The sequence below is a fragment of the Crocuta crocuta genome, unplaced genomic scaffold (assembly GCF_008692635.1).
Source record: "Crocuta crocuta isolate KB4526 unplaced genomic scaffold, BGI_CrCroc_1.0 scaffold109, whole genome shotgun sequence".
NCBI lineage: Eukaryota > Metazoa > Chordata > Mammalia > Carnivora > Hyaenidae > Crocuta > Crocuta crocuta.
In genome coordinates, this window is record NW_027533088.1 from 44296 (window position 1) to 116384 (window position 72089).

A 72089-nucleotide genomic window follows, 5' to 3' on the forward strand; every position below is an offset into this window, starting at 1 on the left:
TAAATAAGATAAATAGAAACTAAATCACAAGTGGATACATTGTAGTCATTCTTTTGAACAAGATCCAAAGGAAATCTTGAAAGCAATGAGAGACTAACAACACTTGATATGTCTTGAAATTCATTAGAAATTATGAAATTTAGAAGATAGTAGAATATTCATCTCAAGAAAAGTAACCTGCCAACCCAGAATTCTATGTCATTAATAGCCTTCCAGAATAAAGGTAAATTAAGATATTTTCAAACAACTACTCGGAACCTCCGTCATTGGCAGGCCTGCATTGAGAGAAGTGCTAAGGGAAAGGAATTTTTCAGGCTTCTGGGTAATAGTACCAGATGGAAAACTGGGTATTTGAGAAGGTCAGAAAGGAATGATAAGTTATAAGTATCTAGGTAAATGAAAGACCAACTTCTGTGAAGCTCTTTGCAGACTATGTGAGTATTCAAAGCAAAGGTTGCAACATTGTCTTCCAGTGTTTACAAATGACAACTATAATAACGGTAAGCGACTTGATCAATGTTTTTTAAGTGTCATTATTCACTATTAATGCCATTTTAGCTTCTGAGTAGATTTCTTTGTAGGACAATTTCTGTAATGAACTCAATTTCTTTAATACATGCTACGTTTGCTCAAGTTTCTTTTTGTTATACGCCAGTTTGGTAATTTTCATTTTCTGGGAATTTTCTGCTCCATATAAATGTTCACATCTATTTACAATATGGCTTTACTGCCCTTTAATATCTACAAAAACAATGATATGTTCCCAAGCTTAATGTAAATATAAGATCTGTGTGGATTTTGTTTGTTTGACAGTCTTATCCACTTCATTGTCTTTTCAACGAGAATACCTTTGTCCTTTATGACCCTCTTTACTACAGTTTTGTTCTTTGTCATGATTCTGTACCATTTAGTGTTTTCTTTTACTGACTTCATTCAGATTTAATTTCACCTGATGTTTGCTTTCATATTTTAGTTTCTTGTCATATATGCTCAGACTGCTGTTCTCTTTCTCTTTTGTAATAAATGCACTAAAGGCAATTAATATTGCACAAGACACAATTTTGCTGTTATGTTTTTTCTTGTTAATCCTATAGAAAAATTGTAGACATTCATTGTGATTATAAATTTGGCTCATATGCTAATTAGAAATATGTTAGTGAGTTAAAACCATTAAAGGACTTTCAAATTATTGGTTACTGACTTTATTTTAGGTGAACCGCAGTTAGAGAATTTTCTTTGCAGGTGGACACGGTTAACATTTCTATTAAACATGGCTAGCGTGACTGCAGTACCAATAGCAAGCTTTTATTTATTTTTAATTATGAAAACTTAAATGTAAATATTCATCTACATGTACCTAATTGTGAAGGCTGGCTAATGCAGTGACATCACAGTTCCATATATTTTATATTAATATACTTGGAAATGTGAGTTCACAGTGTTTTTTAAAAGATTGTTGGGAACATTTTCATGTGAATTTTAAAAATATGAATATTCTAGGGGCGCCCTGGTGTCTCTGTGAGTTGAGCAGCCAATTTCGGCTCAGGCCATGATCTCACCGTTAGTGGGTTCGAGCCCCCCTTCAGGCTCTGTGCTGACAGCTCAGAGCCTGGAACCTGAAGGCTGTTTCAGATTTGGTGTCTCCCTCTCTCTTTGCCCCTCCCTCACTCTCTCTCTCAAAAATAAACATTAAACATTTAAAAAAATATATGAATATTCTATACTACTATATCGTGTATTTAAGTGCGTGCATATTAAGTCTTTTGATAGCCGTACAGATACATCTACTTGTCTGATAAGCAGGAAGATCCAGTTGTTTAATCTCTTTTTAGTGATTGTTTACTTCTTCCGTTTTGTCAAATCTTTGTTGAACTTCTATTATTAAGTGCATACAGGTTTTATGAACATCACTAATGGTCTGGACACTCAATCTACCCTTATGAAATGTGCTCCATCATTTCCAGCAATTGTTCCCACCTTGTACTGTGACAGTACATTAGCTAGAGCAGGCTTCTCCCACTTTTCTCCCACCATATGCAGTTTCATATTGTTAAATCTTGATAGGCTCATTATTCCCTTTGCTCTGTTGAGGAAGTATCTCCTTAAAAGAGCCAACAGTTAGTTAAACATTCTTGGTATTGGAATTAAAATTATTCTGCTTAAATTAGTGTAATTTTTAAGTTATCATGTACGTTTTGCTAATATATGTTATCTCTGTGTGAGCAAAATGACATGATTGTTCAATATAATATACTCATAATTTAATTTGGGGTAAAACTACCATTTCTTTGAACTCTACTTTTTCTTTATTCTCTTATCTTCCACAATAAATATTTTAACTTTCCTCTGTTAGAATTTGTTGATTTAATATGCTCTAAATATCTCTTTACTGTGTTCTCTTTTACAGCATACATTCTTCACACATTAACGTGTGTAACGTGTGTGTAATTAACACACAAATTACTACCTTAATGCCTTCTCAAACAGTGAAAAGACCTAACCAATCTCACATGTGTTTACTGAAAGTGCTCTAACGGTTCACTTGAATACTAATACAAATATATATTTATAGTTTGAAACATTATCATCAATATTTTAAAATGCACTCAAACCTGAAGAGTACAATAGCTAAAAGTGAAAATAAACTAGAAGTGGGGGAGCAATAAGATGGTGGAGCAGAAGAAGGCCTTTATCCTTCCCTTGCCCCTCAGCAGCTACACAACGATGAAATCATTTTGAACACCCATGAAATTGAACTGGGGACTGACGGAACCATCTCCACAACTTGAGGGAGAAAAGAGGCCATGGCGGAGGGAGGAGATGGGGTGATGTGACTTGGGAGAGGAAAGTATTGCAGGCATTGTGGAGGGAGGGAGTCCTTTTCATGGAGACGGAGAGAGAAGAAACTAGAGGGAGAGAGATAATCCAGCAAGATTGCACAAGAAAATTATTTCCCCAACACCACTGAGTGGGAAAACAAGAGGGGTTGGTTATCACAGGGTTTTACAAGCAGTGGAACTCGAAAACCGGAAGTTTTAAAGTCTGCACCATTGATAGGCTTGAGCCTAGTAGGTAGCCGTGCTCCTGTGGAGAAAGAAAGCGGAGGCCCAGGGGCAGACAGCATGTTCTGAGAGTCCCCTGAGTCACACTGAAGACAGACACTTCCCCTTCTTGGAGTGCATTTAGGAGAGGCAGCACTGCCTCTTGGGACAGAGAACCTGCCCCGTTCATTAGCATATGAGCAGGGACACCTGCTTAAGGTAGCTGATCAGGTGGCTGGCTTCTTGCTATTTTTGCCATAAAATCCAAGCCCCTGGCAGTCACGAGACTGCTTTTTTGGGACAAATCAGCACCAACCAAGGCGCAGTGAGATTCTCTATAAAAGGATCAGCACAGGTCTACATGGCAACCAGGCCACTGAAATTTCTTTGAAATCCAGTCACATACCTGAGATAAAACACAGGAGCACTGGGCTGCCAGGCACACAGGCAATTCAGACACAGATAAGCTGAAGGCAGATACGACTGAATCCTGAGACACAAGAGGGGAGATTGCTCCTCTGTCAGGGCTTCCTGAGCAGCGGTGGGTGAGAACTTCCTTCTGTGGGGAAGAGAGTAGGCCAGTGCCATTTTTCACCCCTCCCCTCAGCATCAAATGACTTCAGAAAGCTGCAAAGCACGCACAGGGGAGGCTTGAGCCACTTATACCAAGCCCCGCTCCCCTGTGCTCTGCAGGTGCCTTTTTAAATAAGGCATGTTAGCCCAGGAACCAGCACAGCAGACCTCTCCCCCAGAAAAGCAGCACAAACCCTTCACTCACACCAGGTCTACTGATCACAGCGTGGGAAAGCTTCTGTGGAAATAGAACCAGGAACGGGTTTTCCTAACACAGAAAAGACATAAATCTAGACAAACTGCCAAGACACAATAATTCACCCTAAAAGAAAGAACAAAAAGAGACATGGCCAGGGAGCCAATCAAAATAGACATAAGTAATATGTCTGAGCCAGCACTTAAAACAATATTCATAAGGATACCAGCCTGAATTGAGGAAAGCATAGAAGAAACCATAGAGACCTTTATAACAGAGATGAAAGATCTAAAAGTTAGTCATGCCAAAATGAAAGCTGGTATAAACAAGATGCAAAACCAAGTGGACGTAATGAGCACAAGGATGGAAGAAGCAGAAAAACAAGTAAGGAGTATAGAAGATAAAATTATGGAAAACAATGAAACTGAAAGTAATAGGGAAAGAAGAACATTGGATCACAAGTGTGAATTCAGCAACTCCACAGAGTAATAGCATCTGTATTATAGGAGTTCCGAAAGAGGAATAGAGGGGAAAATGGGTCAAGTTTATTTGAGCCAATTATAGCTGAAAACTTCCCTAATCTAGATACAGAAACAGACATCCAAATCCAGGAGGTACAGAGATCTTGCATCAAAATCAATAAAAGATGGCTAACACCAAGACATATTGTAGGAAAATTTGCAAAATACAGAGATAAGGAAAGAATTGTGAATGCAGCAAGGGAAAAGAAATCCCTAACCTACAAGGGAAGACATCAAGTTAGGAGCACTTGTTGGGATGAGCACTGGGTGTTATATGTAAACCAACTTGACAAAAAAAAGTTAGGAGCAGATCTCTCCACAAATACTTGGCAGGCCAGAGGGAGTGGCATGATACATTCAAAGTGCTGAAAGTGAAAAGCATGCAGCCAAGAATACTTTATATAGCAATGTTGTGATTCAGAATAGAAGGAGAGATTAAAAAGTTTCCTCTCCCCAAATTAAAAGAGTTCATGACCACTAAACCAGCCCTGCAAGAAATATTAAAAGGGACTTATTGAATAGGGAAAAAGACCAAAAGCAGCAAAGACTAGAAGGAATGGAGAAAATCTCCAGAAACACCAATTGTACAGGTAATATAATGGCATTGAATTCATATTTGTCAATAATTATGCTGAATGTAAATGGAGTAAGTGTTCCAGCTAAAAGACATTGGGTATCAGAATGGACTAAAGAAATGACAACAAAATACAAGACTGAACTACATGTTACTTACAAGAGATTTATTTTAGACTTAAAGACATCTCCAGATTGAAAGTTAGGGGATGGAGAACCAGTTATCTTGCTAACAAACATCAAAAAAAAAAAAAAAAAAAAAAGCTGGAGTAGGGGCACCTGGGTGAGTCAGTTAAGCATCAGATTTTGGCTCAGGTCATGATCTGACCGCTTGTGGGTTCGAGCCCCGTGTTGGGTTCTGTGCTGACAACTCAGAGCCTGGAGCCTGCTTTGGATTCTGTGTCTCCCTCTCTCTCTGTCCCTAGCCCACTTGCATTCTATCTCTCACTCAAAAATGAATAAATGTTAAAAAAGTTATTTTAAAAGGTGGAGTAGCCATACTTATAGCAGACAAGCTGAAGTTTAAACCAAAGACTGTAACAAGAGATAAAAGACACTATAATATAATAAAGTGGTCAATCCAACAAGATCTAACAATTGTGAATACTTATGCCTTCAACCTGGAGAGCCGTAATATATAAATAAATTAAAAACAAACATGAAAGAACTCATTGATAATAGTACAACAACAGTAGGAGACTTTAAAACCCCACTTAAGGCAATGGACACATCATCTAAGCAGAAGATCAACAAGGAAACAATGGCTTTGAATGACACACTGGCCTTAACCAGAACATTTCATCCTAAAGCAGTAAAATACACATTAATTTTCAGGTACGCATGGAACCTTCAATAGAATTGATCACATACTGTGTTACAGTTCATGCCTTAACCAGTATAAAGAGTTTGAGATCATAACATGCGTGTTTTCCAACCACAACATATGAAACCTTAAGTCAACCACAAGAAAAAAGTTTGGACGACCACAAACAGAGGGAGATTAAAGAACACTCTACTAATGAGTTAATCAGGAAAATAAAGAAGAAATAAAATAAATAGGGGTGGCTGGTGGCTCAGTCCATTAAGCACCCACCTCTTGGTTTCGACTCAGGTCATGATCTCATGGTTTGTGAGTTTGAGCCCTGCATTGGCTCTGCGCTGTTAGCATGGAGCCTGTTTGGGATTCTCTCTCACCCTCTCCCTCTTTGCCCCTTCCCCACTCATACTCACTCTAAACAAACAAACAAACAAGCAAACAAATAGTAAATAAAAAATACATGAGAACCAATGAAAATGAAAACATGACAGTCCAGAACCTTTGGGATACAGCAAAAGCAGTTATAAGAAGGAAGTACACAGGCCACCTCAAGAAGACAGAAAAGTCTCAAATTCACAACTTAACATTATACCTAAAGTACTGAGAAGACGAACAGTAAATAAGCTTAAAGCCAGCACAAGAATGGAAATAATGGGCAGAAATAAATGACATAGAAAAAAAAATAGAACAGAATAAAAAAGATGAAACAAGGAGCTGGATCTGTGAAAGTATTAATGAAATAGATAGTCCTCTAGACTGACTTATCAAAAGAAAGAGAAAGAACCCAAATAAATAAAATTACAAGTCAAAGAGTAGATAGCACAGCAAGCAGTTCAGAAATACAAACAATTACATGGGACTATTATGAAAAATTATGTACCAACAAGTTGGGCAATCTGGAAGAAATGGATAAATTCCTAAAAACATATAAATTTCTAAAACTGAAATGGGAAGAAATAGAAATTTGGAACATGCCCATTTTTAGGAAAAGAAATGGAATCAGTAATCAAAAATCTCCTAATAAACAAAGTCCAGGGCCAGATATCTTTTCAGGAGAACTCTATCAGACACTTAAAGAGGAGTTAATACTTATCTCGAAGTGTTCCAATACAATTGAAATGAAAAGAAAACTTTCAAACTCATGCAACAGGTCCTGTGTCGTCTTGATTCCAAAATGAGACAAAGACCGTACTAAAAGGGAGAATTACAAGCCAATATCTCAGATGAACACAGATGCAAAAGTTCTCAACAAAATAGTAAGAAATCAAATCCAACAGTACATTAAAATAATCATTCACCACAATCAAGTGGAATTTATTCCTGGGCTTCAGGGGTGATTCCTATTTGCAAATCAATCAATGTGATATACCACATTAATAAAAGAAAGGATAAGAACCATATGATCTTCTCAATAGATGCCAAAGGAGCATTGAAAACCCTATGATCCTCTCGATAGATGTAGAAAAAACATAGCATCCATTCTTGATAAAAAACAAAACAAAACAAACAAACAAAAACCCTCATCAAAGTAGCGGTAGAGGAAACATAACTCAACATCATAAAAGTCATCTATTAAAGACCCACAGCTAAATCATTCTCAATGGGGAAAAACTAAGAGCTTTTCCTTTGTCGTCAGGAACGAGACAGGGATGTCCACCCTTACCACTGTTATTTAAGGTAGTACTGGAAGTCATAGACTCAGCAATCAGACAACAGAAAGAAATAAAATGTATCCAAACTAGTAAGGAGGAGGTCAAACTTTCACTATTGCAGATGACATGATATTCTATGTAGAAAACCCTGAAGACTTCACCAAAAAACTGCTAGAACTGATGTACAGGTTCAGTAAAGTCGCAGTAAAGGAAACACACATAATCAACTTACAGAAATCTGTTGAATTTCTATATACCAAAAATGAAGTAGCAGAAAGAGAATTCATGGAATCAATCCCATTTACAATTGCACCAAAACCCATAAGATACTTAGGAATGCACCTAACAAAATAGGTAAAAGATCTGTACTCTGAAAACTAGAGAACATTTATGAAAGAAGTGGGGCACAACACAAAGAAATGGAAAAATATCCCATGCTCACAGATTAGAAGAATAAATACTGTCTACACTGCTTAAAGCAATCCACTCATTTAATGCAATCCCTATCAAAATACCACCAGCATTTTTCACAGAAGCAGAATAAACAATTTTAATTTTATATGGAACCACAAAAGACCCCAAATGGCCAAAGCAATCTTGAAAAAGAAAAGCAAAGTTGGAGGCATTATAATTCTGGACTTCAAGCTATATTACAAAGCTGTAGTCATGAAAACACTATGGTCAATGCATAAAAACAAACAAAAACAAAAATACACAGACCAATAGAACAAAATAGAAAACCCAGAAATGGACAAACTCTTATATGCCCAACTAATCTTCAGCAAAGCAGGAAAGATTATCCAATGGAAAAGAGACAGTCTCTTCAACAAATTGTGTTGAGAAAACAGGACAATGACATGCAGGAGAATGAAACTGGATCACTTTCTTATGCCATACACAAAAATAAATTTAAAATGGATGAAATACCTAAATGTCAGACAGGGAACCATCAAAATCCTAGCAAAGAAAACAGGCAGCAAACTCTTCGATCTTGGCCAGAGCAACTTCTTACTAGAGATGTCTCCAGAGGCAAGGGATACAAAAGAAAAATTGAACTATTGGGACTTATCAAGATAAAAACTCCTTCACAGTAAAGGAAACAAAAAAACTAAAAGGTTACCTACAGAATGGGAGAAGATATTTGCAAATGAAATTTCTGATAAAGGGTTAGTATCCAAATTCTGTAAAGAACTTATCAACTCAACACCAAAAAAACAAATAATCACTTAATAAATGGGCAGAAGATATGAATACTCAGTTTTCCAAAGAAGATATATAGATGACCCACAGATACATGAAAAGATGCTCAACATTACTCATCATCAGGGAATCAAAACCATGATGGCATACTACCTCACAGCTGTCAGAATGGCTAAAATTAACAACTCAGGAAACAACAGATTCTGGAAAGAATGTAGAGAAAGGGAAGTCCTCTTACATTGTTAGCGGGAATGCAAACTGGTACAGCCACTGTGGAAAACAGCCTGGAGTTTCTTCAAAATGTAAACATAGTATTGCCCTACATATGACTCAGCAATTGTACTACTAGTTATTTACTGAAAAGATACAAAAATACTGATTCCAAGGGGAATGTGCACCCAATGTTTATAACAGAATTATCAACAATAGTCAAATTATGGAGAGAGCCCAAATGTCCATCAACTGATGAATGGATAAAGAAGATATGGCACGTTTATACAATGGAATATTACTGAGCCATCAAAAAGAATGTAACCTTGCCAATTGCAATGATGAGAATGGAGTGAGAGTGTATTATACTAAGTGAAATACGTCAGTGAGAGAAAGAGAGATACCAAACTTCAAAGCACAATCTCAATTTTTCTTTAAGTTTTTGCTTAAATTACGGTTAGTTAACATCCAGTGTAATATTAGTTACAGGTGTACAATCAAGTGATTCAAAACATCCATACAACACCCAGTGCTCATCATAACAAGTGCATTTCTTAATCCCTACTACCTAGTTCACTCATTCTTCCATCCACTTTCCCTCTGTAACCATCAGTTTGTTCTATATAGTTAAGTATCTGTTTCTTGCTTTGTTTCCCTGTCTCTTTTCTCCTTTTGTTTGTTTGCTTTTTTCTTAAATTCCACATATAAGTGAAAACATACAGTATTTAACTATTTTTGTGGCTAAATAATATACCATTATACTATATAACACTTCTTCTATATCCATACATCAGTAGGTAGATGTTTATCTGAGATTTTTCTTGCTTCTTGAGGTACACCTGTATTGGTCTATACTTTCCTCTTAGGCCTACATTTGACGCGTCCCAAAGTTTTAGACCACTGTGTTTTCATTTTCGTTTCTTTCCATGTATTTTTTTAAATTTCTGCCCTGATTTCCCAGTTGACCCATTCATTGTTCATTAGCATGTTGTTTAACCTTCATGTATTTGTGTTTTAACAAAAACATTAACTTGAGGAGAGGTATGTACTCTGTTTATTGCAGCATTACTTACAATAACCAGGAGATGGAAGGAACTCATGTATTTATCTATAGATGAGTGACTACATAGAAGTGATATATATACACGATGAAATATTACTCAGATATAGAAAAGAATGAAATTTTTGTCATTTTGGACAATATTGATGAACCTAGATGGTTGTATGTTAAATGAAATTAGTCAGACAGAGAAAGCAAATTCTGTTGGTTTAATAATGAAATCATAAACAAATAAACAAGTGAAACAGAAACAGACTCATATATAAAGACACCAAAGTTGTGACTGCCTTGGCAGGGGAGGGGGAAGCCTGAAATAGGTGAAAGGTAGTATGCTGTATAAACTTTCAGTTATAAAATCAACAAGCTACAGGGATATAAATTATAATATAAGCAATATAGTCAGTAACATTGTATTAATTTTGTATGGTGATAGATAGTAATGAGCTTTATCATGGTGATCATTAAAGTTATAAATGTTGAATCACTATGTGGAAACCTGAAACTAATATAATATTATATGTCAACTATACATCATTAAAAATAAATACACAGCAATAGAAATGTACATGCAAATATCCTCAAAAATCATTTGCAAACCAAATCCCACAGTGGAGAAAAAAGGCAAATAATTCCATTGACATTAACTAGGTAATTTCGTTTTAAGATTTTATTTCCCTTTAATGTTCGTGTATCATCTAATTGTGTTTTAAAAGTAGTTTCTCTGCCCTCCCCAATTTTTGAGTTAAGTGAAATTTTTAAACATTATATTAATTTCCCCCCTACATAGTTAGACTTAAGTTTTTCTCATTTACAACAAATATTCCTACTAAAATACAGATAATGACTCACTATTGGAGAATAACTCAACAAGTAATATGAGTAATTGTTTAATATTCAAATCTCTGGCATGGTGCTATTGCTCAAAATTGTTCAATGTTTTATTCTTTCCACAGGCATTTACCTTTTTAAGCAGAAACCTAAATAACTCATTTACAAATGATAACACTAAATGCAAATATCTTAAAAACATAAGGCAGAAAAAACTGAGATGATAAATTTGGAAATTAAGGTCTTTGTGACAGTGACAATAAAGGTGAAACATAGTAAGTATTCAGATTTAGTGTCAAATATCATTAAATAGCTATTGACGAGATGATGATTTTAGAATATTTTCAGTATAATAGAAACAACATAGCAAGGGCATTAGAAAAAGAAGTAAGTAACATCAAGCTGTAGCACCTTGTCTAAAATCAAAACTTAGGGGAACCTGGGTCGCTCAGTTGACTAAGCATCCAACTTGCTTTCAGCTCAAGGTCATGATCTCATGGTTCCAGCCCTGAGTCAGTCTCTGCACTGTCAGTGCAGGCCTGCTTGGGATTCTCTCTCTCTCTCTCTCTCTCTCTCTCTCTCTCTCTGTCTCTCTCCTCTCTTTCTCTGCCCCTCACGCACCTGCATGCTTTCTCTTTCTCAAAATAAAATTTAAAAAATAAACTTAAAAAATAAAATTAAAGTAAAACTTAATAATCTAAGATATTTTACACAAGGCCTAAGTTCTCAGTGTTTGTGATTCAGATGGGAGCAGCCTGAGTGGTCATGTCTCTGACCACAGTATCTTGTGAAACATAAACATTTCTCAGAGGCACTTGCTGAGGGGTAACCTAAATGACACCCTATAAGCTCAAAGTCTCTACATTCTGGAGGTGTGTGATGAAATAAAGTGTCTTCAAAAGAACCCAAGGGTAAGAATTTCCTGTTCAGATTTTTTGCATTGATGAGAAATCTATTTTTTCCACTATTGCCTCACTGTGAGCTCTCACAGGGCCGGCAGGCCGTGAAGACCAGAGATCTTACCTGTTTACAAGAGTAACCTGCTTCCCACCGAAGATGCATGACTGCCTGGCCAACAGAAGACGTGTGTCACTACTGCCCTGTCTCTCTACCAGCCACACTGGTTAGTGGGAGATTATAAACGCTAGCTGGGAAGCACTTGAGGTACAACTAATAAACAATCACATCACAGACAACATTGGTATCTGTACTCCAACAATTCATGGTGAAAAACAAGGATGAGTAGGAAATATATTGGAGAATTTCTTAAAATATTTAAATTCTTGCCTATGGAGAAGTAATTAAGTGCATATACACACATGCAGTTGTATTTGCAAATCAACCTAATTTCAAGAGAAACCCATAAGCATCATGACAAAAACACTTGATTTGAATTTGCCATTAATTGTAGATATAGTTACAGATATTATTTGATATTTAGCTCAACCTTAAGAAATAGGTCTTAAGATGAATCCATGAAATCATAAGTCAAATGTCATTCCTCATACATTTGCTTAGATAAATGAAAAGAGTTTGATTTTTCTTTTTTTAATTTTTTTAATATTTATTTAGTTTGAGAGAGAGAGAAAGAGCGTGAGCAGGAAAGGAGCAGAGAGAGAGAGAGAGAGGGAGACACAGAATCTGAAGCAGGCTCTAGGCTCTCAGCTGTCAGCACAGAGCCCAACGTGGGGCACGAACTCACAAGCAAGATCATGACCTGAGCTGAAGTTGGATACTCAACCGACTGAGCCACCAGGACGCCCCTGGTTTTTCATAAAAAGCAAGATGAAATACCTTCTGTAAAATGCTAATTTAAACTGAACTGCAAACAATCAAAAGACTTCCTAAAAAATTGAACAAAACTTGGCAAAAAAGATATTCTGTATTGAAAGACACTCCTCTCTAATGAATTATGTTATATGGTCTAAAGGATTGGAATCAGTAAAGTTAATGTGGCTATTGTGTTAAAAACAATCAAAATAACTGATATATTATTGAGAACTTAGAAAAGCCAGATTGATTACTAAGGACTTTATATGCATTATATTTTACTTATTTTAATTCCCAGTTTAGATTAGCAAAAACTAGGTATTTAGACACAGGAAGTAACTTTTTAAAGATCATTCTTTGTATGTTTGAGAGCCAAAAGTAATTCCAGATTTCGCTGCCTGCAGAGCTCATTGACTGAATTACTAAATTACAGTTATTTGATTTATCAGAATTCCTTATACAACTAAAGCTACCCTCACTGCCTTTGAGATTGATAGATCTTTCTAAAAGTTTGTACCAACAGTATTCTTCCATAAAAGTTCTACACTTTTATTAATCAGCTTATGGTTTCATATCTTTGCCATTGTATCTATTCCTGGGGTTGCATAAATCCTTAAAAAATAATCTTTTGTTTCCAATGTTGTTCAGGTTGCGGATAAGTTTAGTGGGTCACGTAATATTTTGCAACATATAATATCTTTCTTTTAAAATTTAACGATGTCTCAGAACTCCAAACTTCTTTAAAGTAAAAGATCATTTGATAGCACACGACCTTTTAGAAAAATCTAAAAGCAATTTACTCCAGGAAATTCCTATGTGTCCTAAAACTAGTATTCTCCAGTCAGAACCCTCAATTTTGAACCAATAATGGTTTTAAAAATTGTCCAACAAATTGGTGCAGGATTCAGCATTTCAAATTTGACCCAGTTAATAGTGTTCAAATGTTTCTGTGGAATCTGACCTTACACTAACAGGGAAGTATTATTCATGAATTCCTTTATTCCAGTCTCATTAATTGCTTTACATTTTTCCAACCAATACTATTGTGTCATAGAGTATCACAGTAGAAACCACGGACTCTAGAATGAAACATTAATTTAAAGCTCTACAGAAGTTAGTGCCAGATTTTACATTGTTCAACTGCAAACGAGTGTGTCCCTCACCCCGCACTCCGCCCAGTGTCGCTGCACGAGCAATCTTGTCAGCACATGACAAACACTATTTATCAAGCCCTTCAGTGTGGGTTCAGACAGCATGTTGCCTGACACTACTCAGCTGCAGACATGAGTAAGCAAGCAGTTACTTATGCAGAACTCCATCACGCTAAGGGCTCCAAAAGACAGCAAGGGAAACCTAAGGGCACTAAAAGCTCCATGTCCGCACCTGAGGAGGACATAGCCTATGCAGAATTGAGTCTTCAAAGGGCTTCTCAGGATCCTCAAGGGAACGGCAAGGACTATCATTGCAAAGGTAAAACATGTACTACAGACAGGTATGTCTGCTCTAGGATGGGCAGTTGGGGTGCAGCGGTGCAGGGAATGAGTAGGGAATGAGCTCATCTACTTTTCACTTGTGAGGATCAGACCTTGAAGTTCCCTTCAAGGTATTGTAGGTATTGTAATTGAAATCTGAGGAGTAAATTTGTTCAGGCATTGTAATTTGTAGTCTTCACCACCATGTCGTGGAGCGGTATATTCACTGTAAATGCAAGGGTATATTCTGAGAGATGATTACAATGGTAGATACAGGTTTGGAGTCCAAGTTTTTATGTGGGGTCCCATGTGTATTGTTGTTTCTCCTGTTTGTAAATTTCCTAAACGATTTTTTCTGTGCATCCCTTCTCAGTGTTTTCATTTCTCTTTCTACTCTTTACCATCGTGTCCAGAGAAGCTCATAGCTGGGATCCTGGGAATCAGCTGCCTCTTCTTGATGTCCACCATGGCCACAATAGCTGTTATTCCCAGTAAGTAAGTGTTTGAATGACTAAAGGGAATATTTCACTTTAATGATGCTCAGTGGCTCGAAATATTTCATAACATTATGGAATTTTGTCATCTCATTTTAATGCCTGTGTGCTCTAACTTGGAATGATTATTCTGAAACAGTCAAAGGTAGAAATAACAATAATTATAGAGAGTATTACATATTTCTTCTCATACCTCAGATTTCATAACTCAAAGACAAGGTATAAGAGAGACACCTTATGGAGAAATACAAATTAATTCTTGACATTGGTTATCAAATACTGTAAAAGGTGGTGCTGTTTGGTTTTTTTTTAAGGCTTTTGAAATCTTTTCTCCCACATCTTCATTACTTTATTCATTTTTTACTGGTAAAGTTAATTTTATTACAGTTTTCTAAATCTAAGCAGTACACCAAATTTCAAACTGAGAAACTCCGTCATTTAAATTTATTTAGTTTAATATTCAGTTTGTATGAGGATTGCCTTAATTTTCCTAGGAACTGACACACCGAAGCAGAACAATTCTTCCCTGGAAACAAGGGTCCAGAAAGGTACAATATATTTTTCAAAATTCTGATATTAGTATAGTTTCTATTTTGTCTCCATCTGAAGCGAGGCAAAGAAGTTAATCAAGTGTGTTTGGGTGAAAATCAATTAGAAATTCACGTATAAACTTTCTAAAATAATGGTTGTAGGAGAATATTTCTTCTTTTGAAACAATTTGAAGAAATACTCATTTAAAATCACCATACTCATTGTTACCAATCACCTCAAATTTTCTCCTATTATAACATGATAAGAGAAAAACCATTTTAGGGGCGCCTGGGTGGCTCAGTCAGTTAAGTGTCCGACTGAGCTCAGGTCATGATCTCATAGTTCACGGGTTTGAGCCCTGTGTCAGGATCTGTGCTGATAGCTTGGCGCCTGGAGCCTGCTTCAGATTCTGTGTCTCCCTCTCTCTCTCTGCCCCTCCCCTGCTCACACTCTATCTCTCTCTCAAAAATAAATAAATATTTTTAAAAGTGAGATAAATCATTTTACCATCCATAAAGGCGATTTTATTTGGTGGCTCTCCGGACATGTAGAGATGGAATTTTTTGTGTGTTGGGTTTATATGGGCACATAAAGCGGGGAGTGAGAGTCTGACCATTCTCTGCGAGTGTGTGTGAGCCTATTTTATTTATATCATCCTGTGAGGATGCGTAGATATGTTATGTTCACATCTGTGTGTACCCATGCAGGTACGTAAATTTGAATTTTTTAACATTCAAGATCTCATAATCTTTTTCCAGCACATTACTGTGGTTGTCCAAAAAAGTGGCTTATATATGGCAACAATTGCTATTACATTAGCACTGAGAGAAAGTCATGGAATGAGAGTGTGACATCCTGCACTTCTAAGAACTCTAACTTGCTCAACATAGATGATGAAGAGGATGTGGTAAGATTTCAAATGTGTCCAAATTTTATTAAAACATTATCAGTTAACGTTCTATTTGTAGAGTTCATCCATATTTGTGTATATATTTGCTTTAAAGCCTGTTTTGTTGTTTGAGCATGATATTTTATTTACATTTTTATATAATTACTGCACCTTTAATAACTTCCAATTCTTGCTTTTCATAGAAAACTGCTTCTATAAATACCCTTTAGCCCGAAATAAACTACTATTTAATTTTAACACATCAAGAGAACTCAGTATATGGTTGTGCGAATTGAATACACACTAGTTAGAACCACGCGATTACAAGTCAGATCATGATGTAGAAGCTTAGAGACTTTATTAGCCCTGCCCGTTTATATTATGAAATATCTTTGCTTAATTTTGGACTTCTTGTCAATGGAATTATGCAGTATGCATTTTTATGTGTGTCTCTCTTCTCCCTCATATGATATTTGTAAGCCGTTTATATTATCGCATTTGCCTAAAGTTTGTGAATTTTCACTACAGTCTTCAATGAATATGACATTTTAAAAGGTGAAAGATTTATGCGATCTGAAGAGAAACCAGAGTACGAATATGACATTTTAAAATTTATTTTCACAAATTTCATTCCTTTTTAGTATGTGGATATTTTGAATAATGTTTTGTGGGAAACTTTTTCCGTGTCTTTTTTTCACACATTGCATTTATAATAATTTATATATGATGCATAACTATATAGTATATGATATATTACATTTGCTTATGATTATTACACTTATCATCAGAAAATAAAACTGGAGAAATATGAAATAATTGTCCTTCTGTATAATTATAATAGATTTTCTTCTAAGCATTAGAATGAATTTACACAGTTATGTGTATATTTCAATTGATTGCCATATTCCAACATTTTCCTAATATATTGCATAAGTCCACATTGTACAAAATAGATCCTTGGTCCAAAACTCAGTAGTGAAAAATTAATATAATAAGTTCGGATGACTATATAACAGTACCATTTTCTGGACTGTGAATCTTGAGGGTATTTTCTTCTGTGAGAATGGGAAATGCTTGAGTGCACCTCTTGCCCGTTCCTCCTGGACTGTGTCTTCTTTTCACTTCTTAGAAGTCCTCGTTAAATGTTAAATATGAGCTCTTTCTTGAGTTTATAAGATGCAAATAGGTTTTTGGATGCTGTGACTAGCATTTTTACTCTCACGTTGGAGTTTTTAATACCCCAAATTTATTCATGGTACTATAATCCAATTTATCATTTTGAAAGATGGTGATTATTTTGGACCTATTTCAGAAGTTAGTCAACATTCATGACTTGACTACATTACTTTCTAGGATTTACCTTTTCTCTTTATGTCTTTATTTTTTAACTTTTAATTAAGGTTTATGATCTATTGGAAATTTATTTTTGGTGATGCCATATTTGTGATGCTGTAAGATAAAAAGTTATGCTTTTCTACATCATGACCTAATTGATGGAGCATAATTTATAAGAAAGTGGATCTTTTCTTCATAAATAACTTTATGTAAAGTTATATATATGTACATATATGCTTTATTCTGCTTTATATAAATACAGTAGGTTCATATATCTTTATATAGATAATTATATATTCATAGATCACAATCTGCTCAGTCTATCACAACCTACAGCAGTCTGAGCAAAATGTAGAGCCTTATTTTCCTTTATAGCCCCTTACCTGTCCCTTTTATAATTTAATCATCTTAAATATTTCTCTCCTAAAATTGAGGATCAAACCGATGTTTTAATTTCGCTTCAACTGATAATTTTGTTTCAAATATCAAACAATTTAGAAAGCACAAGAAGTGAAAGAATTCCATTAGAACCAACGATGTTTTTATTCTTTATTTTGTTGTCTAGAGTGTTCCTGAGCAGTTCTTAGTTTGAAGTTGTCCAATTTTTGTTCCTATTGCTTTTTGTGGGGTCGAAGAACATTGCGATCTGTTCATCTTCCATCTTGCGGATGGCACTCTTCACACATATACCGTTAGCGGATTGCCATCTCCTTCCAATTAAGTCTGACTAATTTCCATTAAAGTATATTAAATTAGCACTGACATAGCTCTTCTTCCTCCTCCTAAGTATTACAGGCATTCCTCAGCTTTTCAAAAATTTGCATTATGCCTGGGACACCTCGGGGGTCAACTGGTTAAGTGTCCAACTCTTGATTTTGGCTCAGGTTGTGATCACGCGGTTCGCGAGATACAGCGCAGTGAGTCGAGCTCTGCACTGACAGTGGGGAGCCTGCTTGGGATTCCCTCTCTCCCTCTCTCTGTGACCCTCCCTGTGTTCTTAATAAACACCTCTTTAAGAAAATTTGCATTATGTCACTTTGCTTTTGTGAAAGAGCTATGTTAGTACCAGTTTTTACTGAACAACAGAAACTGAAGGGGATTAATGTTTTTAGGAGAAAAGTGAAAATTGTGTTCAGTGCTAGTTTTACTGTGATAGAGGCATCTCACAGTCCAAGCAGCAAGATTTGCCCTGTCAAGTTCATTCCTCAGAAACTGTACTCAGCGTCTCCGTTCAGTATCAAGCATAGCTTTCAACTGTGTCTTTGAGCGTCTGTATTCAATTTCTTTTTCACATCCATTAGCAGCGTGTGTCTTGAGGTATCAGAAAAGTGTAAGAGAGGTTATTTTGGTGTTATTTATTTTGGTGGAGGTTATTTTGGGGATCAAAATATAGGAATATTCAACAATTTTTCCATATAAATTAATGTTATTTGTTTCTTTAATTTACACCATTTCAACTTAGGAAAACTTTCATAGGGACACTCAACTTTCAGAGAGAGAGAGGGAAACCTCTTCTTACAAGGCTGTACTGAAGTCAGCTACCTTTGGATTCTGATCACCAATTATACATATCTTTTCCTACACTGCATTCATGATTTCCCATCAGAGACTTGAAATGACGCATTCATGGTGACTTTGCACCACAAACATTAACAAATGCTAAAAGGTATAAAGTACGTGGTATATATCTCACCATACAGTGTTATAATGACCGCTTTAAGTCATCTTATCTTTTGAAGCGATTCAGAGAGGAAAACACACACAGATTTCAAAATATACCAACATATTTACCATTTCTGCTGATCATTATTCTCTTTGTGGATGTGAATTACCAATTAGCATCATTCACCTGTAGCTTAAACAGCGTTTTTGGAGGGCAGGTGTACTGAGAGGAAATTCTCTTAGACTCTGTGTTTGTTGTGGGGTCTTTACCCAACTTCTTTTTTCAAATTTTGTTTTGCTGAATCTACAATTCTTGTCTGACAAGTCTTTTTATTTTATTTTGTGTTGGGTTTTTGTGTGTGTGCAGGAAGTTGGTTTGTTTCTTGCCTTTTTGTTTTCAGTACTTTCAGCTCTGAATTTGACCTCCCTATCTTTTATTCTTTGTTGTTTCAGGCAAGAACTCATCTGGTAATCATATTGTTATTTACTAAATATAATGAGTAGTTGTTTTCTTGCTTTTGTCAAGATCACCACTTTTCTTTGTCTTTTATTTTATTTTTTTAAGTTGTGGCCATATAAAAAAATGGCACATAACATAAAGCATACCACGTTATCCATGTTAATAAAAATAGACTATTGCCTCAGAGAGATTTTAGGTTCATGGCAAAACTCAGACAAAGTACAGAGATTTTCTGTGTTCCCCTGGTGTCTATGTGTCTGTGCATCAGTAACGCATAGACTCTCTCATGTTCAGTATCCTTCAGGGGGGTGGGCCACTTGCTACAATTGGTAAACCTATAGTGACACATCTTTGTCACCCAAAGACCAGAGTCTACTTTAAGGTGTACTCCTGGTGTTGTGAATTTTATGAGTTTGGAGGAATATATAATGACATGTATCAACCATTATGGAGTTACACCCTTAAAAGTCCTCTGTGCTCCATCTATCCACCCTTCCTTCCCCCTAAACTCAGTCAACCACTGATCTATTTCCTGTCCCTGTAGTTTTGTTTCTTTCAGACTTTCACATAGTGGGAATCATACACTAGCTCACATTTTACATTGTATTTAACTATCACATACATCTTAAGCAGCTCTAAGCAGCCAGGTTAGGAGCGCTAACTAAAGAAACATTGTTGCCCAACAGATATCTAGAACTTTCACCTTATAAAACTGGGACTCTATACTCATTAAACAATAATTACCTTTTCCCCTTTCCCTTCAACAATTACCAATCAACATTCTACTCCCTCTTTCTTCTAATTTGACTACTTTAGAGCCTTCATAAAAGTGGAATTGTACGCTTACTGTTTTCTTTTTTGCATTTGTGTGACTGGCTTGTTTCACCTAGCATAATGCCTTGGAGTTTCATCCATTTTATTATTTTTTTTATTTTTTTTATGTTTTTTTTTAATTTATTTCTAGGAGAGAGAGAGAGACAGCGTGAGCAGGGGAGGGTCAGAGAGAGAGAGGGAGTCACAGACTGAAACAGGCTCCAGGCTCTGAGCTGGCAGTCAGCACAGAGCCCGATGCGGGGCTCGAACCCACGAACCGCGAGATCATGACCTAAGTGAAAGTCGGACGCTTAACCGACTAAGCCACCCAGGCGCCCCGTTTCATCCATTTTATAGCATTGATAAGATTTCCTTCCTTGCTAAGGCTGAATAATAGTATGTTGTTATGTGTATATCATGTTTTCTTGATCCATTCATCCATCAGTAGACACTTGGGCTGCTTCTACGTCTTGGTTTTTGTGAATAATACTGCAGTGAGATGTGTGTACACATATCTTTGAGATCTTGCTTTCTATTCCTTTAGATGTTTTCCTATATAGGGGATTGCTGATTCAGATGGTAGTTGTATTTTTAATTTCTTGAAGAAGCTGCATACTCCCCTGCATCATGACTGACCAATTTGTGTTCCCAACAACAGTGTGCAAGGCTCCTCTTTTCCACCTTCTCACCAAAACTTTTTTAATTCTATCCATCCTAATGAGTATGAGGAGATAGCTCATCATGTTTTGATTTGCATTTCTCTGATTATTAGTGATATTGAGCATCTTTTCATATGCTTTTTGACCATTTGTATATTTTCTTTGGAAATATATCATTCAATTCCGTTGTCCATTTTTTAATTGTGTTATTTGGTTTTTGTTGTTGTTATTGACTTGTAAGATTCCTTATATATTTCGGAAATGAACCCTTATTTGATGTATGATTTGCAAGTGTTTTTTCTCCCTGTTTATTCTGTTGATCATGCCCTTTGATGCATACAAATGTTTTAGTTTGATATAGCCCATTGGTCTACAATGGACTTTTCCTTTGTGGTCTGTGGTTTTGGTGGCATATCCAAGAAATCATTGCCAAACACGATGTTGTTTACTTTTCCCCCAGGTTTTCTTCATGCAATTATATAGTTTTACATTTCTGTTTTGGTCCTTAGTCCTTTTTGAGTTAACGTTAGTATACGGTGAAAATGTAAGCATCCAACTTCATTCTTTCACATATGGATAGTCAGTTTCTCACACCATTTGTGAAAGACATTGTTCTTTCCCTACTGAATGGTCTTGGCACCCTTATCAAAAATGATTAGCTGAATATACATGGATTTGTGTCTGGATATATTTTTAAATTATTTTTTCCCTAGGAGATTTAGGGCCTGAAGCTTCCTATTGCCTCATCTTGCTGATGGTATCCCACTCCAGCCTGAAATTGGGTGCAGGGCAGATACGGAGTCTGTGGTACATTATGTGGTATAAGGCTGATTGAGGTGGAAAATACATCACTCATTCCCTGATTTTCACACTGATCTTAAGACACGCCTTAATCTACCTTGTTCCCTCAAGATTATTTCTTCGTCTACATTTGCAAGTGTTCTTTGCTCATTTCATGATGATGTCCTGAGATGTGGATTTGTATGTGCTCATTCTGATAGCACAGTTTGCTAAGGCTCTGGTATCTATAAATATTTTTAAATGATATTAGTAAGTTGTCCATTCATTGTGACTTAAGGTTGTTGTACTTTTTATTAATTTTTAAATTTAACTTAATTTTTTTTCCTGCCTCTGCTGTTCTTCTCAGATTATACTTAGACCTATGCAGGTTTTCCTGATACTCTTTTGAAGGTCCCTGAACTCTGTCAAATTGTCTCTTTTTTTTCTTTTTCATTCTATGGGATGAACAAATGCTGTTACTTTAACCACAATTTCATCAATTTTGTCTATTACATCTCAGATTTTCTGTAGAGAAAATTTAGTGAAGTTTTCACTTCAGGTATGAATTTATAAACTCAAAATTTCTTTGTGGTTTATTCATATAGTTTTATTTCTCTATTGCTATCACCTACTTGTTCGGTTGCTACCATCACATGTTCATTTAATTATTTGAACTAAGTTTTCATTGTAATTTACATATATTTAGGAATGTTATTTTAAAATACTTTTTTTTTTTGATAAATGTCACATCTCATCCCCTGAGAGGTTTCTAATGGTCTATGATTTCTTTTATTATGGAAGACATTTTCCACCTTCTTTTTATGTGTTTTGATTTTTCTTTCTTTTTTTAATAATGATTTTTTAAATTTTTTAAATGTTTTATTTATTTATTTCTGAGAGAGAGAGTGAGAGAGGCAGCGTGAGCAGGGGAGGGTCAGAGAGAGAGGGAGACACAGAATCCGAAGCAGGCTCCAGGCTCTGAGCTAGCTGTCAGCACAGAGACCTGTGCAAGACTTGAACCCACGAACCATGAGATCATGACCTGAGCTGAAGTCGGACACTTAACCGACTGAGCCACCCAGGTGCCCCCATGTTTTGACTTTTCAAGTAGACCTTTTTTGAAATACACTTAGCAAACATGCATTCTATTTTTTTTTAGATTTATTATTTTTGTAAGTTGCATAAACTTTTGGAATCTTCTCTCTAAAGTCTGCCTGCTGATATTTTCGTTCAATTTTTCCAAATTCTTACTGTTGATCTTTATTTTTTAGCCTACCTTCTAAGGGATTGCCCTTGTAATTTCGTAGCTTAGATGTCAAATACCAAGTTTTTAAAAGACCACATTCCCCAATATTTATAGCAGCTCTACAACAATAACCAAACTATGGAAAGAGTCCAAATGTGTCCATCGACTGATGAAAGCATAAAGATGTGGTTTATATATACTATGGAATACTACTCAGCAATGAAAAAGAATGAAATCTTGCCATTTGCAACAATGTGGATAGAACTGGAGGGTATTAGGCTAAGTGAAATAAGTCAGTCATAGAAAGACAAATATCATATGATTTCACTCATATGTGGAATTTGAGAAACGCAACAGATGAACATAAGGAAAGGGAAGAGAAAATAAGATAAAAACAGAGAGGGAGACAAACCATGAGGGACTCTTAAATACAAAGAACAAATTGAAGGCTAATGGATGGGGGCAGGGGAGCAGGCAAAATGAGTGATGGGCATCGAGCAGGGAACTTGGTGGGATGAGCACCAGGTGTCATATGTAAGTGAAGAATTGCTGGAATCTATTCCCAAAGCTAAGAGTACACTGTATACACTGTACGTTAGCCAACTTGACAATAAATTATATAAAATAAATGAATAAAAAAGAATAATAATAAACAAACAAAAGACTGCATTCAAATACCGCAGGTCAGTAAGACTTCCCCCAATGCCATGTGATGTGTGTGCAAGTGTGTGTGCTTGTACACATGTGTGAGTGTGAGAGGGGACTGCTCACAACTTTATTATGAGTTCTCAAGTCCCACGTGCTCTTACTTTCTTCTGGGTGCATCTTGGTCTCCTCTCCATGTGCGCATATTCTTTTCTACCAGCCAAGAGTATGTGGAGAGCTCATGTCAGCTCTTCCGTTGTATTTTCACAGAAGTATCTTCCCATTATATTTAAGGGGATCACAGTGCTTGGCATAAAGACCAAAACCTCTGACTAGTAAGAGTATGGGTTTTCTTCATCATTATCGAATGAAATCAGCACTTGGAGCTGAAAATCAACAGTCTAGTTCACCCCCATCCCCACTGTTCAAGTCTGTCCCTGTGGCACTAGCACCATTGTTTTGTGCAGCTTCTCCAAACAGTAAAAACTGTGATTCTTCTTGATCATTGAGCTAGGGTTGACAAGTGGGGAGGCATGGGATCATCCTAGGCAAGAAAATGATAAATGTGCTGCTTCTTACTTGAATATCCAGGATTTTTGCGAATGTAAATATTGCGCAAGTTATCATTAACCTTTGGTCAATGATCAGAACCCAAAAATTATTATCTTTGTCAATTTGTCCCCTTTACATAGTCCTGCTAAGATGCTTTTATAATGTGTCCAGTGTGGGGGTGCCTGGCTGGCTCAGTCAGTTAAGCCTCCGACTTCAGCTCAGGTCATGATCTCGTGGTTCACGAGTTCAAGCCCCATGATGGGCACTGTGCTGACAGCTCAGAGCCTGGAACCTGCTTCAGATTCTGTGTCTCCCTCTCTCTGTGACCCTCCCCTGCTCACACTCTGTTCCCTCTCTCAAAAATAAACAAACATAAAAAAATTTTTTATAATGGGTCCAGTGTGTAACATTATATTATAATTTGAAAGATTTTATAAAGTAGGAAATAATTAAAATTGTTACTACAAAATCCAAATGAATATAAGAGCTTTTATTTGACTTCTAATAAAATTTATATTCTCATAGTATTTGCTGAAATTATTCATTACTACTTCATGGACTGGAGACTTCCAGAGAAGCAATAAAAAATCATCGATGTGGTTGACAGGCTCAACGTTCACTTCCACAGTGTAAGTTTCCTAAGAACTTATGGTTTTTATACCTTCAAGGAATTAGTCTTAGAAAGAAAAACAGCAATATGTGGACTATTATACAAACACGATATAATTGTTGAAGTGTTTCTATAGAAAAATGATATGGGAAATATTCACATTTAGCTGTATAACTATGAGTCGAAATGAATTGTTTATTCATCAAAATATTATTGTATATATTGCTAAGATTAATTCAAAATAATTCTCTGTATTTCAGGTTGCCAGTATCTTCAGACAGTGACCAGAATTGTCCATATTTCAATTTTAGATTAAAGGGCAGTTATTTTACATCTTGCTTAATCACAAGACCATATGTTTGTAAGCACCAGGCAATTAAGTTTCCTATTTTCGTGTAACGCTATCTCACCATCTATAAAAAATATATCTCACATTTCTTCATAAGCCAGACAATTATTTTCTAAGAATATTCTTAAGATATTATTTGTTTGACTAATATTAGGTTCACAACAAAATTAAGAGGAAGGCACCGAGATTTCCTATACTGCCCCTGTCTGCACACGTGCATGGCCTCTCTCATTATCAATGTCACTGACCAAAATGGTCCATTTGTTACCAAGGATGAATCCACAGTGATGCCTCATAATCACCCAAAGTCCAAAGTGTACCTGAGGCTTCACCCTTGGTGTTGTAGAACTGTTTTTTTCAATCTTTGGTTATATTAAGGTAAAAAATACATTCTCAGGTACATAATATATACTTCTTAAGCTTTTGCTATTTATTAAAATAAATTATAAATTACAAATCATAATATCAAGCACTGTTACCATAAAGCTCTCAATAAGGGGAACAATTCCACTCTTATTTCCAAATTAATTGATTTGTCCTAGCCCTTAAAGTGGCTGCAAATGAGGGATGAACAACGCGCAGAGGAGCAAGGTTGTGTCAGAATTGAATCAAGAGACAGAAACCAAGGGAAGATTGATGTTAACATTTATTATCTATTGTAAGGGAAAGCCTACTAAGAGGAAAGACTACTAAGATGTAAAAAAGATTACAAAAGTATCTTAGAGTTGGGGCCTGCATGGTTCAGTTGGTTGAGCCTCCAACTTAAGTTCAGGTCATGATCTCACGGTTTGTGGGTTCGAGCCCTGAGTGGGGCTCTGTGCTGATGGCTCAGAGCCTGGAGCCTGCTTCGGATTCTGTGTCTCCTGCTCCTCCTCTGCTCTCTCTCTCTCTCTCTCTCTTTCATAAACAAATAAACATTAAAAAGCTTTTTAAATAAAAGAACATCTTAGAGTTAAAGGAGAGAACCCAAAAGAGCGATGACTGGGGAGCCAGGTCTACTCTCTGAAGACAGGGTTTAGATGTCACTGAAGACATTATTGCTACACACAGCTTCAGGGCACATATGCTCACTGGATTGGCCTGTAACCCAGCAGCTCCACGGTCCACTGGTGAGGATAGATCTCGGCCTGTGACAGGCAGGCAAGAAGAACTCCCACCAGCGTGTTAGGAGGCCAGAGCTGAGGGCAGAAAACTGACGGACAGGCCACAAAAACTTCCTGGAGGTTGGATACACAGGATTCCCTGCAAGCATGCAACTGGCAGCCAAGCCATAGCGGCCAAAGGAGCGAAAACACCATGAAACCAGGGAAAAGAGTCCTTTCTGCTGCACTGCCTCTCTGTTGTCTTTTACAGACAAGTCAACTTCATTGTGAGATGACAAGAGAAAATTGATACAGTCTTGCACCGTTATCTGAGAACAGAGCCCCATGGGTGGATTTGGAGCTGAGGGTACTAAATGGTTAACGGGTACTCAGGGAGGCTATGGAAGAGCCATTCCGATCTGCCTACTTCCTCAGAGAATGGAACCAAACTGTATCTTTTGAATCTCTTTTAGTGCAGCATTTTTAATGATTATGTTCGTTTTTTGGTAAAGATTTGGTAAAGATTATCTTCATCAGATAATAACCAGTGTCCTTTGGTACTTTTTCTTGTTTGATGTTCTCTTCACCTGGATTGTACATAGTTCGGAACATATCCTATTTTATTAAATTCTCCATATCCTAACTTTTGCCACTCTTTACTACTATGTCTTAAGAGATATTTTAATGGGAAAAACAGTGTTAAATAATAAAGAAAACAAGAATTAAAAGTATAAAGATTTTTCGGTGGGTCAAACAGCTGGTTATTGACAGAACTTGGAAGAAAATTCAATAATTTAGTAATCATTCAGAGATATTTCTACCCTAGTTCATTTACAAGAGGGGAAAAGTTTACCTTTGACAATTGTTTGCCAAATAACTTAGTATTTCATATACATTTATCTATGAATTTAGCTGTCTTTATATTCTCTGTATTTCGTCCCTATACTCTTGTAGAAAAATTATATGAATATTCAAAATTAATTTCATACAATATGTGACAGCTGTAACTAATTGCTGAAGTTGTGTTACAAAAAAACCCAAGATTGTGTTGATGTTTAAAAATAATTTAAATTTATTTCTCATTTAACCATTTATACTTTAAGGGTGTTTTAGCTGATGTAGGCTGGGTAAGTAGGAACTTGGCTCCAGACAGATTCAGCTCATATCTTTTCATATATTTTATTCTTAGAGGAGTGGATACCTTGGTATATGACCTTTTATAACAGAGATTAGTAGCTGTCAGAGGAGTCAGCAGATATGTGCTTCTGTTTTCTAATCTTTAGTTATTTTTGAGGGAGAGAGATAGAGCACAAGTGGGGGAGCAGCAGAGAAAGAGATACACACACAGAATCTGAAGCAGGTTCCAGGCTCTGAGCTGTCAGCACATAGCCAGACATGGGCTTGAACTCACAAATCGCAAGATCATGATCTAAGCTGAAGTCAGGTACTTAACTGACTGAGCCACCCCGGCACCCCAGCAGATTTGTGCTTTTTAATTCCTGGGCCCTGAACTTGTAAAGTGTCACTTTCTTACATTGTATTGTGAAAAGAAGTCACATGATCAAAGCTGTCACTAATTGTCTGCCAAGTATACTTCTTTTCAAAACAGTCAGGATCTACCTCCTCCTAATGATCTTATATCTTCAAGATGGAAGAAATGTAGCTCACTGAAGTATAACCTAATCTATTCTAAGCATAGGAATATTTTTACCATTATATTTTATGAAATAGGTAAGTTTGTTTGTAAAAACATATTGGAAAACAATTAAAACACTTAGTATTTGAAACAATTTCCTTGCTAGATTTTTGTTTCCTCTGTGCCAAATATTCTCATAAGGTAGTTTTGTCTGGAGGTAAACATCATTCTATAGATGCTTTCACCAGGGTCCTTGATCAATGTGAAATGGGGAGTAAGCAGTATAGTATAAAGTTTAAGGACTTTAGCAATGAAACTAAGTCATTTCAATGTAATTTCAGAATGCACACTCTCAGTCCTGTGACTCAGTTATATAACTGTTCTGGCTGTTTCCTGTCCAGTAAAATATGATAGAAATAGTATTTTATTCAGAGAGCTACTTGAAGATTATTTGAAAAGCACCTCTTGGCACTCAAGTATTCACTAAACTTCAGTCATTTTTACTTAACAACTTTATGCTTCAGTTTCACCATCTGATAGGAGGACCATAATTGTAGCCACCTAATAGGGCTAACCTGAGGAATAAATAATGTAATGCCTAAAGAGTCTTTAAATAAAGGGTAACCACACTGAGTTCTTGCTGTATGTCTTCTTTTCTTGTTTTGTTTCCTAATTATTCAATAAACTCTGATTCCAAGAGGACTCAACGTCTAAAACTTTGCCTTCCTCTTTTTACCCATCCAAGTGTCTATCGTCAACATATTAGTTTAATGAGGCATCAAAAATATTATCTGATTTAACCAATTCAATCATATACATCAAGGATATTTGCATTTTAAACAAAGTTTTTGAGAAATTCAACATGCCACATATGGACTCTAAACAAGAGTCATTTTTTACTGGACATGCATTTCCATTTCGAAACCAAGTCACATTTTCTGTTCCTTTTCTCTGTGATGTAGATTCCCTGTTTCCTTCCACAGTTGTTGTTTTGGATGTATTTAAAGGCTATTCTTCTTTTGGAATTGAAGAAATTTGAAAGGAACTGTCAAGGTTGGACAAGATAGCCTGTTCAATTCATAGATTTAAGAACCCTACAGGATCTTAGAGGAAGAGACTGACGTACCCTCTTCTTTCCTTTGTTGGAGTATCCCACCCACACACATGCATCTCTTACCATTAGGGATGGAGAAAAGTTAGAGAGAAGCTGCTTCATACATTCTGAGGTGGAATACCTCCCAATTTTCTCCCAGAATGTTATTTACATGTCTAAATATGTTCATTAAAAGGTGCCTAAGTCTTACAAGTACCCATAAGAAATTACAGGAACTATTTGGTAGAGTGAACTCAGGTTAGGGGATCCACCAAAACCACTGGAAATATATAAATATGGAATAATATTAATTAGGAGGGTGTTAATCTAGAGTGAATTCAGAATAGAGTCATGGAGAAGCCAGGGATATAAAGATCAAAATGGTAGAGTTCTCTGTGACTTTCTGAGAATGTACTTTAGGTGTTGAACATAACAGATTTGTTATTCTGGATCCCAAAGTTAAACAGACTCATTTCAGACCTAAATTCAGAGCAAGAGGGGGCCCCTTTTAAACGTTACTGTTGTCGGAGCAGAGCAGAAAACATGTTCTTTGCAGGCAGCCAGTTCCAGGGAAAATGCAAAAAGAACAGACTTGCGTCTGTGTGCCAAACTCACTAATCTGAACGTTTTGTTTTCTGGTAACTAATGAATGCAAAGTTATGGGTAAAATAAGACATTTAATAAGTGTCACCCTGCCCTACATTTTCTGAGGTTCTTCCCTTAATTGCAACCATTGTTTCTTTGTTGCTCTTCCTAAGGTAACATGTAAATACCTAGTTTTGCCCATCTCTCACCGAATCGTTCCATATTGGATAATAGTAATAATGGAATCTCTAGGGGAGCAAAAATAATTTTTACAAGAGAGATCAATGTGATAATACCAAAAGTTATGACACGTGTAATTAGGATCTTACAAGGAGAAGAAACATCTGGCAGAAAAAATATTTGGAGAAATAACAGCTGAAACTCTTCCAAATTTGTTGAAAAACACAATGTTAAATTCAGGAAGCCCAGTAAAACCCAAATGAGATCATTAAAAACTAAATCACAAGTGGGTACCTTGTAGTCATTCTTCTGAAAGGGAGAAAAACAAACTCTTGAAAGCAACCAGAGAATAATGATACATGTATGCCCAGAAATTCATTATGAGTAATGAAAACGAGAAATAATAGAATATTCACCTAAAGAAAAAATAATATGCCAATCCAGAATTCTGTATCATTGATAGCCTTCCTGAATGAAGGTAAATTAAGACATTTTCAAACAACTACTGGGAACGTTCATCCCCAACAGGCCTGCATTGCAAGTGGGAAAGGAAGGAAATTCTGTAGTACCAGACAGAAAATTGGGTATTTAGGAAGATAAGAAGAGCATGAGAAATTATAAATATCTGGGTAAATATGAAACACAATCATCTGTTAATTCTTGCAAAATGCATGATTATTCAAAGCAAATTTTATAACATTGCCTTTCAGTGTTTACAATATATATGGGACATAATACATATGACAACGATATCGTAATGGGTTGGGGAGGTGATCAATAAAACTGTTACAGGATTTCTTAAGTTGTAGAAAAATAATTCTAAAAAAGACTGTGAAAAGTTAAGAGTGTGTACCATAATCTTTAGAACAACCACTAAGAATATAATGTAAACAGGTATAGCCTGGAAGTCAATATAGAGATATGTATATATATATACACACTTATATTTACGTATATACACACTTATATATGTGTGTGTGTGTGTGTGTGTGTGTTTATTTATTTATTTATTTTGAGAGACAGAGTTGTGAATGGGGGAAGAACAGAGAGAGAGAAGACAGAGGATTTGTAGGCTCTGAGTTGTCAGCACAGAGCCCGATGCAGGGCTCAAAACAACAAACCGTGAGATCTTGACCTGAGCCAAAGTCAGAGGCTTAACCAACTGAGTCACCCAGGTGTCCCAGAAGCCAATATATTAATTGAAATGGAATTCTAAAAAATATTTAAGTAATTCCAAAGAATACCGGCGTAGAAGGCACAAAGACCAAACAAATTATGAATCTAGAATAATTTGACTTTGAAATTAACCCTATGTAATATAAAAGACTAAAGATAATTAAGCAAATAATTCATCTACCCCAAATTCTTACACTCTTTATTCTCACCATAAAGTATGTTACCTGGATTAAGTTAGTATTCTTAGGGAGATTCGACTTAGGTTGCCTTCCTGTGAAATAGATGTAATATTTTCCCACCATAAAAAATTGGATCTGAAAACAAGACAGATGGTAACTACAGTTGTGGTGAGCATAACGTGATGTATAAACTTGTCAAGTCACTGTTGTACACCTGAAACTAATGTAGCATTGTGTATCAGCTCTACTCAAAAAACCAAAACAAACAAAAATATGTCTGTTATTTTTAAATCTTTAAATGTGTATTAGTGCATAAAATTATCAAAACACTAACCTTTCCCACATAACCACCATCATCATCACAGACGTCATCATCATCTTCATAATAAACCAAAATTCACCCTGAGAGTTTATCATATGCAAAATGATTTTCCTAGAGGCCAGGGATCCTTGTTTCCAAAAATAATGGCAGACCTAAGGATACTGGAAAGCAAAGGAAAATATCCTGACCTAACCTTTTTTTGGGTGTCTGCTATTTTTAAAGGCCAATTTTTCATTTTGCTAGATATAAAATCTGAACTTTTTAAAAGTATAAACTTTTTTATACAGTTAATGTGCACATATCAGGAATAATAATAACATTATCATCTCTTAGATATGTTGCTTCTTTTCCAAGGTTTAGAAATGTTGTAAAAGGTTTTCAACTTCACTTACCAGGTCTCACTTGAAGTACTTTTACTTCCACATTCAAACTCCATGAATTATCCATTTCATTTTGAGCTCTATGAGTCTGGTCCTCTGATAGTACATTGAGTGTGGATCTTATCTAATGACATAACTTCTACATTCTCTCTGGATTTGCAATTTTAGTCCTGACATTGGCTGTTTTGATTGTTTGGGTTTTGGAAATATTCAGATCTAATAAATATGTGTCCCAAGGAAGATTTTAATAACACTTTCACAATTTTTGTAAGTAGAATAGTCATCTTCATCACATTTCTCAATTGAAACCAGTACTGATGTGTGTAGTGTTGGCCAGAGACATAAGTCTTCCGTGTCTTCCTGAGGCTCTCTTTTCACAGTTTTGCTAACATTTATTTCTAAGATCGATCTATCTATCTATCTATCTATCTGTCCATCTATCTATCATTTATCTGTCTGTCTGTCTGTCTATCTATCATCTAGTTGGCTTTGCTAGCATTTATTTCTGAGATCTATCTATCATCTATCTATCTATCTATCTATCTATCTATCTATCTATCTATCTATCATCTAGTTGGCCCTTCAACCACATGGACATTAAGGATGTTAACCCCCACTGCAGTCAAAAATCTAATAGAATTTTGATTCCTCCCTAAATTAACTACTCATAGCCTACTGTTGACTGGAAGCCTTACCAGTAACATAAACAGTCAATTAACACATATTTTGTATGTTATATGTCTTATATATTGTATTCTTATAATAAATTAAGCAAGGAAAAAGAAAATATTATTAAGAAAATCATAAAGAGAACATTCATTTACAGTATTGTACTGTAAAATATCCACATATAAATGGACCCCTGCAGTTCCAACTCTGTTGTTCAAGGATCAACTGTGTATATAAACTGTATGTATATTTATGACATGTCTTTACATATATACAGTATTTAAAATATTTATATAAGTAAAACTTTTTGTTCATTGCTATATACTTCTAATGTTTTCTTTGTTTTACTTGCCTACTCAGTTTAATGAGGCTAGCTGAATTTGTAACCAATAAGTTCAATTTAATTGCTCTGGAATATGAATATTCCTGGTGAGAGGATTATATATCTTCACCCTGTTGAGCTCAAGTTGTGCACTTCTGAGAAGAAATACTGAGAGGAAAGTTCATGGCTTTCTGTAGCCAGGGAGGGGTCATGGGGCTCTGTATATCATACTGCTATCGCGTTCCACAGCCTTAAGACCAGAACATGACCAACGTTTCACCCTTCAAGACTTACAGTACATTCTCTAGAAATAACTCTACATACCTTTTCACACAAGACCTCCATGTGCTTTTCAGAAGCAAAGGCATAGTTATGCCAGGAGAACATTATAATACAAGTATTCTTTGACCATTTGAATACAAAAATAAGAAATTAACAAATACACTTTTCTACTTAAAAATATTAATCCTGTGGGGGCACCTGTGTGATTCAGTCAGTAAAGAGCCTGAGTCTTGGTTTCGGCCTAGGTCATGGTCTCATGGTTCATAAGTTCGAGCCCAAATTGGACACTGCATTGCCAGTTGCTTGAGATTCTTGGGAATCCCTGCTTGGGATTCAATCTCTCTCTCTCTCCCTCTCTGCCTCTCTCTGCTTGCATGCTCTCTCTTTCTCTCTCTCTCTCTCAAAATAAATAAATAAACTTAAAAAACTATTACTCCTGTGTTGGATCAAGTTGAACACATTTAACATACATAGCTACTTCATAACTTACTGTCCCTTTTAAAATTAGGAACAAATTTTTATGAAATAGCTGGTTGTTAAAAACAACATAAAATCAATACAGGAAAATACTCTGTGAAATCACTTACAATAATTAAAGCAAATGCAATGGCATTCACAGAAAATTAAATTCAACAGCAAATTAAATTATAAATCAAAATTAAAGTAAAAATTGAGGTACAAATTAAACCATTTAGAGGACAAGTATAGTAAACACCAGGAATAAGATGTAATTTAAAGGGAACAGGTAACAGAGTACTCAGATGTTTAGGACTAATGTCAGGGTAAGAATTTTCAGACCTTAGTTAAGTTATTTAATTTTATCTCAAGATGATCTAGGCTATGTGGCCTTTTTCTGAAACTTAACAAAATAAAAATCAGTAGATTTGGCCCTGTTCTAACTCTAAGAGAAAGGCACTCAGGAATGTGATTTTGGGCACAGGAGATAGTGGAGGGTATGCTAAGTGTGCTGAAGAGACTTGTGTACCACCAGTTATGACCACCTGCAGGAAGAATGGAAATCCCATAAGGCAGGGGCACGTGGGTGGTTCAGTTGGTTGTGTCTGACTTTCGCTCAGACCACAATCTCGCAGTTCATGAGCTCCAGCCCTGCACGGAGCTCTGTGCTGACAGCTCAGAGCCTGGAGCCTGCTTCAGAGTCTGTCTCTCTCTCTCTGCCCCTCCCCTGCATTCACTCTGTCTCTCTCTCTCTCAAAAATAAACATTTAAAAAAAATTTTTAAACTTCAGTATTGTTAACGCACAATGTTATTTTAGTGTCTAGTGTACAATATAGTGAGGGATTCAACAATTCTATATGTTACTCAGTGCTCATCATGATGAGCGTATTCTTAATCCCCTTCACCTATTTCATCCATCCCTCCAAGCAACCTACCCTCCAGTAACCATCGGCGTGTTCTCCATATTTCAGATATTTTACTTCAATCTGTCCATCAGCATCCAGACTCAGCTCTATTTCTTGGTCTTTTTAAATTTACTTTCTTGTTTTTGTTGATTTTAGAATTTGTCTTTTGACACGTCTCTGATCAGTTGAAAAATATTTACAGAAAAGTTGAGACTACAAAAGTTCCATTTGGTCCTAACCACATACCTTATACTTTCATTTCTGGGCAACTGCCCAGTAAATACTTCTGACCACATCCAGGTTCAGTGTCACAGCTTGAAGTAAGCATCCTGCCCAGAGGACAGTTCCTCACCACAAAGTTACACTGGGGCCTCAACACCTCCTCCCCTTAGGACACACAGGAAGAGCTTAATATATGCTCGGCCATGTAAGCCCTTGCCAGTTGACTGGGGCTTGGTGGATGGTTATTCTCATTTAACAAAAGAAATTTCCAAATAGTTTGTTGAAGTGGTGATGGGTGTTCTTTCTTTCTTTTTTTTTTTTTTAATTTTTTAACTTTATAAAATTTATTATTGAGAAATAGAGAGAGACAGAGCATGAGCATGGGAGGAGCAGAGAGAGGGGGATACACAGAATCTGAAGGAGGCTCCAGGCTCTGAGTTGTCAGCACAGAGCCCAAAGTGGGACTCGAACTCACAAACCACGAGACCGTGACCTGAGCCAAAGTGGGTCGCTTACCTGAGCCACACAGGCGCCTCTGATGGGTGTCCTTAAATGACTTGAACCCAGGCTGTTTGCAAAGCACTGGTGCTTTCTTTCTCCAATAGTTTTAAGAGGCTGGATAAATAGTGTCCATATGAAGCCCATATGTACATTTTTGTAGTCAGATTATCATTTCTGCATACATTTTTGTTGTTTTTTATTTCACTTATTAGAAAGTATGTCTTCTGAAAATTTTGTCCTTTCCTTTTGCAATTTCACATATCACCACGTGATCACTATGTTCTCAAGAATTGTTCCAGCATGACAGATGAAGAGTATGTGTTTAACATCAATTTACTTTGGAAAGGAGACCCTGCAATAGAAAGAGAGCTACTAACAGAAACTCCCCTTTACTTAAGGAACTTAACTAAATAACAAAGGACAGCCTGTGTTTTTGTTGTTCCAAACATCTTTTACCTTCATGATAATGAGCGGTCTCCCTTTTGTTTCCTCAGGCCCTCCCCTTCTCCTTAACTTCATAAGAGCATTATGTTACCTGACTGCCTTAGAATTTCATGTCCCTGTGGATTTCCTATACCTACACCTGTTAAATTTTATTTTCTCTGGTTAGAGTGTCTTATGTCAATTTGATTCTTTCTTTTAAATATTTTTACTAATTTCTAGGAGAGAGAGAGACAGCGTGAGCAGGGGAGGATCAGAGAGAGAGGGAGATACACACTCTGAAACAGGCTCCAGGCTCCAGGCTCTGAGCTGGCAGTCAGCACAGAGCCCGATGCAGGGCTCGAACCCATGAACCGCGAGATCATGACCTAAGCGAAAGTCAGGCGCTCACCCTTATGTCAATTTGATTCTAAGTTCAACTAGAAGGATCACAGCAGAGGAAGGTCTTCTTCCCTGACAATAAATATATCATCAGAAAAAATAAATTTAAGGCCTTATCTCTTTAATTTCCTATAGTAGTCTTAAATGTGCTGCAAATCTCCGCAATGACATTGAAAAGAAGTGATATTAGAGACTTCTTTGCTTTATGATTTTCTAAAAGCCTATGAATATCTCAAAGTTAAGAGCTATATTGATAGAAATTCTCTCATACATATGCTAATGATTGTTTTTATCATGAAATGGTGTTGAATTATAGCAAATGTGCTTTCCACCTTGATGTCATCATGTTCTATTTCTTTAATCTAGTGTTTATACCAAATTACATTTAATGATTTTTCTTTCAAAGGAAAACTATTACGCTCATGAAATAAACTCAATTTGGTCACCTATAGGAGTGTTATTTGCTGTTTTGATTGAGTGCTATTTTAGTATTTTGCAACAATTTTCATAAATGAGATTGAATTTTCTTTTTCCTTTCTTAACATAGTCTCACCTAATGTAGGCATCAAGGTAATTCCACTTTTAGTGAAAGAAATAACAACTATTCCTTTTTTCCATACCATCTAGAAGAGTTTGTGTAAATTATGTCTTTTTCTTGAAGTTTATTGTTTTTCTCCATAAAATGATTTGGCATTTGTGTTATCCATATGTAAGATTTCAAATAACCTACTGATTTCATAAATATTTTTTTCTAGCTTTATCAAATTTTGTGGAATCAATATCTATATGTGTTAATTGTATGTTATAAATATTGTACATAGATTGTTACAGTGTCCAATTGTTTTATTAGCTAAAGATTATTGCCTAATCATGCTCTCCAATTGAATAGACTTAGATTTACTGATTGAAGTTTGTTTTCACAAGCTCATGTTCAGTGAGAGTTAATATGAGTGAGTGCTTTCTTAGATGTTTCTCTCCAGTGTGTTTTTTAATTTGTTTAAAGTGTCCCAGTTGTATTATATTAATAAAATAATAATAACTATTATGATAACATTGTAAAGAAGCCCCAGTATTGCTTTTAAATAAACTCTTTATTTTATATTAGTCTTACATTTATAGAAAAATTGCAAATATAGTACAAAGAGTTTCCATGTGTCCCATTTCCAGTTTCCTGTATTAACAGCTGACATTAGTATGACATGTTTGTCATAATGAATGAACTGATATTGATATATATATTTTTTAAATTTTTAATCCTTATTTATTTTTGAGAGAGAGAGACAGAGCATGAGCAGTGGAGAGGTAGAGAGAAGGAGACACAGAATCCGAAGCAGGCTCCAGGCTCTGAGCTGTCAGCACAGAGCCCAACACAGGGCTCAAACTCACGGACCGCGAGATTATGATCTGAGCCGAAGTTAAACGCTTAACTGACATAGCCACCCAGGCATGCCTGATATTGATATATTGTTAAATAAAGAATACTGTTTTCAGAATTCCTTAGTTTTTACCTAATGTCTTTTTTTCTGATTCATTCTAACAGCCTGGATACCATATGACATTTAGTCGTTATATCTCTTTAAGCTCCTTTTGGCCATGACAATTCCTTTAATCATACTTTAATGTAACAAAAATTATGAGTAGCTAAAAACCAGAATATTAAGACATTAGTTGATTGTGTTGCTATTCTGGCGTAAGATTTGGTGCTATTGTTCTCAACAATAGGGTAGTATCATGAGTGAAGTTTACAAGGAAAATAGAGAAAAGGATCTATTTAATAGGAGCAGAGATGGATCTGGACACCAAATATATCATAAATAAAATCATATTGGCTACAAAGTGATAATTCTTTGAGCTAGGCATATGGTTCGGTCAGAGTATTTTTATTTTGTACACACTTTATATTTTTATAATTAAAAGATTATGCATGTACACATATGTCTATTCACATGTATGCATTTATGTGTGTGCATATACTTATATGTATGTGTATACATATATGAAAGGTATCTTTCTACGGTTCCAACTTAGATGATACATTTAGCATACTTGATTTCATTCAAATTTATAACAGCATGTGCACAAGATGATTAAGAAGTTAATTTAACTTTCTTTTTTTTCACACAGTGCTCACAACCCTATTTTAGACCAATTTGTCAGTTTTAATTCAGAAAAAGATTATGTAAGCCCATCATTTCCCCCCCTTAAAACTCTGTGAAACTTCTTGTCACTGAATTAATCACTTTAAGTCATAAAATCATCTTCACAGCTCACATTCATTTCACCAGTGAGCAGAATTTTCTGTGCTGTGATAGGCGGAAATACTGTGGTTTGTTTGTGTTTTTTTCATAAGGAGAGATTAAAATAACATTTGTCGTATCTTCCCCAGGGATCAAAATTGACAGGACAGAACATCTCTACTTTTAATTCTAAATTGGTAACACAGGACATGTCTCAACTTTTCAGTTGTATAGAAGGTTTTAGCCACAGAATCAAGATCTTCCTTCTTTGATCAGGTGTGTTTCTGTGTGTGTTTGTGTTTCTAACAACTATTATTCAAGAAATGAGAAATTCTTGAGATTTCAAACTCAAGAGTGTTTCCAAAAATATTTACACCATAAGATAATTATAATTGATTGCTAAGTATTTGACTAGAATTATGGAGGGGAAAGAATGCTTCTTACTTTTAAGGTATACACTCTTTTTTCCTGGGTTCAATGATGAGTAGATAGGATATACTTACTGAAGAATAAGTTATGAATTTGCTGTGAAGATGGAGTTTAATCATCAAACAAAACTCCAAGAATGAATCTACCTTTGGGATTAGAGAATTGAATTTCAACTTGAATTCTCACACGTTGAGTTTTCTGCTCTAGTGCAAGGCACTTAACCTTCTGTGATACACAGTTTTATTTGCAAAATGAAAAACATGTCATTACTTCCAACTACTATGAGCAAATATGAAACGGCCTTTATTGTTTTTAATCTAAGCACTATTTATAATTATTAAATAGCCATTTTTTTCTGAGAGCTCTTCTAGGCATTCTACTATATAAATATGAGATTATTTTTGTTAATAATGATGGTGATCACAATTTATAGGTGATGATGGTGGCGATGATGATGATAACAATGATGATGATATGGACAGGAGTTGAATTAATATGTATTAGAAAAAACATTCAACAAAAATTTACATCACTGGCCCAAATTTGCCTCACAAAAAAAGCACACATAGAATATTATGTGTTGTCATTTGATATCTGTGATAAAAAATATTTTTGATTAAGTATCTTGATGCAGGTGAGTTAAAACACCTATTATATTTTTGAGAGAATTATTTATTATTTTGTAACCAGGAGAACTTTGATAAATTAATTTTACCTGGTTTATTTGCCTGGCTTTAGATGAACTCTTATTTTCATTTTTTCCCTTTATATATAGATGAATGGTAAAAATATTGCTATAGTCTCATTTTCCTAATGAAGATATGTTATCTCACCCTAAGGAAAGAAAACATGCCCAATTTTATTTTATTCAGGAATTCTTCACTGGGGTAAATAAACAGTCATAATTATACAATGAAGCTGGTCCAAGATCAGTGGGCTCCTCACAGCATGGGTATGTACCTTCCACTTAAATGTGCAGTTTGGCTTGTGTATAATTTTTTTAAGTTTATTTATTGAGAGAGAGAGAGAGAGAGAGGGAGTATGAGCAAGGCAGGAGCAGAGAGAGAGGAAGAGAGAGAATCCCAAGCAGGCTCTGTACTGTTAGCGCAGAGCCTGAGATGGGTCTCAAACCCATAGACCGTGAGATCATGACCTGAGCTGAAATCAGGAATTTTTTAATGTTTATTTTGGAAAGAAAGAGACAGAGCATGAGCAGTGGAGGGGCAGAGAAAGAGGGAGACAGAGAATCTGAAGCAGGTTCCAGGCCCTGAGCTGTCAGCACAGAGCTGGATGTGGGGTCGAACTCATGAACCACAAGGTCATGATCTGAGCCTAAATCAGTCGCTTAACTGACTGACTAAGCCACCCAGGTGCCCCTATATAATTGTTAAGATACCTAGAATTTGATACACGTATACAAGGCATAAGAAAGCAAATTACTCCAGGGGCACCTGGGTGCCGCAGTCGGTTAAGTGTCAGACTCTTGGTTTTGTCTCAGGTCATGATCTCGCAGTTCTTGAGTTCGACCCTACGTCAGTCTCTGCGCTGGTGGTGCAGAGCCTGCTTGGGATTCTGTCTCTCCAACTTTCTACCCCTCCCCTCCTCATGCTCTCTCTCTCAAAATAAAGAAATAAGCATTAAAAAGAAGAAAGAAAATTACTCTGACTCACTTATGCCCTTTTCATATTACGTCCATGTTATATTTTAAATAAAGTTTTCAAAAACTTGAAAGATTTTTTCCTCCTTTGTTTTATTAACTACCTAAAGTAAAATCTTTCACAATTTGAAGCAGCCTGAAATAGTGACAGCATAATGATTGGGAGTTGGAAGAATGTTATTCAAATTTTCACCAGTCTCTAGCTTTGAGATCTTGGGACAATCCACAGCCTCTATGCACTTAAGTTTCCTTTTTCTATCAAACAGAGATATAAAACATGCTATATTTACCTTAGTATATTTCTATTCCCAACATTATATTAAATAAGCAATATGATTTTGGCCACCTATAACATTCAGGTTCTTTATCCAGAAAATAATACCTACCCTTTTCGCGTGTTTGATAATTAAATTACACACAGTATGTGCAAAAAATGCTTTAGCTTAATTTTACATATAAAAGATAATTCATATTAACATTTCATTTATAAATGAAATAAAGTAATGATTGTTATCTCAGGAAGAGAGCAAAATGAATTTTTACTTGTTTTATTCAGGGGCAAGATTCTTTATGTGTCTTTATCTTAAAATTTTATTCCTTATTATTTTGTTCATTGTATGTCTTTCACTTTAAACAAAAATTGGGCATTTACTGTTTACTACATGATTAACATTATTGATACTAAAGGCATATTATTTAATTTCACTTTTTAAAATACCCATAACAATTTGTGCTGATATCCTTTGTTCTTTCCTTTTTTCTTATTTTTATTCTTCCTTCCTTCCTTTCTCTTTCTTTCTTTCTTTCTTTCTTTCTTTCTTTCTTTCTCTCTCTCTCTCTCTCTTTTTCTTTTTTTCTTTCATCTGTGAAGTTGTTAACTTACCAAATGTGGTTCCATGAGTTAAACACATGTCTAACTCCTTAGGCCCCTGTCTTTTTTATGATACACTGTCTTTATTTTATTTTTAAATTTTCTTAAAAAATTATTTATTTATTTTGAGAGAGGGAGAGAGACAGTGTGAGTGAGTGGGGAGGGGCAAATAGAAACTGAGAGACAATCCCAAGCTGGCTCGTGCCCCAATGTGGGGCTCGATCTCATGAAGTGTGAGATCATGATCTGAGCCAAAAACCAAGAGTTGGACCGTACCTGACACCCAGGCATCCTACGCTGTCTTTATTGTAATGTTCAATTTCATTACACATTAAGAATTAACTGATTTTATTTTTTAATGGTTTTTTTTTTATTTATTTCTAGGAGAGAGAGAGCGTGAGCAAGGGAGGGTTAGAGAGAGAGGGAGACACAGAATCTGAAGCAGGCTCCATGCTCTGGGCTGGCAGTCAGCACAGGGCCCGATGCGGGGCTCAAACCCACGAACAGTGAGATCATGACCTAAGCGAAAGTCGGACGCTTAACCGACTAAGCCACCCAGGCGCCCCAAGAATTAACTGATTTTAATAGAACGTAAAATCTTGCCTAAGAGATTTTGCCAAAGAATAAATATAATTTTATTCATATTAAAAGCACAAAAATCATAATAATGAAGTAATATAAAATAAAAGAAACTTGGTGTCATTTATACTTTAAGAAGGATCTGAGTAGAATAGCAAGTGAAATTGTAAAAATGTATGACCCAAGTGGCAGAAAGGCTATGACTCCTATTGGCCTGAATTGTATTTGTCCAGACAGGGATGCAGTCCATAATTATGACTCCGAACTGGTAAAGCACAGTGCTTCCGCACGACCAAGGAGAAGGCCTACAGTAATCACAAGCAAATGTGGACAAAACCGTAAGTTCGTCATTGCATGTCTTCTCTAGATATTTTGAAGTGAATCCCGAATGCATCGGATTAGTGCAGTGAGAAACAATCCGTTTATTTTACCTTCATGAGAAAAGCAGAAAGGAAATTCACTCTAGTATACTATTGGAGTATATAATACAGTTAGACACTGGTTTAAGATTTTTTTCATGCTCTCCAGGTTATCATGAACAAAATTGAGACCAGTTTCTTGACGGTTTTTTAAAGATGTTATCTAAATTCTGGTTAGTTAACATGCAGTGTAATGTTAGTTTCAGGTTTAGAATTTAGGGATTCATCACTTTCTTACAACACTCAGTGCTCATCCCGAGTGTGTTCCTTAACCCCATTACCTATTTAACATATCCCCCCATCCATCTCCTCTCTGCTAACTATCAGTTTATTCTCTGTAGTTAAGAGTCTGTTTCCCGGTTTGTCTATTTTTTTCTGCTCTATGTTCATTTGTTTTGTTTCTTAAATTCCACGGATGAGTGACAGCGCATGGGGGACTTCTCCTAGAGAGGAACTCAAAAATATGTACAAGCGCATGAAAATGTTATTCATGTTGTGATATCTAATAGCAAAACTAAGAAACAATTTAAATACACATTGGAAAATATTAAAAGACTCTCTGGGGATTTTTTGTCCATATACCAATGAAAGACAATGCAAGCAGCTATTTATACAAATTTGACAACTTTATAAGACACAATGCAGAATAATCTCTAAGATATTTTCTCAAGTGAAAGAAACTCAGAATATTTTGCAGTTTCTTAAACATATCGTTCAAGAGATACCACCTCACACCAGTCAGAGTGGCTAAAATGAACAGATCAGGAGACTATAGATGCCGGTGAGGATGTGGAGAAACGGGCGCCCTCCTACACTGTTGGTAGGAATGTAAGCTGGTGCAGCCCCTCCGGAAAACAGGGTGGAGGTGCCTCAAAAAATTAACAATAGAACTCCCCTAGGACCCAGCAATAGCACTGCTAGGAATTCACCCAAGGGATACAGGAGTGCTGATGCACAGGGGCACATGTACCCCAATGTTCACAGCAGCACTCTCCACAATAGCCAAAACATGGAAAGAGCCTAAGTGTCCATCAACGGACGAATGGATCAAGAAGATGTGGTTTATCTATACCATGGAATACTCCATGGCAATGAGAAACAATGAAATCCTGCCATTTGTAGCAACATGGATGGTACTCGAGGGTATTATGCTAAGTGAAATAAGTCAGGCAGAGAAGGACAGATACCATATGTTTTCACTCATATGTGGATCAGAAGAAACTTAACAGAGGACCATGGGAGTGGGGAAGGGGAAAACTAGTTAAGGAGAGGGAGGGAGGCAAACCATAAGAGACTCTTAAATACTGAGAACAAACTGAGGGTTGGTGTGGGTGGGGGAGAGGGGAAAATGGGTGATGGGCATGGAGGAGGGCACTTGTGGGGATGAGCACTGGGTGTTATATGGAAATCAACTTGACAATAAACTATAAAAAAATAGAAATAAATAAATAAAACATTACAAAAAAATAAATAAAATAAAATTATTTCCCTTAAAAAATAAAAAATAAACGTTTTTAAAAAGGGATTGAAGGAAATATCTATGTTTCTTATTTTATCTACATGAAAATTTTAAAAATTATAACCGTGATTTATACTAAGGAGGGAACTGGAGAACTTTTGGGGAGAAGCAGGAGGGAATCTGCATTTCTATAGTCTCTTTTTTTAAATAATTTACAAAGTACCTATGTTACTTGTTCTGAGAAAAATAATTAGGGTAAAAGTACTGATATCACCCCTCCCATAAAAAAAAAATCTAATGTTTATATTCAACGTGAACATACCGAAATTTTTTCATCCTTATTTTTTTCTTCTTTCTTATTCTTTTTGTTTGTTTGTTTTCTTTTGTTTCTGACAGCATCTCCATTTTTCCTGGTCCATTCCATTGCTATAGCTCTGGGGATCCACTTCATTATAATGGTAATGATATGCGGTGCCATAATCATATATTGTAAGTAATAGTAGAGAAGGAAATAAAGCATTCTTGACCTAATTAATGTATTACTTTGATTAGTATTCAGAAGCACAGAAACAAAAGCTAGCAATATTGGAAGCGTCCTTATATTTTTGCTATCTGTCTAGAAATGTCAACTACTTTTGCTAGAACCGTAAGTTACTAACAACACAAACCCTTTTGCTAATTATGATTTTTTGTTATTGAAATATGTCTTACATATAATGTTTTAGGTGTACAGCGTAGTGATTCGACAATTCTATATATTACTCAGTGCTCACAATGATGAGCATCATCACCATCTGTCATGATACAATGTTATTACAATATTATTGACTATATTCCCTATGCTGTACTCGCCATCTTTATAACATACTTATTTTGTAACTGGAAGTCTGTACCTCTTAATCCTCTTAATGATTATTTTAATAGCATTATTGAACAAAGAAGCTCCACTTTCTTTGGAAGGTAAGTGAAAGTTCTCTAATATTTTAAAGGACAAATTACATGCGTCTTGGTGTAATTGGGTATGGGCATATATCCAACAGTGTTAACAAGAGAGTGTGTAAGAAAATGATTAACTCTTGCTGATAATCCATAGCATTCCAACATTTTTTATCTTTTAACAATGGAGGGCTCCTAAAAAGCAGAAGGTACTTAGTCTTGGCATCTGTCTGTATATATATAAATTTGTGGCGATATGTCATTGGAGATTATCAGATTGGTTTATCTGGAATGTTAGAGTTGGAATAAAAGGTATTTGATTTGTCTAGACAGAATCTGCTATAGTGCTCAGATCTGTACAGAATTAATAATATATTCTTCCCTTTCTAGAAAGTTATTGTGGCCCATGTCCTAAAAACTGGCTATGTTATAGAAATACCTGCTACCAATTTTTTAATGACAGCAAAAGCTGGTACCAGAGCCAAGCTTCGTGTATGTCTCAAAATTCCAGTCTCTTGAAGATATACAGCAGAGAACACCAGGTTGAGTATATGTTCTAATTTCCCTTCCTATATTTACTCCTAACATATGAGCCAACTCATGAGAATATGAACCTGAAACATAAGAGAGGCACTAAGACTCAGATACATCTACCCTCAATCTTTCTTCATTAAAAATAAGAAAGCATATTGTAGGTATTATGTATAGTGTTGTTTAAGTCAGAATTAGGCTAGAGGACAGAATCCATTTCCCCAAGTGTGGGAAGAAAATGATCAAGTGATTATGGCCTTGAATTAACCAAAATTCTGAGCACTGATTTTATTTGTGGTTTCAAACAGGATTTCTTGGGGCGCCCGGGTGGCTCAGTCAGTTAAGCGTCCAACTTTGGCTCAGGTCATGATCTCACGGTTCGTGGGTTGAAGCCCTGTGTTGGGCTCTGTGCTGACAGCTCAGAGCTTGGACCCTGTTTCAGATTCTGTATCTCCCTCTCTCTCTGGCCCTCCCCTGCTCACACTGTCTCTCTCTCTCTCTCTCAGAAATTAATTAAACATTAAAAAAAATTGTTTCAAACAGGATTTCTTAAAATTGGTGAAGTCTTATCATTGGATGGGGCTAATACAAATTCCTGCAAATGGATCGTGGCACTGGGAAGATGGCACCATTCTCTTACCCAACCAGTAAGTCTATACCAATAGGTGTCTATTTGTGTATTTGTCCCTAAGCTATCCCTGTGGTCATTCAACTAGCACATGTTACCTCACACAATGCCAGGATGTTCCCATATTCTAACAGATTCAGCAAAAAACTCTGAGGGCCTACATTTAGGATATTAGGTGGTCCTCAATACCACAATAATGAGAAACATTGTTTGCTATGTGCTAAATACTGTGCAAGATAAGTCTAATAATACACCCTTTTTACAGATAAGGAGACTAAAGCAGAGAGGTGTCACGTATATTCTTTCTAGCTGTGTTTACTGGAATTGTTGAGATACAGTTACATTCAATAAACTGCATATATTTGAAGTGTACAATTTAATACATTTTTTGAGAAATGTATACATCCACAAAACCATTAACAACATCAAGATATCAACATTTATCACCTGCAAATCAAGTAGGTTGAGAGCATTGCTCAAGTCTTCTGTATCCTTTCTGATTTTCTGTCTACTTATTCTATCAATTACTGAGAGAGAGGCATTGAAATCTTGGACTATAATTGTATATTTATGCATTCTACTTGTATTTCAAACAGTTTTTCCTAATATATTTTGAAGTTCTGATAAATGTTTGGATTATTGTTAAATAATGATGAATTTATGGCTCTATCATTATGTAATGTGCTCTTTTTCCATCTTGATATTTTGTGCTATGAAGTCCTGCTTTGTCTATTATAAATATAGGTATTCCTATTTCTTTTTGGTTAGTATTAATGTGGTATTTACTTTTGCATTCCCTTATTTTTAAGCTATGTGTGTATTTATATTAAAAGTAAATCTCTTGTAGACAGAATACAATTTAAGTCATTTTTTTCATCCAATCTGACAATTTCTGCCCTTTTAATGCAAGTGGAAAGCTTTTACTTTCTATGTGATTATTTATATGATTAAATTTAAGTCTTTATCTTGCTATTTGTTTTTTATTTGTCCAATTTGCTATTTATTTCTTTTTCTTCTTTCTCAGGCTTTTTAAACTATTTTAATTTAGGCCAACCTGTTATCTCTTTTCTTCATTTTTAGATACTGCTATTTGATTTTTAATTTCAGAATTTGCTCCATAGTTTATTGAATATATATTCAACTTACTAATTGCTATTATATCACTCATATATAGTTTAGGGCTCTTGTAATAGTAGCCTTCCATTTCTCCCTTCCTAAACTTTGTATTATTTTTTTCCAGCTTTATTGAGATATAATGAACATACAACATTGTATAAGTTTGAGGTGTGCAATATGATGATTTGATACATACAAATTTTGCACTGAGTACCACATAAAGGTTAATGAACACATTTATCATCTTCACATGACCATAATTATTTTTTGGTGAGAATATGTAAGCAACTTTCATGTATGTAATACAGTACTGTTAACTATAGTTATCATGCTGTATACTAGATACACAAAGAGATAATATATTATACATAGATAATTTTATATATATTATATATGTTATATATATATTTACATATATATACTTAGGTTGTTCATTTGAGATCCTTCTTTTTTCTTAAGTTAGGCATTTATACCTATGAAATTCCCACTTAGAACTGCTTTGCTATTGATATGTTGTGTTATCATTTTGTTTGTGTCACACTTTTTGATGCCCCTTTTTGATTTCCTCTTTGACCCATTGGTTGCTCAGGATCATGTGGCTCAATTTCCATGCATTTGAGAAATTTTCTGTTCTCCTCCTGTTATTGATATCTAGTTTCATACCATTGTCATCAGGAAAGATACTTGATATGAGTATCAATAAAGTATCAATACTTTATTTTATTTTATTCATTTTATTTTATTGAGCATATATTTTATTTTATTTTATTTTATTTATTTTTAAAATCTACACCTTTATTTATTCAATCCTCGAGGGGTACAGCATCACATAGATTCTGTGGCCAATGGCTTTAGCAGGAAAGTCGCTTCGGAATTTGGCACAAGCCACGCTACTGTTTCCCGGTGCACGTTAGTTTTCCCCAGATAACTCTGGTGCTGTTTGGTTTGTCACCAGGACTCACTGTGTTGTTCTCTGCTGTGTACACATAAGCACATTTCTTGCCTAGATAGAATTCACTTTCATCTCAAGCATAAACGCCTTCAAGTTTAAGAAGAGCTATGTGCTCCCTCTGGTTTCAGAGACCCCTTTTATAACCAGCAAAAACAGCTTTGGACCACAGCCTCCCAGACGTATTTGTCATTTTAGTTAGGAGTCTTGTTCCTGGCAGGCCTCCCCAGGTTCCAAGATGGCTTGATTTGTAATCTTAAATTTCTTAAGGCTTGTTTTGTGGCCCAACGTTTAATCTGTCCTGGAAAATGTTTCAAGTGCACTTGAGAAGAATGTGTAATCTGCTTCTGCCGAATTGAATATTCTGGATATGTCTGTTAGGCCCATGTGTTCTGCAGTACTATCCAGATTTACTGTTTCCTTATTAAATTTCTGATGATCTATTCAATGTTGAAAGAACAGTATTGAAATCCCTCATGTTACTCTATTGCTATCTATTTCTCCTTTTAATTGTGTTAATATGTGCTTTATGTATTTTGGTGTTCAATGTTGGGTACATATATGTTTAAAATTATTTTCCCCTCTTGATTAATTGGCTCCTTTACTACAATAGAGGGACCTCCTTTGTCTTGTGTGACTGATTTTGACTCAAGGTCTATTTTGTCTGATATAACTATAGCCACACCTGCACTGTTTGGGTTTTCATTTGCATGAAATATAACTTTCATCAGCTCACTTTTGGCCTATGTGTGTCCTAAAGCTAAAGTAAGTCTTTTACAGACAGCATATTGTTATATTTTGTTTTTAATCCATTTAGTCTGTCCATAATACATCATTTGCCCTCTTTCTGATTGCTTTAACCATTTTTCTTTATAATTGGATTTAAGGCATTTGTCTGTAATATGCCTTGGATTAGTTTTCTCATATTCCTTGCGCTTGTGTTTTTTTTTTTTTGAACTCTTGGATCTAGGTGTTTATAATTTTCAAGCACAATTAGAAAATTTACTACCTTTATTTCTTCAAGTGTTTCCCCTTCTTCATTTCTCTTCTCTCTTCCCCAGACACACAAAGATTACAGATCTATTAAGCAAATTAGTTGTGATAAACTGGTGTCCTTTTCACTTGTTTTCTTTGTGTTTCATTGTGGAGATTTTCTATTGTCTTGAATTCAATTGTTTAATCTTTTTTTCCTGCACCATCTATTTTTCGCTACCCTATCAAGTGTGCAGTTCATCTCAGACACTGAACTTCTCATTTCAGAAGTTTGATTTGGCTGCTATTTCTTGAATCTTCTATGTATTTCTTAAACTTTTTGGAATATATGGAATTCGGTCATAAAAACTGTCATGATATCTAGGGCACCTGGGTGGCTCAGTTGATTAAGTGTCTGACTTCAGCTCAGGTCATGATCTCACTGTCTGTGAGTTTAAGCCCCGCCTCTGGCTCTGTGCTGACAGCTCAGAGCCTGGAGCTTGCTTAGGGTTCTGTGTCTTCCTTTTTCTCTGCCCCTTCCCCGCTCACACTTTCTCTCTCTCTGTCTCTCAAAAATGAATACACATTAAAAAAAGAAAAAGAAAAAAATCCCAAAAACCTGTCATGATATCCATAACTGCTCACTTTAACATTTGTGCTGGTTCTGGGTCAATTTTAATTGATAGATTTTTCTCTTCATTATGGTCACATTATTTTGTTTCTTTGCTTACAGTTACTTTTCTATTAAACTTCATACACTGTGAATTTCACCTTTTTAGTGCTACATTTTTTTTTATCTATAAAATTATTTATGAGCTCTTTTTTTCCTGAGACACAAATAAGTTACTTGGACACAGCTTGATCTGGTTTGGCCTTCCTTGGCTTCAGCATTATTAGGATGCTTAGTTTACAACTGATTATCCCCCACTACCAATAAAAGGCACTTTTAAGTAATCCACCCAAAGCCATTTGAAATTTGAAGTTTTACAACATGGCTGGTGAAAATAGGCATGATTTTAGACCCTGTGCAAGCATTAGGTAATTCTTTCTTTGTTCTGGGGAAGTTTTCTTACACACATGCATTAACCAATACTCTTTATATACTCAAGTTAGACCTTCTGCATATCCTCAGATCTCTTTATTTGTTCACCTCTCTCATCTCAAGTCCTGTGTCCTGTGAACTCCAGCTGTCTGGCTCTTTCTGGACTCTCCAGTATCCTATGTATCCCGTTTCTATAGCCTGCTTTTAACCACTTGATTATGCAGCTCAGCTGTGCATAGCAGGACCAAGTGAAAATATCCTAGTGCTCACAGAGGTTATGAATACAGCCTTACGCTGTTGGAGGCATGCTAGGGTAGCTCTCTTAAAAGGTCGCTTCAATCACTCAGGATCATATCACCATTTTAGCACAAATCTCAGGAATAAAACCCAAGTGGTTTGTCATGTCTGCTGCCCTTCAGTCTCATGATATCCCAGAGGAAACAGAAGTTCTTTAGACTATAAAAGTTTTTAATTCTGTTTCGAGTATACTTTACTTATCGGAACCTCTAATTCTGTAATAAGTATCAAGAACATCACAACATCCTTACTAATGTCAGGTTAATTAAGTGCTTTCTTTCCCTCAGACACAGTTTTAAGCACTTTGTATGTATTTTCTCATTGAAGACCCTTAAAAAACATATAACAGAGGTCATTTTTAACCTAATTTTGTTGGTAAGGAACAGAATCTTAGAATGTATAATAATTCAGTTAAGCTATAAAACCAGTGATGGTGGTAGGGAGTCAAATAAATCTCTTTCTTACTCCATAGCCACAATTATCATTAAATGGCTTTAAAGAATCTCTTATCACTGATTTTGAAGTTTACTTTGCTCTCTAATGGTTGGTTAGTTGGTGGTGATCAATGCATGACCTTTTACTGTCCTCTGTTTCCTTCAAATGTCCCCTTCTATTCATTATCAGGGACTACTCATTGTATATTTGGAAACTGGAGACCCCAGTTTATCTTAGAATTGATCTGGGATGATCTTATTTCTGTATGGCTGGATATTTTATTTTTGGCAAAAAAAAAAAAAAAGGTTATTCCCTAGAAATACTAGTAAAATTTTGTATCACCTTATCTCAATATTTCCCACTCTGCAAGTGCAAATGTTTTAGAAGCCAAAGCAAAACAACCAGCATATTAAGTTTCAGTTTGTGCATGTGATAAATATTTCTTGAGCATTACTCAATTTCCAGAAACTATGCAGAGATAACTACAGGGATGAATAGTACAGAACTCCATCAAGACCTTCACACTTTAGTCAGAGATACAGTTTTAAACAAGTAAAACCCAGAGTTATACTCTGGTGGACACGTGATGTGGAATGGTACGGGAAAACAGACACAGAAGCTGAAAGGAAAACAAAAGCAAAATCAGATTTAAAAATGAAACTCTAATGTGCATAGATTGAGATCAACTAAAAGCAGTTACTAAAAATTTCTTAATTGTTTTTTTCTTATTACTATAAGAAGTAGTGTTTTCTATATGGACTGAGTTTCTTCTCTTGTCCTTTTTATCTTTTTTTCAAAAATTTTTAATGTTTACTTCTGAGAGAGAGAGAGAGAAAGAGAATGTGAGTGGGGGAGGGGCAGAGAGAGAGGGGAGACACAGAATCCGAAGCAGGCTACAGGCTCTGAGCCATCAACACAGAACCTGATGCAGGGCTCGAACCCATGAACTGTGAGATCATGACTTGAACCAAAGTCATTCACTTAACCAGCTGAGCCACCCAGTCGATGCCACATCTCCCCTTATCCTTTTAAATACATATTATCAGACCACAGTCTTTCTTTTTTCTATTGTTCTGATTCACGTTAGTTCATCATCACTCTTTGCTCAGCCCTCTATTTCTCACCTCTTCCTGGCAGGAAATGAATCACCAGATTCCATGACAAAATAGATACACAGATATAGCTATCTCTAGATGGAATGCCTACACACACACGCACACATGTTTATGTGTGTATATATACGTATATGTTAATATCATATATAATATACAGATATATATACATATATGTATATACACACATATAAGAGAATTTTACAATTTATTTTTATTTCCTTACCAAGTTACACATATATAAAGAAGATTATTTATTTTTGCATAAAACATGAAATCTGCTGACCTCATTGAGTTCTAAACTTATTTCTAATCCATTTGTTTAAAAACGACTTTTAAAATCTTTCATTTCAGGGCACCTGGGTGGCTCCTTCAGTTAAGCATTAGACTCTTGAACTCGGCTCAGGTCATAATCTCATGGTTTGTGAGATCCAGCCCCACACTAGGCTTCATGCTGACAGCACGGAGCCTGCTTGGGATTCTCTCTCATCCTCTCTCTGCCCTTCCCCCACCCTCTCTCTCTCTCTCAAAATAAAAAAGCAACTATTAAAAATAAATATAAAAGCAAAACTTTTTTAAAAAACCTTTCATTTCATTCCAGTACATATATCAAGAGATTCTACATTTCCTAAATTGACTAATTTCCAATATAGACAAAATAATGGCATATAATAGAATGAAACTTCGACGTTTATCACTGAGCTGGCTCTGTTCTGCATACGTTTTAACTAAGCATGATCTTAAAACATCCTGAAAAGATGTTGCTTCAATACTTATATTTAAATACACTTTATTGCATTTTTATATTTGTGAATTAATAAAGTAAGTCATGAATATAATTTGTCCTTCTCTCTTATCTAGACTAACCATGGTTGACATGCAGAATGGAACATGTGCAGTTTATGGCTCGAGTTTTAAAGGTTATACAGAAAACTGTTTAACTCCAAACACGTACATCTGCATGCAGAAGATTGAGTAAAAGTTCATGACTTAAAAAATGTAAAAGATCCAAACACACAGTAGCCTTGCGCTGAATGTGCTCCATGAAGAAAACTTGCAGAAGAAAATTCTACCAGTAGTTATTGAATTATTTAGCCATCTACAACCAGACACAAAGATGACCTTGCAGGGGAATAAAGGCCAATAAATGAAGAACTTGTCTTCTTTAAGAACGCTTTGTTTAGTTTTCGTAAAATTGGGGGTAATGGACAGATTCATTTTTGTATTTAATAAACTGCTGATGAAACCCAGGGTTGAACTAAATTTCAAACTATGAGTCTTTAAATGCACACAAAAGATTACACTAAGAAGGCTTTTAGAAATTTTGAAAATCAAATGAATCTAAAACTGGGTGAAAGACATATGAGGGTTCATTAAATTTACTATATTTAAAAATTTTCAAAATAAGAGCAGAAAAGTCAACAGATGCACCCTCAAATTTTCACAATGCTACTACTGTTTTAACACAGTGCATGAGATGTTTTGTAGAAATTGAATTCCTCCCTCTACTAGAGCACTGATTGCTGCAAAACACAGAAAACGAAGAATTGACTTTGAAGAGAAACTTCTAGGCCTCTCGGCAAAATAGCATCTGAGTTGGAACCTGTGGAGTGACTAGACGTTATCTCTGCAAATCAGTAGGATGACAGAATTCTTGCAAATGGAATAATACTTGCGAATGTGCAGAGAAAGAGTCTGTGACTCTAAAGAAAGCCGCTTTGTATTTATAGGTCTGATTCTGCTTGTTGTTTGTTTATTCATTCGCTTGTCTGTTTTAGATTCCACATAGGAGTGAAATCAAATAGTATTTGTCTTTCTCAGTCTGACTTACATCACTTACCAGAATATTCTCCAGGTCCATCCATGTTGTCATAGGATCTCATCTTTTTTTTATGGCCCTATAATATTCCATTATATATATCTATATCTATCCACCACATCTTCCTTATCCATCAGGCTATTGGTGGACATTTAGGTTGCTTCGATACTTGAAACTAATGTAATCTTGTGTGTCTACTATATAGTAGCAAAAAAAAGTTACAGCTCCCCCAAAAAAATCTATTTTGATAAGAGCAGAATGATGGAGAAGACAAGGAACCTAAGAAGCAGAGGAGAGAGAAGCAGAGGCTAAACCATGTGGAGCTTTGTGTACCCATTATAATTTTGGTTTTTATTCTAACTGTGTTTGCCATTTGTGACGGGCATGAAGAAATGGATTGAACAGCATTTGGGGGGAAAATTAGTATAAAATGTCATGAAAAAAATTATTTCTACATAGTCATTCAAGGGCTGAGAATTGTGTTGACCCAAATTAGTTTTTATTTTATTTTAGTTTTTACATTTTTACATTTATTTTTGAGAGACAGAGCATAAGTTGGGGGAGGGGCAGAGAGTGAACGAGACACAGGGGCTTTGCGGGGCTTGAACTCACAAACCGCGAAATCGTGACCTGAGCCAAAGTTGGATGCTTAACCGACTGAGCCACCAGGGAGGCTCAGCCCAAATTAGTTTTTAAATGCTTGTGTAAAGTTGTAATAAGCACCAATCACAATTTTAAAACTTTAGCGTTTTGTCATATTTTAGATTTTATTATTAAACATTTAAATCGCAGAAAGTATGCAAAACAGCAATGTTTGCTTTGAAAAAAATAAAATTGGACTATATTTCTGTTTCGGGAAGTAAGAAAGGAAAAATAGCCTGGTAGCAGGCCCCACTGAAAACAACGAAAACATTTTATACTATTGTATAATATATTACAGCTTAGAGAAAACATTGCTAAACCAACAAAAGGGTAAAAGCTCTGTAGAGTATCACGATTCAGTGAAAACGGGAATCCCCAGAGAAAAGCAAGCACAGAAACTGACATTCATTCTAAGGGTTTACAATGAACTTGGGAACCTTAGTTTCTATTTTGATTGTTGTCATGGAGCACTGGAAACACAAGATAAAGCTAAGGGGTCACCTTACCTAAGGTGTTAAATACAAGTTATTTTTCTAGAACGGGAACATTCAAAGACTACAATCTCATATAAAGAATAACAAATAAGACCTACATTTCAGGATATAGTAACAAGAACCCTCCATAGTGAAGCAAATAGAATATGTCATCACAAAATATGTCTCTTTCACATAGTTATTTTGAGCTAAAGAAAAATTAAGAAATAGCTTGAAATCACTTTCTCAAAGATATCTGCACCCCATGTCCATTGCATTATTATTTACAAAGTCAAGACATGGAAACAACCTAAGTGTCCACCAATAGATGAATGGATAAAGATAATGTGATATATAAAAATAATGGAATATTATTTGGCTACTAAAAGGAAAGGAAATCCTGACGTTTATGACAACATGAAATGAACTTAGAGGACATTGTACTAAGTGAAATAAAGCAGACATAGAAAGACAAATACCGTATCATCTCACATATGTAGGGTGTAAAAAAGCTGAATTCATATGAACTGAGAGTAGAATGGTGGTTACCAGGGACTAGGAGACAGGAGAAATGGGGAGCTGTTGATCACATGGTACAAACATCCAATTATAAAATGAATAAATCCTGGGGTGCTTGGTTGGCTCAGTCAGTTAAGTGTCCGACTTCAGCTCAGGTCATGATCTCATGGTTCGTGGGTTCGAGCCCTGTGTCAGGTTCTGTGCCAACAACTCAGAGCCTGGAGCTGCTTCAGATTCTGTGTCTCCCTCTCTCTGCCCCTTCCCTGCTCAAACTCTGTCTCTCTTCTCTCCAAAATAAATAAACATTAAAAAAATTTTTTAATAAAATAAATAAATCCTAGGTTTCTACTGTACAACCTGGCAACTAAAGTTAACAATACTGGACTGTATACTTGAAAGTGGCTGGGAGAATAAATCTGAGATGTTCGTACCCACCACCACAAAAATAAAATGGTAATTATGTGGCCTGCTGGATTTGTTAACTAACCTTATCGTGCTAATCATGTTTGCAATGTATACATGTATCCAATCATCACGTTGTATATCTTAAACTTACGCAATAGTATATGTCAATTATATCTCAATAAATCTGGGGGTCTGGGAGTGGGGAGGGAACTATGATGATTCCTTTTCATCACAAAAGAAAAGGAAGAAAGGAAAGGAAAGGAAAGGAAAGGAAAGGAAAGGAAAGGAAAGGAAAGGACGAAAAGAAAAGAAAAGAAAAGAAAAGAAAAGAAGAAAAGAAAAGAAAAGAAAAGAAAAGAAAAGAAAAGAAAAGAAAAGAAAAGAAAAGAAAAAGGAGGAAGAGAAAGAAGACGGTGAAGGAAGACAGGAGGGAGGAAGTGGAGGAAGGAGGAGAAGAAAACACAGAAAAGTTTGTATCTCTCTAATCTCCCTTTTCTGATTAAAGGCAAGATATAAATTCTCCTTTTACTGCAGACAGACTCTTCGCCCGGAGATGGGCACCAGAAGAATGTGCAAACAAACTTTACTCCAGTGCCTGCCTTCCAGACCTTTACCTTCCCACAGTTTGCCCCCCTTGGAAACCTTGGTTTTAAAAACATTCAAGCTTGGGATAAGCTGCATTTGCCTAAACATGCCTCCTAGCAAAACATTAACACTCTCAAATTTGTTTGCACTAACATTATCAGTTTTCCTTTAGCTTTCTAAAGTATTTCATTTCTCTATCTCTATATGTGTCCTTTATAATGCCTAAAAATATTTATCTGTGCCTTCTAACGTTTTTCTCGTATAAACTTTACCAAGTATTTGTTTGTTTGGTCAGCCTTTCAAAAGAACCAACTTGTTGCTTTGTGGATTCTCTGTAGTGTTTATCATAATCGTCATAATCTAACTCATTCTTGTATTTATTACTTCCTTCCTTTTACTTGATTTGACTTGTAAAGACACGTGATTTAATTAGTTATACTTAATCTGCTGCTATCATTTTATTTTTTTATTTTATTTTTTTAATTTTTATTTATTTCTAGGAGAGAGAAAGAGAGACCGCGTGAACAGGGGAGGGTCAGAGAGAGAGGGAGTCACAGACTGAAACAGGCTCCAGGCTCCGAGCTGGCAGTCAGCACAGAGCCCGACGCGGGGCTCGAACCCACAAACCGCGAGATCATGACCTAAGCGAAAGTCGGACGCTTAACCGACTAAGCCACCCAGGCGCCCCTGCTGCTATCATTTTAAATTGGTCTCCTGAAGGGCGCCTGGGTGGCTCAGTCTGTTGAGTCTTCCTTCGGCTCAGGTCATGATCACGCGGTTCGTGGGTTCGAGCCCCGCATCGGGCTCTGTGCTGACAGCTCAGAGCCTGGAGCTGCTTCAGATTCTGTGTCTCCCTCTCTCTCTGACCCTCCCCTGCTCACACTGTGTCTCTCTCTCTCTTCCAGAAATAAATGAAAAAATAAAATAAAATAAATTGGTCTCTTGATTCACTAATTTCCCAGATCTTTTGATACACAATAATTTCACTACCACTTATTTCTAAATAGCTAATATTTTTAGTTAAAACATCCAAGCAATGAATAGTTTATCTTTAATTTTACTTTCTAAATTAATTTCACATTTGTGAAAGTAGCTCACAGATACTTAACCTCCAAATTTGTTGAAATATGCTTTTTGGTCATTTATTGAATATATATGTCTATATTTATTTGTCTTCTATAAGGTTGGCAACAATCATATTCTCTATTTAGGATAGAATTCTGTATACGTCAATAGATAAAATTGTTCATTTTCTCATCCACATCTTATTGGTTGAGTTTATCTTATATCTGAGTAATTTAGAGAGATTTTTCCAAATATTTTCCTATGAAGGTGGATTCCTTTTCCCCCATTTTCCTTAACATATGTTTTATGCGTCTTGAAGATATCTTATTAAATGTATACTTATTGAGGATATTATATCTTCCTGGTGAGTTAGGGTTTCTTTCTTCCTTTCTTTCTTTCTTTCTTTTTTTCTTTCTTTTTTTTTTTTTTTTGCCATGTTGCAGTTAATTTGACTCTTCTTAATAACGCACTTTGTCTTATATCCTATTTTATATAATGTCAGTAGAGATAAGCAAACTCTTGTTTGATCGGTTTTCTCTGATTTATGCATTTGCTGTAACTCTGTTAAACTACAAATAAATGTCTAAACAGTCTAAATTTTTTTGGTTCAAAGACATAGAAATTATTAGTTGATTTATCAATATATCATTTAATAGGAAAAATCAGAGAATTTAAAATTTTAATTATTGACGTATCTTTGGATTTCTCCTAGTCGTATTTTTATTCACTTTTCCCTCTTTCCATGCTATTTTGCTCTTTCATTGCCAAGTTTAAAGAAAAAATGAGATTAAAATTTTTTTAATGTTTCTTTATTTTTGAGAGAGAGAGAGATGGAGGCAGCACAAGCTGGGGAGGAGCAGGGGAAAAGGGAGACAGAATCTGCAGCAGCTCCAGGCTCTGAGCTGGCAACACAGAGCCTGATGTGGGGCTGGAACTCAGAAACCATGAGATCATGACCTGAGCTGAAGTTGGACTCTTTCTTAACTGACTTAACTACTCAGGTGCCCCAAGAAAAATGAATTTTTAAAATAACTTATTGAGGTGAAATTCACATAATATAAAATTAGCAATTGTATTTATTTTATTATTTTTTTAAATTTTATATATAGAGAGGGAGCAAGCGAGAGCAAGCACAAAGGAGGAAGAGAGAGAGAAAGAGAGAGAGAGGGAATCTTAGGCTCCACGCTCAGCACCAAGCAGGATGATGCAAGCCTGATCCCATGACCCCTGAGTCTGCTCTCAACCCACTGAGCCACCCAGGCACCCCTAAAGTTAACAATTTTAAAATAAACGAATCATGGCGTTTAGTACATTAACAATGTTGTGCAACCACCGTCTCTGTATTCTGAGATGAAGACAAATGAGATAGCGTGACAGTTTATCATGAGTTTTGTTTTATTATAAACGTTGCATATTCAAGCAGCTCCGCANGCTTTGAACCTCTGCGGAGGGAGACGGACGCCGACACAGGCATGAGACATAAGTGTCCTGACGGTGGCCCCGCTTCCCGACAGACCATTTATTACAGCGGCTTTATGTATGTGATGGTGAACATATTCTTGAGCCACCGCAGCACATTTCAAATTGAATGATACATTTTCATTTTAGATCAGACTCACAGAGAGCTGTCATTTTAAAAAAGGATAAAAATAGACAAGTAAATTGGAGACGGTTTTTATCACTTTTATCATTTTTTTCCTATTCTTCTACTTTTCTCTTGCACCATAGTCTCCTTCTATCTTATTTTCTCTTCCTAATGTGCATCTCTTCAGAGTTTCTTTACTGGAAGATAGGAATTTTGATAGGAAACTCAATTTTTGTTCATCTCTATATTCATTTCTCTCTTATTCTTTGTTTACATTTCATTAATTTGCCACTTTATCTTTTGATTTTATAGCAGTTACAAAGATACATAAAAGTAGAAAGAATGAATATACTAAGCACCCAGGTATCTTTCACCCAACTTCACCAGCAACATTGTTTTTCATTCCCGTGTTATGTATACCTTCCAATTTTTCTCATATGTCCCAGTTTGAAAACAAGACTCATCTTATCATATTACTTTTGACTATTCAGTGTGCACCTCTAACTGATCATCTTTATTTATTTCACACTTTTTTCACACTTCTTCTCTTTGTTTTATTCATGTTATGATTTGGCAAAGAAAATAGTCATTTGTTTTTCCTAAAGCCTTACATTTTATATTAGCGTGATTGCTTCCTCTAAGTATGGTCTAACTCTTTCTCTACTCCTTAAATTTCCTGCTAACTGATAGTCAAATATAGAGGATTCATTATATTGAGGTTCTCTCTGTTTATTTTTGGTCAAAAAACTTTCACAATGTGGTTTTGTTATCAATATTTTATCTTCCAGTATGGTAAACAATACTGAGCTTCCCCATGTGTTATATATAAACTAACTGTAAAACTAAGATTATTTCATGGATTCACATGGCCTAAGCCTGGTTGCTATAATATAAGCTTCCTCATCAAAGTTTCACCTAATGATTTTAAAATCAACTGATGATTCCTGCCTAGCTCCATTATTTTATAAATATTTGCAAAATGGAAGTTTTCTAATCTTATCATTCTTTCTGCATTTATTGGGTGAGATTGCATTTCTGAACTCTTTGAATTCTTTGAAATGGAATTCACTAACAAAAGGCAGGGCAAATGTTTAATTTTTACTAAATTCTATGAATTTTCAGACTAATCAATTTTGTCTCTGATAATCTTTCATTGTGACAATAACTTTTCACATAAAATTATAAATTCATGCAATCTTTGATATTTGATTTGTTTCTGTCCATAGGAGTCATTACCATATTTCTACTTAAACCTGTTATTATCATTTCAAATTTTAAAATTGCTAGTGGAAACAACTTTGAGTTGATTCCTGAGTCCTTTACACACTATTTCCATCTAAGTTTTGTTTTATAGCTTCTTTTGTGATCTGGCATAAGAAATTATCCGTGTGTGTGTGTGTGTGTGTGTGTGTGTGTATCTAATGCTTCCTGTCCTATCTGAAATTGCTTATTTCTCCAAAGAATCCTGGTTGCCATTAATAATTGTTAATATTTGAACATGATAATCTAGTGACTGGGGGTGTTTATTAAACTGGAATGCCATTGCTTTTATAACTTTTGGTGTATCACACTAAGAAATATATGTAATTTCAAAAGCCATACTTCTATATTTCAATTCAAATTTAAAATGACGGGCTCTAGGGGCGCCTGGGTGGCTCAGTCGGTTAAGTGTCTGACTTCGGCTCAGGTCATGATCTCACGGTTCGTCGGTTTGAGCCCCGCGTCGGGCTCTGTGCTGACTGCCAGCTCAGAGCTTGGAGGCTGTTTCAGATTCTGTGTCTCCCTCTCTCTCTGACCCTCCCCTGCTTACACTGTCTATCTCTCTCTCTCAGAAATAAATAAAAAACATTAAAAATTTTAAAACAACAAAATAAAATAAAATGACGGGTTCTTTACCTAAATACTTTGATTTTTCTAGGTGGATCTTTGTCTTACACTGATTTCTTGTTCTTGTGTGATACTAATAAAATTGCTTATTTACTTTTATCTATATCATGCATATGATAATTTCAAAATGCCTTTACCAATATGATAACTAAAAAGACTGCCACATACTGTTTTTGATTGCTTGCAAATGGTTTTGTTCAAAGAATAAACTGGTTTTACATTTAAAAACAACAGTAAGAAACCACTGTATTTTAGTCTCTTGTAATTCTTTTTTCTGTACAGTAATATCGCTAATTTGACATAGATTCAATTTGTTTCAGTTTCTTTTAATTTTTTGTTGTCATTCATTGTTTTTGGTAGTTATTTAAATGCATTCTTAAGAATGCAAAACGTTTTCATAATTTCAGAAGTCAAAATATACTGTAAAGTGCTGTCAAAAATACTATTGCTTCTCTCTTATTTTTAAAAAGTATTTTTTTAAATGTTTATTTCTGAGAGAGGGACAGAGCATGAGGGGCGGGAGCAGAGAGAGAGGGAGACACAGAATCTGAAGCAGGCTCTAGGCTCTGAGGTGTCAGCAGAGAGCTTGATGTGGGGCTCATATCCACAAACCATGAGTTCATGACCTGAGCCCAAGTTGGACGCTTAACTGACTGAGCCACCAGGCGCCCCCAAGCCAGCATCTTCTATCATCAGTGCTCTAACATGATAGAGAGCTGAAAGAGCACACAGAGCCTCTCTAGGAGCAGCACTCAGTCTCTGAGTGAGCATAAGCTATCACCTTCTTGAGAGAGACAGCTCCTGGTGTGGATTTCCTTCTGCAAGTGGACACCACCATCCTATTTTAGACCATTTGGATCTCCAATCCTTTGCAATTGTAATGTAGGCTTAAAAGATCTCAAAAGGATGGATGGATACCTGGACACCTAATAGGGTAATGATGTTTAAGCGATCATCCTTGTGTCTATCTATATGGTGTGGTTAAATAGAAAGAGAATGACTCTCATTTCATTACAGAAAGAAGTCTCTTGCAAAACCAAAAGAGGTTACCTGAAGACAGGGAGGTGGAGGAGCACCTGGATGGCTCAGTTGGTTAAGCGTTGGACTTTGACTCATGTCATGATGTTAAGGTTTGTGAGTTTGAGCCCCACATCAGGCTCTGTGCTGATAGTTCAGAGCATGTAGCCTGCTTCAGATTCTGTGTCTCCCTCTCTCTGTCCCTCCCCACTCTTTCTCTTTCAAAAATAAATAAACCTTAAAAAATTAAAAAGAAAAAGAAAGAAAAGGGGTGTGGAAAGGGGATAGACTGGACAGAAAACTGGTGACTTTCATTATAAGTTCCTTGGTACTAAGGAACTTAGGTACTAAGGATTTATTTTAAATTTATGATCTATTACTTTGAAACCACATAGATGGTAGACACAAAACTGTGCCAATATGCAGGAAGCACAGTGGATATATTTAGAGTTCAAACATTTTAAATTGTTATTTTCTAATCTACATCTTTTATTGTGTAACTTAGGTACATCTTTCCCTTCATTCAAGGGAACTGTTCCTCTTTGCATTCCTATTGGATTTATATCTTGAGAAATAAATGAAAGAGCTGCTTTCCTCTTCCTTAAGTCTTCGTACACTGTCACCGAATTTTGATTCTCAATTTTCATTGTTTTAGTTGAAATATATAACTAGAAATAAATAAAGAGCTGCTTTCCTATTCCTTAAGTCTTCGTACACTTTCACTGAATTTTGATCTCAATTTTCATTGTTTTAGTTGAAATATATAACTAGAAATAAAATGAAGACAAGGACAGATGTTGCTTATGGGTACAGATTTGCACTAGCAAATAAGCTCTAGAGAGCTTGGACATAATGTAGTGAATATAGACACCAATATTGTATTATAATCATAAAAGTTGCTAAGAGACTAGAACTTGCTGTTCCAACAACAGAAAAGAAATAATTATGTAAGGTGATAGAGGGGCTAATCATCGTCATGATGGTAATCATATTACAACATATAAATGTATCAAATTAATATGTTATACACCTTACATGTACATTTATATGTCAAATACTTTTCAGTTAAAAAAATCCATGATGAAATAACATAACTAGAAAAAATGGGGATGGCAAACTTCTTAAATTATATATGTAACAGTCATACAAAAGAAATGTGTAGTGTTTAACCCATGACTTTTAGAAATGAATTTTCAGGATTTATTGGAAAAAAAGACCTTCAAATGTAGAAATGACTTCTTTGCTAATGGATAAGATAAAGACAAGAAGCATTAAGAGAAGAAAGAGAAAAAAATATATGTATGAGAAATTCATTTAATTAGGGAATGAACTACCTGAACTCTAAGAAAGTCTAGGAGTAATCAGCATGTGAACTACATATTTCCAAGTATTTGTCAGACTTCCAATTATTAGAACACAGGCTTATTAGGAAAGACCATCAACTTTATTCCCCTCTGAGGTTGGATAATGAAAGTGAGCTATGTTTTTCTCTACTCACTTCATTTCTGACACCAGGTATTTCCAGAGCAAGCAATTGTACAGTTTTTGATAGACACTGACTGGATTTAATTTAATTTAATTTTAATTTAATTTAATTCAATTCCAACACCAACTGCCCAGAATTAACATAGCCCTAAAGGGTAAGGACTCAGTCCCACAAGACTTCCTCACTCTCCACCTTACATGCCAATCACAAGTAGTGGGTCCCCAGATTACCTACAATTTCCATCTGATTTGGCTACAAATTGCAGGTTCTATGATCCCCTTGTCAGGTTTGATATTTTGCTAGAATGATTCACAGAACCCAGAGAAACAGTTCACCTACTATTACTAATTTATTATACAGGGTGCAACTCAAGAACAGCCAAATGGAAGAATGCCTGGAACAAAATATATGGGCAGTGGCATGAAGCTTCCATGACCTTTCTAGAAAGGAGCACCACTCTTCCAGCATGTGGATGTGTTCACCAACCCAGAAGCTCTCTGAATCCCTTTGTTTAAGTTTTTTTTTTAATGAAGGCCTCATCATGTCAGCATGGCAATGAAATCATTGCCTGTTACTGACTGAATTCAGTCTCCAGCCCTTCTCCTCTCCCTGAGCATGGAGCTGAAAGTTCCATCCCTCTGTTCATAAGGTTGGTTTCCCTGGCAACCAGCCCTGGTGGTCCAAGAGTCACCTGTTCAGCATAAATTCAGATATTGTTGAAATGGGCTTATGATGAATGACAAAAGATGCTCTGTTCACTTCTGTCATTCAAGAAATTACAAGGGATTTCAGAACTAATTCAGGAACCAGGAAGGAAGACTAGATGTACGCTTATTATTATATCATAATATCACAGGTAACATATATGAGCAAACTATTGTGTGCATTTTCAGCTTTAATAGAAAGGATGTCCATATCTTGATTTAGAAAGAGACAAAAAGCATTGACATTATTTTTTCTTTCAGAAAAGTGAGGCTAAAACTTCTCACTTTAGGAGGACCATATAAATCACTGAAGTAAAGTTGATGTTTGTTATTCGGTGTGAATCTTTATGTGTTGAATAATTGCCAAGAAAAGAGGCATGTTGAAAACATAAATAGCTATGTATTTAACATTCTAAAATGCATGTAAAATGAAAATTAAGACATTCAGAAAATTATTTTATAATTTCAAAACACTGCAATGAATAGAACATGTCTAGGCCATGAGATTATAGAAAAGAAAATATTTGTAAAGGAAAAACACATTTAGCCCGACCCAGGACTTCCAAGTTTATGCTCAAGTGTCATGGAAGTTAGCAATCCTACATCCATATAATAACTTTTGCTACATTATTTTATGTCAAAACACTTTTTTACATTATATTATAAAAGACAGATTAAAGGGTAAAATGATAAAATTACCAATACTTTATTAATTATAGTAAACGATTCTCATGGAAAGCATTAAAAGAATTCTAGTATGGGGTGCCTGGGTGGCTCAGTCGGTTCAGTGTCTGACTCCAACTCAGGTCATGATCTCATGGTTCATGAGTTTGAGCCCCACATTGGGCTCTCTGCTGTCAGCATGGAGCCCACTTCAGATCCTCTCCCCCCGCCCTCACTCTCTGCCCTTCCCCCACATGCACTCTCTCTCTCTCAAATAAATAAAACATTTAAAAATTAAAAAAAAAAAGAAATCTAATATGCTATAACAACACATAGCAGGGAATGAAATGGAAATAAAGTCTTTTTTAGGAAATGACCCATAACCTGAGCTCTTAAGGGTGAATAAGAGTTAACTAGAGGGAGAAGTAAATGGGAAAAGCTAGCAAACAGAGGGAATACATTTACACATCTCCTGAGCCAGGAAAGACCCTATGTACTGGTGCAATTTTTTTTGTTAAGTCTTAAATAAATTAAGAAAATTAGGGCATCTGGGAGGCTCAGTTGGTGAAGCATCCAACTCTGGGTCAGGTCATGACCTTGTGAGTTCAAGCCCCGTATCAGGCTCTGTGCTGACAGTGCAGAGCCTTCTTGGGATTCTCTCTCTCTCTCTCTCTCTCTCCATTGCTCTCTGCCCACTCTTGCTCTATTAATTAATTAATTAAAAATTTTAAAAAAGAAAACTAGGCAGTTCAATGGTAGAATTTTCATTATTTTCCCCCAGAGGTGATAGCATCTTCCTTGTTTTTCTCTCCTTAGTGACCATAAAACATAGCTTACGGTAAGGATTCAAGTATTTGAATGAATGGCACTGAAATCACTAAAGTGAGTTATGAAAGAAGTGCTACATGATTGTGGAAGAGTAAGGGACCATTCCAGGAAGCATTCAGGAAAGACAGAATTCAGATAGCAACTGGATTTTGAGCTGGATCTCACAGAATAAAAATGACTTAGAATGCAAATTATTGGGGCGCCTGGGTGGCTCATTCAGTTGAGCTGAGCGTCCAACTTCCACTCAGGTCATGATCTCATGGTTTGTGGATTCAAGCCCCATGTCAGGCTCTGTGCTGAATGCTTGCTCAGAGCCTGGAGCCTGTTTCGGATTCTGTGTCTCCTTCTCTCTCTGCCTCTCCCCTGGTCATGCTCTCTCTCACTCTCTCAAAAATAAATAAACAGTAAACAATTAAAAAAAGAAAAAATCCTAGCCAAATATAGATGTCCTTACCTTTTTAAAGTGTATTTTTTCTCTTCCAGGAATGTTTTACATTTTTGTATAGATTTTTGAATAGTCCTTGTTAAGTTTATTCCCAAATATTTCATCTCATTTATCTTTAGTGTAAGAGTTTTTCATTCATCATGGTTTTTTACTGGTTTTATTTGTGTAAAGGAGTGTTATTTATTTTTGCATATGAATTCCATATCCTGTTAACTTATTTTTTTCTTATTATTAGACATAGGTTTATCATCAACTCTCTCATATTACTTAGGTATATTACCATACATGTGCAAATATAGAGAGTTTTTAAAATATTTTTATCTTTCTATCTATGGTTTTTAGCCTAGGTATATTGGCTATACCACCAGAACAATGTTAATAAGGAGTGGAGATAAATCAATGGAATACCTTAAGACTTTTTCTGCAAAGTAAAACCCTCTAGAATCCTCACAAACACATACACGTACATACACACACACACACACACACACATAAGTATTTGTATGTAGTTCATATAGATGAGAAAATATCCATACATTTCTTTTTCCAAATTTTATATAACCAATATTTGTGGAGGTTTTAAATGCATTTAAAAAGAAGGTATATTTTCTATCACTATATAATAGTCAATATATATCTAAAATACCTACCATACTGATTGAGAGTTGGGCGCTTAACCAACTAAGCCACCCAGGTGCCCCAATGTGCAGTTTTAACAGCTGTAGCCCATAATAGCTGAAAAAAATGCAAGTCTAACAATTTTAATGCAGGGTCAGGTAAAAACGTACAGGGAAAGAGTAGCACACTGGATTATTTAGAGCATCTATAACATATCTTATTTTTATGTTCAAACTTGATCTTATATTAAGAGCAGCCTGTTAAAATCACCTTTTATCAATGTGTTACTATTTCTTCTTGCATCTATAGTAATTTTTATATTATATAGTCACTGTTACTGAATAGATTCATAAGTGTTTAATCTTCAGAGTAGCAGGTATCTTTTAGGACTAGAAAGTGTCTTTTTTTGGCCTCATGGAGTCCTCTCCGGGTGTACTTCTTTGACTCTGTTCAGACCTCTGAGAAAGGCTTGCAGCGCCTGTGTTATTGTTTCCGTTTGCCTTGTAAATCTCTGTTCCTCACTTTGTTTCAGGCAATCTTTTGCTTTGCTGAGTTTCATCGACTTCTGCTTCATTTCACCTGGTTTTTTGGGGTTTTTTTGTTTGTTTGTTTGGGGTTTTTTGGTGTCTTTTTTTTTTTTTTTTTTTTGCATTTCTGTTCTCTTTTATGTCTGTGTGAGCATATTGTACCTAATGCAGTGTTGCAAGACCGTTTTCATCAGCTTTTGTGGTTGTTTTCTTTTTTTCAGATGGATGACTTTTGTAGGTAAAAAAAAAATACTGTATTCACTTCCTTGAATTGTTAAAGAGGTTTCATGTAGATGTAGTCTTTCTTTTTTTCTATTCTTATTCATTTAATGGTCAACGTTCTTGGTTAGAGAGCGCCCTCTTCTGTCAGCTCTGTGCTGTTCTGCGCAGTTTCCTTTAAGCATGTCGAGCAACGTGCTAGGTTGGGTGGGGAGGTACAGGCAAAGGCAGGTCTTTTTTTTCTTTTTCCTTTCTTTGGGATTCTTAAATCCCCATAATAATAATTATTATTCTTTTTTACTTTCAGCCACAATTCTAAGAGGCATCGCCTCTTCTTTATTATCCCTTTCTTTCACAGGAAAATAAAAGTGTTTTTCCAAGTTTCTCACCTGTCTTATGTCTCAAACCCCTTATAAAACTACCAGGTCCCAAACTACGGTAAGTATTCTGGAATTTACGACTGCACTTTAATCCTCCTGGATTGATGATGTCTGTGCTCCATCAACATCTTCTGTTGTCTTTTTCCTAGAATATTTTAAGGACAAACCCTCGACGCTGCACAATGCCCATTAAGTAGCAGGCTGGAGCAAGCGCCCTGTTAAATTTCTTTCCTCTACCTACAGCTAATTTGAAAGTGGTAGTACTCTGAATCATCAGTTGCTGAAAGGTCATGGGTCCTGTGTGGTTTTATTTGCTTTTCTTATTAATTTTATATATCTGTGTGAGTGATGGGGGTATTTGAAATCAGGCAGTCTCTTTGCAATATGAGACTGGAGCCTTAGCTGGTATGCTCATTAAAGCATCTTTTCTTTTAGATCCTTACTCTAAAATACACTTCATATTCTTATGCAGTAAAAGCCTGCATGGAAGACTCCTACCTTATCAATGAAGAGGCATTCTGAAATGTTAAACTGAGGCCACTATGTTCTCCATGTATGCATTGGCTCTCTTGCAGTACCTCTGTGTTATTTATTTAATGTTTTTGTTTGTTTGTTTTGTTTTTGTTTTTTCAGAGAGAGAGAGAGTGCATGTGGGAGAGTGGAAGAGGGGCAGAGAGGGAGACAGAGAGAAAATCCCAAGCAGGTTCCATGCTCAATGCAGAACCCTATGCAGGGCTCAATCCCACAACCCTGGGATCACGACCTGAGCTAAAATTGAGAGTCAGCCGCTTAACCCACTGAGCCACCCGGGTGGCCCAATTTGTGGTGTTAACAAATAGCTGTAGCCCATAATAGCTGGAAAAAAAATGCAAGTCTAACAACTTCAATGCAGGGTCAGATAAAAATGTACAGAGAAAGAGTAGCACACTGGATTTTACAACACAGATTTTATAGGAGCTAGAAGCATCTCAAAGAATATTGTTCAGAAAATCATAGCAGATAATTAGAAAATATTAAAAGTCCTAGCTAGTGCCATAAGAAGCTATTTTACGGCAATGTTTACAACAGCAATCAGTCTCCCAGTCATGAGATGAATCCAGCAGCAATTCTTACACTTACACAGGGCAATATTTATGTCCAAATAAATCCAGTTAAACTGTATGTGAGTGTAATTCAAATCTGATTTAGATGTAAGTTAGAAACAGAGTGAATAAATCTCTATTTTTATATCCCTCAAGGCTAGAGATGTGTATATAAAAATACATATATAATATGCTTATTTTTATTTACACTTCTAGGGAAAAAATTAACCAAATGACATCGGCAAGATGGCAAAATAGGAAATCCCTGACCCTGCTTGCAACCACAAACACACGGGTTCAATAACAATTCATAGGCAAAATCCCTTTGTGAGCAATTCTAAAGCTAACTGAGGAGTTTCATGCACCCTGGTGAATGCAAAACTACCCACTTTGAAGCCAACAGGGAAAACTGAGACACCCTTTGTCATCATGTTTACCCCTGGTTCCGGTCTATTCAGTTAGGAGGAAACTCCCAGTTGTCAGCTTTCCCTGTGGAGGGAGGAGATAGTCTAAATACCCTGACTTCTCCTGCGGCTACCCAAATGACTAGACTGTCTAGCCTATTTCAGAGTGCTGATTACACTCGGTGTAATCCAGCCGCAGTGAGGACAGCAACAGTGGGGTAGCCTGGCAGTCATCATAGTCTCATAGCTCTCGCCGCCAGGTCAGCAATGAGTGAAAAAATTAAAATCTCCAACTCCCAGCTTCTCCCTGGGGAGGAAAAGAGGTGGACTACACATCCCATGTTCTAACTTTTTGGAGCATCTCCCAGAAGACTGGCTTCTGTCTAGCTTGTCTTGAAGGGCTGGCGTGACCCAGCAGAGTCTCATTGCCTGGTACCACTAAGAACAGAGGCAACAGAGTGGGAAGGAAGTTACCATAGCTCCGCACACCCTCCTCCTGGCCCAACACAGAGGGAGTGGACAAAACCCTCTGGCTCCTAGCTTCTCCCTGGGGAATTAAAGCATGGAAAGACCATTTGATAACCAGCTTTGATGGAGGCTTCTTGAGAAACTGTATTTGATGTCCCTTCTGTCAAAGCGCTGAAGACTTGCACACACTAGATGACTGGGGGCTGCTAAGAGCAGAGTGCATTGAACTAATACAAGAGTTGGAAATACCCCAAAAATCTGGCCAGGCTGGTTGGTGGGATCAGAAGAGTTTATATTGTTAAAATGTCCATATTACTCAAAAAGACCTTTGGATTCAGTGCAATTCCATCAAAATCCCAGTGGCACTGTGTACAGAAATAGAAAAAAAAATCCTAAAATTCATTTGGAATGACGAGAGATCTCAAATAGCCAAAGTGATCTTACGCAAGAAGAACAAAGCTGGAGGCATCAAACTTCCTAGCTTTAAATTATATGACAAAGCTGTAGTAATCAAAACAATATGGTACTGGCATGAAAAGAGATATAGATCAATGGAACACAATAGAGATCCTGGATAAATCTATGCATATACGGTCAACTGATCTTTGACACAGAGCAAAAACAAAACACAAGAGAGAAAGGATAGTCTCTTCAGCAAATGGCTCTGTGAAAACTGGTTATCCACATGCAAAGAATGAAATCAGACTCTTAGCTCACACCATACACAAAAATCAATTCAGAGTGGATTAAACATTTAACCAAAAGACCTGAGACAGTAAATCTCCTAAAAGGAAACATAGGAGAAAATCTTTAAGACATTGGTCTCGGTAATTATTTCTTGGATATGACACAAAATTACAGGCAAACAACCAAGAATAAACAAGTGGGATTGCATCAAACTAAAAACTTCCTGCAAATCAAGGAAACCATCAGCAGGGTGAAAGGACAACTTCCGGAATAGGATAAGATACTTGCCAACCATATATCTGGTAACAGGTTAATTTCCAAAATATATAAATTATTCTTACAATTCCATACAAAAAAACTAATAGCAATTGAAAAATGGGCTAAGTTTTGAATAAACATTAAACATTGAATAAACAACATCCACATTGTTGCAAATGGCAAGATTTCATTCTTTTTAATCCCTGAGAAATATTCCATTATATATATACCACTTCTTCTTTATCCATTCATCAGTCAATAGACATTTGAGCTCTTTACATACTTTGGCTATTGTTGATAGCATTACTATAAACATTAGGGTACATGTGCCCCTATGCATCAGCACTCCTGTATCCTTTGGATGAATACCTAGTAGTGCAATTGCTGGGTCATGCATTGCTCTGTTTTCAGTTGGTTTTTTTTTGTTGTTGTTTTTTGAGGAACCTCCATACTGTTTTCCAGAATGGCTGCACCAGGTTGCTTTCTTACCAGCAGAGCAAAAGGGTTCCTCTTTCTCTGCATCGTCACCAACATCTGTTGTTGCCTGAGTTAATTTTAGCTTGAGTAAACATTTTTCTAAAGGAGACTTACAAATAGTCGACAGGCCCATAAAATGATGCTCAATATCACTAGTGATTAAGGAAATGCAAATCAAAGCCACAGAAAGATACCATCTGATACGTGTTAGACTGGGTCAGAAACAAAAACAAAAACATAAAAACCAAGTGTTGGCCAGGATGTGGAGGCATTAGAACATTTGCATACTGTTAGTGGCAATGCACAATGGTGTGACTGCTAGGGAAAGCAGTATGGAGATAAAATACTATATGATCCCACAATTCTACTTTTGAATATGTATTCAAAAGAATTGAAATCAGAATCCAAAGAGATGTTAACACTGCTGAGTTCATTGTGGCTCTATTCACCACAGCCAAGATATGGAAACAACCTCAATGCCCACGACAGATAAATGGAAAAATAAAATGTGCTGTAGGTGATAGATGATGAAAGATGAATGGACAGATAATAGATAGACATCTATCTCTATTATATAATACAAAATATATTTATATGTATAATATTATACAATGGAATAATAATAATATACAATAATATATCAAGGATACCTGATTAGGATTGAGTCTAACTTCTGCCCCAAAATGACTCTCTATAATTCTTGGACCAACCTATGTTCTTGGTTCTCTCCTCTGAATCATTCTCCCTTTTTAAAATCTATCTATCTATCTATCTATCTATCTATCTACCTATCTATCTATCTATCTATCGAGTGCACAGTGAGGGGGAGGGGCAGAGGGAGAAAGAGAAAGAATCTCAAGCAAGATCCATGCTCAGCACAATCCTGGGATCACGACCTGAGTCAAAATCAAGAAGAGTTGGACTTCAACAGACAGAGCCACCAGGCGCCCCTCATTCTTCCTTTTTAATGAAAGACAGCATTTGCTTGTGACTTCATAGTTTCCTTAGGTGCTTCCTACTTGCAAATATTTAGGGGGACCAAGATTCTCATGTATGTGTGTCTGTGTATACATTAGTACATACATGTGTTTGTATGTGTGCATGTATGTATTTTTACTGACTCTGTCCTCTTCTGTTCAAATTGGCCATGCTTTTGTTGATACAATATGATCTTAAAAATTTTTTGGAGTCTCCTATGAATTTTACTGGGGTTCACTTCATTCCCAAGAACGCAAACACATAAATCTCTTTGAGTTTCTCTTCATGAAGCTTCTGCTGAGATGGCCGAGGAAAAATGTCTTTAAGCTTCCCAGAAGCCTTGCTGTTTAACCAGGATGATCTGTGAAGTATACTCTTCATAAAAGCATCTTTTGTTTTACTGAACTGAGACAACACCTTTTCTCTTTCTATAATCTTAACAGAGAAT

At 35.9% G+C, this 72089-nt stretch overlaps 1 protein-coding gene across 3 annotated transcripts; it reads left to right on the forward strand.

The window, feature by feature from the left end:
* Nucleotides 1-13718: 13718 nt before the first annotated feature.
* LOC144216586 (NKG2-D type II integral membrane protein-like) lies at nucleotides 13719-52654 on the forward strand. Of its 3 annotated transcripts, none has more exons than XM_077745981.1 (8): nucleotides 38200-38264; nucleotides 39290-39369; nucleotides 41758-41862; nucleotides 43799-43891; nucleotides 44327-44362; nucleotides 44729-44880; nucleotides 45413-45516; nucleotides 52282-52654. In XM_077745981.1, the coding sequence occupies exons 2-8, from the start codon at nucleotides 39330-39332 to the stop codon at nucleotides 52397-52399; spliced, it is 648 nt and encodes a 215-aa protein (XP_077602107.1). In that variant the 5' UTR covers nucleotides 38200-38264; nucleotides 39290-39329; the 3' UTR covers nucleotides 52400-52654. The 3 variants fall into 3 exon arrangements, with proteins under 3 accessions (XP_077602108.1, XP_077602107.1, XP_077602109.1); XM_077745983.1 differs by lacking the exon at nucleotides 52282-52654 and adding an exon at nucleotides 45763-45818; XM_077745982.1 differs by lacking the exons at nucleotides 41758-41862; nucleotides 43799-43891; nucleotides 44327-44362; ... (1 more) ...; nucleotides 45413-45516; nucleotides 52282-52654 and adding exons at nucleotides 13719-13911; nucleotides 14327-14404; nucleotides 14902-14955; nucleotides 15697-15845 and having other exon boundaries at nucleotides 38138-38264; nucleotides 39290-39343.
* The last annotated feature ends 19435 nt before the right edge of the window (nucleotides 52655-72089 follow it).

Excerpts from the sequence above, each read along its gene's own strand:
- LOC144216586 (XM_077745981.1), top strand. The coding sequence starts at position 39,330 with ATGAAGCTGGTCCAAGATCAGTGGGCTCCTCACAGCATGG. Across the intron at positions 44,363-44,728 it reads AGCTCCACTTTCTTTGGAAG|AAAGTTATTGTGGCCCATGT; the intron begins GTAAGTGAAAGT and ends TTCCCTTTCTAG. Across the intron at positions 44,881-45,412 it reads TATACAGCAGAGAACACCAG|GATTTCTTAAAATTGGTGAA; the intron begins GTTGAGTATATG and ends TGTTTCAAACAG.